Source organism: Camellia sinensis, chromosome 15, assembly GCF_055761805.1.
Source record: "Camellia sinensis isolate YWXY chromosome 15, ASM5576180v1, whole genome shotgun sequence".
Taxonomy (NCBI): Eukaryota; Viridiplantae; Streptophyta; class Magnoliopsida; order Ericales; family Theaceae; genus Camellia; species Camellia sinensis.
This window is the reverse complement of record NC_138975.1, coordinates 17,285,074-17,357,162: the sequence shown is the minus strand read 5'-3', so window position 1 is coordinate 17,357,162 and position 72,089 is coordinate 17,285,074. Positions and strand designations below refer to the sequence as shown.

The window sequence follows — 72,089 nt, the reverse complement described above, 5'->3', positions numbered from 1 at the left end:
TACATCTATGTATTCTTAATTTGTTTGAAACTCCAGTTTAGTTTAGTTTTAGATTATGATTTGTGTTGGAGAAAATACCAGAAACTAAACAATATTATTGATAAATGATGCAAAGAAAATGAGATACAAATAGATCAGGCTGAGGCACGGATATCTCGTTTTCTTTAAGGAGATCAAGCCCACTGCGGTAGGAAGAATCCAAATACCGATGCAGCAGTCACAATACTATGACTTGTCCCCTCCAGGATACAACAGCCCGACCACTTGTCGTATGGTTCAGGCCAACTCTGCACAAGATGGTGAACCCAAAGCTCCACTAATAAAACACCCTTCTTTGCTAGTAATCTCTCTTGTATAGAAAATAGCTTATCTCTATAGATAGAAAAGAGTAGACTATATATATAGGCTATAAGGACCTTACAGTTACACCAAAAATAATGACCATTAAACAAGAAAATGGTTACACTAAAATAATGACCATTAACCAGGTTCATGAATTCTATTTAACCTCCATTTATGACCAAGAGGTTACCAAAGTAATAAAACCCCATTTATGAAGAAGATAAACCAATAAATAAATATAAGATATTAAAATGGTCCAACAATCCCCCACTCATTTTAATATCAACAAGGATAAAAATAAAAATAAGAGAGATTACCAAACAAAGATAGATTAGTATGCATCATGAAGGTGTGCTCTGCATTGAACCTTCATTAGTGAAACAGCAACCTCTACTCCAGAGTCAGTAGTGGTCTCAGACTTGAACTATGACTGCTTAGGGAAAATAAAATATTACTGCTCACACATAATAGTCCAGGTGTTGACATGAGCTTTAATAGCCAGCACATTACGGCCTTGTGCTAATCCCAGTTTTCATGAGCATATTTGAGAATAAGCCTAGTTCTCATAGAAAGCGGCCCCACTTTCATGCTCACATAGGTGAAATCTGTCAAGGATGTTCCTGTAATTTACACACCCCACTCAACAAGAGCTACAGAATTTCATTAAGAGTATAAAAACTCAACCCTCCAACATTACAGGACAAATGCACTTACATCATAGGGATGGATAACAAAATATTAAAGAGTGCATTTTTACAACCACCATATGATTCGTTCTTCCCATTGAACCTAGTTACAGGATCTCTGGTCCCTAGGTTGGGTATCCTTATACATGGTTTTTGATTTTATAGGCTTCAAACCCATCCCCCTCGATGTATTCCAGACCCTATCTCTCGCCAAGGCCTTGGTTAATGGATCCGCAATATTATCACAAGATCTTACATAATTCACAGTTATGATGCCATTACTCAAATAGGATCTCACATTACTGTGTTTCCTTCTAATAGGTCTGGATTTACCATTATAAAAATGATTGTTCACTCTACCAATAGCAGCAGTGCTATCACAACGAATTAACACAGGAGGAATTGGTTTTTCCCAAAAAGGAATTTCATGTAACAAATCTCTTAACCAATTCGCTTCCTCACATGCTGAAGCTAACGCTATAAGCTCAGCTTCCATTGTAGAATTAGCAATTATCGTCTGTTGTTTAGACTTCCAACATATAGCACCACCACCCAAGGTAAAAATAAAACCCGAGGTAGAGAGAGAATCACCTGACAAAGTGTTCCAATCGGCATCACTATATCCCTCAAGTACCGCAGGATACTTGTTATAAAACAAACCATAATTTTTTGTTCCAAATAAATATCTCATAATTCTTCCCATGGCTAGCCAATGATCTCGACTTGGTTTGCTAGTAAACCTGCTAAGTACTCCAACAGCATATGCAATGTCAGGTCTAGTACAGTCAGTAGCATATCTCAAACTACCAATCATACTAGCATATTCCTTTTGATTAAACACTTCTTTTTCATTTGTTACAACAGATAAGTGTATGCTTGCATCAAAAGGAGTAGCAACATGTTTACAGTCTAGAAAATTATATTTCTTTAACATTTTCTCAACATAATGCGACTGATCAAGAAAAATGCCATCCTCAGTCTTGGTAACTTTAATTCCCAAAATAAAATTAGCTTCACCAAGATCTTTCATATCAAAGTGACTATTAAGCATATTTTTAGTCTCATTTATAATATGCAAATTAGAGCCAAAGATAAGTAGATCATCCACATATAGACTAATAATCACATGTGCATTCTCACAAGTTTTATAATATATGCACTTATCACATTCATTAGTCTTATAACCATTCTCAAGCATGCAGGAATCAAATTTCTCATGCCACTGTTTAGGAGCTTGTTTTAAACCATAAAGGGATTTAGTTAGCTTACACACTTTGCTTTCTTGGCCAGGCTCCACAAAGCCTTCAGGTTGGTCCATATAAATCTCCTCATCTAGATCTCCATTTAAAAATGTTGTTTTTACATCCATTTGATGAATTTTTAAATCATGAATTGCAGCCACTGCAATCAACAGTCTAATGGATGTTACTCTAGTAACCGGAGAAAAAGTATCAAAGAAATCAAGATCAACTTGTTGCTTAAAACCTTTAGCGACAAGTCTCGCTTTATATTTATCAATAGTTCCATCCGGTTTAAGTTTTTTACGAAGGACCCATTTACACCCAATAGTTTTACAACCTGGAGGTAAATCCACTAACTTCCATGTTTTATTTGAAAGTAGTGCGTCTATCTCATCATTTACAGCCTCTCTCCAGAAAATAGCATCAGGTGATAATAAAGCTTCTTGTACCGTATGAGGAATTTCTTCCACATTGTAAAGATAATAGTCAGGGCCAAAATCTTTTTCAACTCTAGCTCGTTTACTTCTTCTTGGTTGAATTTGAAAATTTTCTTTTTCTTGAAAAACTTGAGAAGGAGTAGAAGAGCTAGGCATAGATAAAATATTTTCAGATATTATTTGACCCCCACTATTTCTAGATTTGAAAGGAAATTTATTTTCATGAAAAATAGCATCACCTGATTCAAAAATAATATTATTTTCCATATCAAAAAATCTATAAGCTGTACTATGCAACGCATATCCAAGAAAAGCACAAGTGGTAGCTCGTTCACCCAATTTAGGTCGTTTAGGATCTGCAAGCCTCACAAAAGCTAAACAACCCCAAACCCTCAAATAACCTAAATTTGGTTTATGCCCTCGCCACAACTCATAAGGGACAATTTTAGTCTTTTTGTGTGGCACTCTATTTATCACATGGCAAGCTGTCAAAATAGCCTCACCCCAAAAATTTGAGGGAGCACCTGAATCAATAAGCATAGCATTCGTCAAGTCAATTAACGTTCTATTTTTTCTTTCAGCTACGCCATTTGATGAAGGTGAATATGGTGGAGTAGTCTCATGAATAATTCCCAATGACTGAACAAAAGAGTTGAATCCTAGAGATTCATACTCCCGGCCTCTATCACTTCTAATTCTTTTAATCTTTTTACCGAATTGATTTTCCACTTCAAGAAGGAATTCTTTAAATTTCTCAAAAGCATCACTTTTATTTTTTAATAAATATACGTTTGTATATTTTGAAAAATCATCAATAAAAGTGATAAAATATCGGTTACCACCCCGAGTTAAAATTCCTTCAAACTCACACAAATCAGTATGAAATAATTCTAGCAATTCGGTATTTTTTTCAACACTTTTATGAGGCCTCTTGGTAATTTTTGCTTTACTGCAAACTTCACATTTCTCAAAATTTTTTGTCACTTTAGGAATTAATTCTAAACTACTCATGATTCCCACATATTTACTATTTATATGACACAAGCGAGCATGCCACAAATTAATAGAAGACAACGTGTAAGTGGTGTCATAGTAATAATCATAAAATTGATCAGCAAGGCAATTTAAGAGATAAAAGCGACATTTATACTCATCTGTATTATAAGAAGCCACTTTTGCTTCATGTGCCTCATAGTCTTCATCATTCATCTCCTCGGTTGGGATTTTGTTCGGATTCTTTTCTGTAAGAACATATGCAACTTCCAAAAGGCTAAGGTAAAAAAGAACTTTTCCTTTCCACCTCTTAAAATGAACTCCTTTGAACTTGAAAGGTTTGTTGAGATCTCCAATTCCATCATTGGTTTTTTCTGGTACTTGTTCCATGTTTGATCTCCTTAAAATTGTTGGAGAAAATACCAGAAACTAAACAATATTATTGATAAATGATGCAAAGAAAATGAGATACAAATAGATCAGGCTGAGGCACGGATATCTCGTTTTCTTTAAGGAGATCAAGTCCACTGCGGTAGGAAGAATCCAAATACCGATGCAGCAGTCACAATACTATGACTTGTCCCCTCCAGGATACAACAGCCCGACCACTTGTCGTATGGTTCAGGCCAACTCTGCACAAGATGGTGAACCCAAAACTCCACTAATAAAACACCCTTCTTTGCTAGTAATCTCTCTTGTATAGAAAATAGCTTATCTCTATAGATAGAAAAGAGTAGACTATATATATAGGCTATAAGGACCTTACAGTTACACCAAAAATAATGACCATTAAACAAGAAAATGGTTACACTAAAATAATGACCATTAACCAGGTTCATGAATTCTATTTAACCTCCATTTATGACCAAGAGGTTACCAAAGTAATAAAACCCCATTTATGAAGAAGATAAACCAATAAATAAATATAAGATATTAAAATGGTCCAACAATTTGAATATGAAGTTGTGTTTTGAAATATAAGTTTTTAAAATGAATTTTAAAAATAGAAAACTTGTTGGGTTATGAATTTTGAAAATAGTTTTGAGTTGTATTTTGAAATTGTTTTAGGTTTTTTTTTAAATCTTTAAAAATGTTCTTAATTTAATTTTTTTAGGGTAAATATTTATTTGTTTATTTTAATATGGGTTCTATTTAATACATTTGTGCATTTTAATATTTTAAATATTTTTATTTTTTATTTTTTATTTTTTATTTCTGGGTTGCTTATATATATATATATATATATATATATCTAAATCATAACAAATTAATACTTATTAAAAAAATAACATTTTTTTTGAAAACATAAAATAAATAAAAAAATATTTTTTAAAAAAAAATTAAAGAAAAAATTAAAAAAAATTGAATTTTTTTTTTTTTTTGAAAAATAGAGTTTTGAAAAGAGTTTGATTTTAAGTTTTGAAAAGAGTTTGAATTGAGTATTTGGTAATGAGTTTTGAAATTTTTTGATCCAAATCATACTTCCAAAACTTAACCAAATATTATCTTAATTATATTTAGACCCCCTACAAATATTATCTTACTTTTCATATATAAAATCATACATTTTGACTTCTTTAGTTATAAAAATTCATCACTTTTATCCCATCATGCCCCCTCATAAGAGAGACATCTATACATTTTCATAATTAAGATAATCAAAATATATGAATTTATAAATAATTTCTATAGTAATATATCACTATAACATATAAAGGTTTTAGGACCAAAATTTTTTGTCTCCAAAAATGAAAATTTTCTTACAAAAACTTAGAAGACCAATTTCAATTGTTATACGAATTCCCCCCCCCCCCTCACTTTTCTCAAAAACTGTAGTGACAAAATAGTGACCATGTAGTGCTGCGGATTCACACAAAAATGATAATTTGAACTTACACTCATAATATTGGGTACAATTCACACAAATCTAAAAAACTGATCCTACCAACACCAATTTCAATTGTTATACGAATTCTCTCCTCCCTTCTCCCACTTTTCTCAAAAACCGTAGTGACAAAATAGTGACCATGTAGTGCTGCGGATTCACACAAAAACGATAATTGGAACTCACACTCATAATATTAGGTACAATTCACACAGATCTAAAAAATTAATCCTACCAACCATATATACTATCATTCAAATAACAAACCCCCAAAATAATCCAATCTAATACCTCAAGATATACACCAAAGCCTTGCCAGTCGGCCACATCCAACCCACCCTTCACTGAAAAATTCAATTGGGCCGTTCTAGCCGACTTTTATTACATCACATCCTTCAGTTGGGCGGCCCAAAAAAGAACGATAATGTTAGGTGACTTAAATTTTTTTCATTCAAATAGCTCAAATGTTTTAAAACGATATCGTTTTTAGTATAAAATGATGTCATTTTTAATATAAAACGATATCGTTTTGATACATTTAAATTATTTAAGCCACACAAATTCAAACCACCCAATATTTTTTTATAAAAGAAAGAAGTCCATTTTATCGTCGATAATGTCAAAATCTTAATAAATGACCTTTTATTTCTGCTAACGGGATGTGAGTTGTCGGCTATGATGACGTCACTATCAAGTCCTGGAAAAATCCATTAACGTAGGTCCCACCAGCTTCCTACTTCCAATTATTACGCAACACACGTGAACTCAACGGTCTTATATACACGTGGCTGTCTGTGATTGGACAGACTCCTGATGGGGATAGGCCTTCGCACATGGGAAATCAGGAACCCGTTGGGACGCTTGTGAGAGAGCTGTAATTTGGGACCATCTCATCATTTAAGCCTGCATTGGGTTAAATTATACAATAATATTTGAAAATTTTAATTTGAGAATTTTAATGTAATCTTAACGATGTGGAGAGTATTTATATGAAAGTAGAACTTACGTTCCTTTTTCTATCTTTTTTACTTTCTTTCCTTTTTACTTCACTAGAGTTTCATTTAAAGTTCTTAAATTAGAGTTATATATCATTATTCTAAATTATATAAGTGTATTTTTTTATATAAGTACATTTATTTGGGTCAGATTAATTAACATCTCTTCTCTAATTTTCTAAATAGTATTTTTTTTTTATAAAAAGTCAAAAAGTATATTTATTTAGAACATCTCTATTGCAACCATTGCTGACTCCAATTTTAATAAAAAATTTAGTCGAAACTCCTTTATTTGATGAGAATGATAGTTTAATTTATTTTGTTTCATAAGTTTTCTAAAGAAAAAACACATAATTGAATAAGAACAAAATAAAATATATATTTTTTTCTTAGACAATATTGACAAAGTAATATACTATTGTCAAACAGAATAACATATTACTGTTACCGTTTACATTAATTTCAACAGTAATATTTTTTTAAAAGAATTTAATAGTCAATATGGATCTTATTTGATAGATTTTGGTGAGATGATTCTAAAAATAAAATACGGATTTTATTAAAAAACGACATTTACATCAAAAATTATATTATTTTAAAGTTTAATATTTTGATAAACGAGGTATGTGTAGACTTTTTAAGGAAAACCTTTTGTGTTTATATTTAATGCATTAAAGTTTTATTATGAGGAAGTTTTAATCAAATTTCCAAAGTTTAATTGTGTAATTTTATTTTGGATAAATTATATTGATGTTCTATTAAAATATAATAAATTTTATAAGTTTTTTTTTTTTTTAAAATAACGTTAGTATGTTATTATAATAATTTTTACAAGTTTCATATAATTATATTAGACTACCTCAAAATTGAAATTCATATAATATATAACTTCATTTTTATCATAAATCCGTTAGTTATATGAATAAAAAATTTAATATTATTATTTCTTTTATATTAAATTATATATTTTACATTGTGTATCAGTGTAATTATATTAAAATTGTAAAATTTGTTGTATTTTATTTAAATCTCAAGAGATATCAGTATAATTATTTTTTTTTATAAGCATAAATGGCCTTGTTTGGCAAAGGCTTTTTTTTTTTTTTTGGATTAAAATTCACAAAACACAAAATAAACTAAAATAGTCAATAAAACAAAATGTCACATCAAATCTATAATCATTTCATTTTTTTCTCACAAATATCAAATTTAATTACAAAAAAATTTAACCATTTTCGCAAACACATATATTTTAGTTTACTAAAATAGTTAAAAATTAAAATAGCCTACTAAAATAATCAATTTTCCAAACAAGATGTATTACTAATTAGTAAAGAATTAGTTCCAAAATTTGACCTACTAGTCTTGAATTGATCAAAGAGACACTCAAATAATCAAATAAATTAAACTTTTTTTTATTTTCAAATATATAAAAAAAATATTTATATTAAATAATATCCAAGTCATATGAGCGAATTTAGAATTTTTGATTTTATTTTTGAATACAAAGACCGACCAGACTAAAACCTACTTCAAATATTATTATGTAATATGAGTCCGGCTCGAATCCGCCCAAACACGGGGCATCTCCAACCCAATCAACAAACATTGTGTGGGAACTACATGTCGGCATGAGTCAAAAGCATGGGGAGAGAAGCAACAAAGGAGTCTATCAAAAGGACAATTTGACACCAATATTGATTTTATCATTAAATAAGTATATTTTTTAATTTTTTATAAAAAAATATATAAAAAAAAAATAGAAAAATGATATGGCTTAAAAAAAATAAAAAATAGAAAAGTGACACTCCAAACAAGCTCTAATATTATGAAGATTGGCTGCAGAGAATCGGTCTTTTTGGGCGTCGATGCATTGCAGGAAAACAGTGGATTTGTCGCATTAAGTGTCCTCAAAGAAAAAAAGGGCCAAAAAAAAGCCCAATGGTGAAGATGAACAGTCACTTTCACTTCATTTTCTAGATGTGTTTCTAGTAGTTTCTTTCCACCTATCCCCCACAGATAGACATATGTAATCCTAGAACTTCCCAGGCTGGCATCTCATGGTCACTTGACATTGACCTACACTCTAAACACCAGCTTCATAGTTAAAATGTTTGAAATAGTAGCGGAGTTAGGATTTTGATTTTAAAAGAATAATTTTGAGTTATAACTTTAGTAAAATTTATCATAATTTAATTGAATTCGATTTTCATTTTGTAGTAGGGCGAGTAACGATTTCATGAAAGAATGTGAATCAAAACACAATTCCTGCTATTTTTGGGATGATATGAAGCCTTTTGTTTGAAACCTTCCACTTTCTGCTTACAAAATTAGGAGGGGTAAATGAGGGCTTATGAATTAGAGGGTTCTGTCTTGGTTCATGGGACTTAATACGGGTCTCGTTTTTGATAATTTGAATTATTTATTTTGTAAAAATTTTCGTGTATATCATTCAAGAATCATCCCCCCCCAAAAAAAAAAAAAAAAAAAATCAATATGATAATCATAACCCATTCAATTGTATTTATGTCCAACAAAATAAATTATAAGTGTTTTTAAAAATAAATCATATATTTTTTTATTAATAAATTAAATAAGTTACGATAATCGAATTAATTTTTTTGTAAATGATATACATGAAATATTCTAAAAAATAAACAAATTTAGAATATCAAAACAAAACTTGTGATGAGTCTTACTGGCCAAGACAACACTCTCCAAATGATGGACACGAGGGAATCCAACTCCATAAAAAGAACCAAACACGTCAAATTCAACTAGTTTTCAACTGGTTAAAAGTTCCATTGGGCTTTAAATATATTTTAAAATTTATTAAAGTTTTCAAACAATTATTGTTATTTAGCTCAGTTTGATAAATTTAATAAAAATATCAAATTACTCGAGTTCAATTCGACAAAAACTCGATTAAAGTCGAAAAAAAAAAAAAACTTTGTTCTTTAATGTATTAATGAATTAGTTATATATCATCGACATTTTGCAGAATATCCAGCACCTCGTAGTAGAAATCTGATCTCTTATTTCCTCCAATACGTAAATCATAGCATGCACGATTGGTCAAAAACTGTTCAAGAAAACCCGGATCTCTCCGAGTGAACAAGTCGTCGACGGCTCCGATATCCCGGAAAAGGCTCGCTTTCCGGTAATCTTTGCAGGAAAAATGGCCACTGCCCATTTGAGTAGTAGTGTGGTCTCTCCTCCCCAAAACAATTCTGTGGCACTGCGTGCTAGTCCTGTGAATATGGATCCTGGCCAGTACCCTATCATATTGCCTTGCAGCTCAAGCCACCAATTTCCTGTGTTATTATCCTGACGATACATATCAAGCGTTTTTAATCAACAATACTGTATACAAAAATATTCCGAAGTTTATCCAGTATTTGAACGTGTTTAGGAAAGGATTTGAGTACTCTCATATTCATAATTTAATTTAATTGAGTACTCCTTGAGAAAAATATTTATGTAAAAAATTAAAATAATTAGATTTTGATAATTATATATTTATCTAAATTGATGACAAATATAATTTTAAAAATAATCGTCTATTTTTTAATGACAAATGTAATTTAAATATCTATTTACCGAAATTTGAATATCTTAATTTTTTACATAATAATTCTTCTCAATAAATTATAAAAAAATAAACAGTTTATATCACTAAAATTGAGCTTACAATGGACCACTAAGTCTAAATACTTTCTCAGGTGAAATTCCCAACAAGAGAAGCCAAACTTTTGAAAAACTCTAAACACAAAGTGTGGTGTGGCTGAGATTTGATTGTTTATTGTGGGGATTTTGGGTGGTTGCCATTGAGTCCAGATCCCCTCCTTGAGTCCCTCTTTCATTCCCTCCTTGCAGGGGCCTTCGGGTCCACTTTGAGGCCTAGTTTTGATAATCCGAACCGTTCATATTTTTAGATTTATTCAATATATTATACCTGTAAAAAATCAAGTTGATCGGATATCAGAAAGTATGCGTTCAAAAAATTGGGACTACAAACTATTTTTTAATAAACAGTTTTCCGAACACATACTTTATGATATTCGATCAACTTGATTTTTTACAGGTATGATATACTAAATAAATCTAAAAATATGAACGGTTCGGATTATCAAAACTGGGCCTCAAAGTGGACCCGAAAGCCCCTACAAGGAGGGAATGAAGGAGGGGCCTCAAGGGGAGGATCCCAATTCGTTGCGATTCATATGCGTATCAGCTATTATTGAGCGACTTTTTTGGGCCAATTTTGAGGTTTATTTAGATAATTTAAATCGTTTATTTTTTAAATATGTCAAATAAAATATACTTATAAAAAATTAAATTGATTAGATATTTGTAACCCTTTATTAAATCAAATTTGTATTTAATGTTCAATCCCGCTCAATAACTTCAATTAATTAAGGCTCGAATGGCTTGAGTGTCGGCACTTTCTTTTTTTTTTTTTATTCCCCTTCTTCCTTTCCTATATCCCAAAAGCAAATCCTCTAGAAGTGCCAAAGTAGATCTCTCCCTCTTCCTATATCCCAAAAGCAAAACACTTGGAAGTGTCCTATGTACACACATAGATCTGTTCTTCCTTTTTTTTCTTTTTCTTTTTCTTCTTTCATAACTCAGAATCAAAAAAAGAAATAGAGGAGAGGAAAGAGGTAGAGCAAAGAGGAGAGAAAAAATCAAACAAGAAAAAAAAAACAGAGGAAAAAAGAAACAAAAGGAAGAAAGAGAAGAAGAAAATGAGAGGATGAAGAAGAACAAATCTATGTGTGTATACACACAGGCGAAGCCGGTGGGTGGAGGGGTTTGCGACCGACAGTGATGGCGGCGCCGGTGGCTTGCGACGATGATTCCAGCTCTCTCTTTGTTTCTGTTCCCTCTCTCTTCTCTCTTTCTTCTCTCTTCCTCCCTCTTTCTTCTCTCGCTTCTCTATTTCAGGGAGGAAGAAGAGGAAAAGACAAAGAAAAAAAAAAGCCAAAAAACGACGTCGTTTTGGAATGTGGCCCACTCGAGCCTCCAAAATTTCGAGCTCAAAGCAATTTTCTTTAATTTTAGGGGTATTTATTCATAATTTTTTTTTATCTATTTACATTCTACTTAATTCAAATTATTTTCTTATATTCTAATAAATGTTATGGGTATATAGTTATTAAAATACACCTAACAATAATATTCACATTCCGTGATGTGAACCACATGTCAATGTAAACATTCATTATAAAATATGAATATTCATATTACCAAGTTGCTAACTATTCAAAAAATATTTGTAAGAGTAAAATTATTCATAAAATACATTAAATGTGAGGATTATGATTTGGTAGATCAAATGTCCAAATAATAGGACTTATTGGAATACAAAAATATGTTATGGATAATTAGGATAACAAGTACCTGAAAAAAAAAATTCTTAATAAATCTCCCTTAATTTTTATATTTCAAATTACACTTACCATTTATTTTTTTAAATACAAATATAATTTGATGGAGGAGATACCTACATAATTACCCAATGTTTGTAACCAACAATCAAAAAAATTATTTTTAAAAAAAATAGATACGTATTTCATGTATTCAATATGCGTACAGTTCTGTACCCATACCAAAACATACCTCTCATATGAGTACGACATTATTTTTGGAGTACCCATAACTAAACTCGGCATCTTATTATATTCATCATATGCCTATTTGGTAAAATTTATTGTAAACTAAAAATTGATGATCAAAACACAAAAATCAAGCACTCATTTTCCGCTTTGAGATAATCAATTTTTTTTTAGCTAACTTAAGCTATTTCCACCTAATAAACTCAAAATTCTATCAAACTGTCTAATACAAACTCATAAGTCAAATAAAATAAATAAACAACACTATAAACCGTTAAGATAAACAGCACCAAACAACGCATATATACCTTGAAAATAAGGGTGGATATATCAAATGTCTCTGTTGTAGGTGGAAACAACTTTAAATTGGGAACCGATGGCTAACTTGTTACTTGTTTGCACAAAACCTCCGCATTTGAGATTGTAGCACCCTGTTTTTTGGTAGTTATCTCTCTGATTTTACACCACAAAATATTGGTTAGTTCTAATTCAAATTTTCACATCAAATATTTTATGTATATAAAATATGTTTTGAAAAATATTTTTCGGTAGTGAACAGAAATTTTTTTTTTTTAAAAAAAAAAAAAAAAAAAAAGTTTGTTTAGATAGAAAATAATTTTCATAATCAACTAAAGACAAACTTATTTAAACAATATTTTTTAGTCAAAAAGTTTATCAATGCTACCAAACCACCAACACTATTACCACTCCACCACACTACCACCACTACTAATATTATATCAAATTTAAGGAGTGGGGCTTCTTTCAAGTGTGTAGAAAAACTGGATTTGTCCAGTTCAGGCCACTAGACCTATCACAAGGCCTCTCTCTGGTTCATTTTTTAATCTTTCTACATCATCTTCATTCACTCAATGACTCCTTTTTTTTGTTCTCTTTCATCATACTTCGCATCTTGAAAATCTGCAGACATTCAATGCTCCTTTGGTTTACATATTTTATAAAACTGGTTTGAAAAAATAATTACAGCCAAAATTTTGGGCTGAAAATCCACTTAACTCGAGCTATAAAAAAAAAAATTAATTAATTAATTGCAGCAATGTGGCATGAGATATATATGGACAAAACAAATTGCTCCTAATCAGACCTTTTAAATCAGCGCAGAGTTTTGCAAAGCACTCGAGCAAGTAAAAAAAAAAAAAAAAAAATTTAATTAATTAGTCGAATTTCACGGAACAAACATCATGTGTACAATCAATATCCAGAAACTAGGCACCGCATAAGGCGTACAATGGCATCAGAATTCAATTTTAAAAATTAACCTGGATGTGTTTGTGACGAGATTCAAATTTGTAATACAAGCTTTCCAGAGTGAAGCCTCGCATGTGCTTCGAGCCCAGGGAGGCATTTTGAATTGAAGATCGGTAGGCAGATTGGCGTTCTCAACATGGGTCTCTGACCAATTCATCGATCCAATGATCATGATGTTATGAGAGTAGTTGCGCATCAAAAACCTTGCAGCCATCACATAGTTACTCCATGGTTTGCTGACTTTCCTTCTGCATGGTGAGAGGCAGACTAGAAATGGCATTTGGAACTCTTTCTACAGTTCAATGCGGTCAACTTTCCTGATTAAGGTATTTTTTAACTTGATTACATAATTAGATGTATTTTAAACTTTATTCCCGAACTAAAAGAATGTGTTAAGTGAACACGTTTTTTAGTGAAACAGCTTATAAACTTGTTTATCAATTCCAGCTAAACAACTTAAAAGCATATTTATCAAAAGGCGCTCTTCCCTAGTTTGGGAATAAAGTTTAAAATACACCTGGTTATGTAATTAAGTTTTTAAAAAAATCATAATTAGGGAAATGAGCCAGTTCGAGATATATCTCGTCTTCATATTTGAAAATCACCATCTCTGAGAAATTCAGTACCCTGGAAACAAAAATTGAAATATCCCTCAACGAAATTAAGGCAATGAAGCAGCTAAATGGAATACATGACTTAATACACAAATCAAAATAATTGAAAGACGTCGCCTGCAGGGGAGTGAAATGAGAGGGAATTTACACCTCATAAAGGAAATATCACTGAAGCTCTAGGAGGCAAACACACTCGATGTGAGGAGTGTGAGGGAACATGTCTACTGGCTGTAGGCTTCTTAGTTTGTAACATCCCTCTATATTTTGCTCTGCCTGTAAAGTTTTTGATATCTCGGAATTACAGAGATTTAACCCACAGCTGAAAAAGACAAGCAACATAGAACTTACCACACCGTGACAGAGGTAATCGAGGTCCCGTGCACATGTTGCAGGATTACAGGACACATAAATAATCCGTGGGGCTCGAAGCTTTAGTAAATATTTAATTAACTTCATATGCATTCCTGGACGGTTTGGATCTGCAGGATGCATCCATCATGTCAGAAAATATCTGGAAAACCTAGTGCTATGTTTTCAAATACTTAAGTGAAGATCAGATAAGGAACAGCAGATTTCTCAGTTCAAACCTTAAATATACAGTCATGTAATTTATGTGGGGTTAGACTCTGAACATCCAACCACGAGACCCATATGCTTTTTTTGAAGGACAAACATGTAATTATCTTAGATATTGATCATTGCTATGTTGAATGCAAGATGATGTACACAATTTTAACATTCTACAGAAAGGAGAAGAAAATAGAAAACTGAGGCACCCAACAAGGACATAACCTGATATGATGATGTCGGGCTTTGGAAAATTTTTCCCAAAATTCAAATCAATTTTATTGAGGTCTCCTTGTACAAATGTGGCATTATTGATGTTGTTCATCTTGGCATTACGACAAGCATCTGAGATAGCCTGAGGAACTACTTCATAGCCATAAACACGTCTGGCCCTGACAAAAGCAAACCAATGGAAGCAGATCCAAACAGGACCATCATGTAAGATTTGTAAAATCACACATTTCAAATTATAAGAAAAACATGAGAATTACTTTCTGGCTAGTGTCAAGCCAATGGTGCCCGTTCCACAAAAAAGGTCAAGGACAATTTCTGAGCCGTCTCCTTTGAGATCCGCATAATCTTCAATGAGTCGATAAAGAACCTCCGCCTGAAAGTTGTAAAATGGAATAATGAAACTCAAGCAAGCAATCACTTTCCTGGGGGGAAAAAACATAGACTAACAGGAAATCCAAATCCTGGGATGTTGCATACCTGGTGTGAATTTGTCTGAAAGAAAGAATTGGCTGAAATTTGAAAAACAAGCCCTCTTAGGATCTCTGTGATGGTAGATTTACCATATAACGTGAACTCATCCTCACCAACAGATGTGTTACCGACAGAAGTATTTACGTTGTTCACAATGCTGACCTGTTGGTCGGCAGACAAAAGAAACGAAAAATGATATTCCAAAATGAAGGTTTCACTAGTGACACTGACATCAACTGGAAAATGTGCACAGAAATGTCATACAGACCACTTCAGGTATGGCTGAAATTTTCTCAACAAGGGGATTCAGGAGCTCTGGTTTGTGGGACGAAGTCACAAAATTAACCATAAGTTGAAGAACACCAGTATTGACATCCCTGAAAAATGAATAGTAATTGTGTTAGCTTCTGGTGATATTTGTGATCTGACTTTTTTAAAATTTTAAGTGAAATAATCCCTAAAAGAAATATAAAGATTTGGGAACTTATACAAATACTGAAACAACCAAATGAGCAGGAGAGTTACCTAAAGGATTAAAAAGCTTTGCATTGAGTTTTAGGTGTTTGCATTCATTGAGAGAAAAATGTACAAAAATTAAGGGCATGTCATTCGATATTTCAAGCTGTAAGAAGCAGTAACGGAAGGTATAAACATTTCTCATTCTTATTGGTCAGATGTTGAAGAATATCTACTTACAACACCATCCAGAAAATGCAACCCTCGTCAAGCATATACAGCTACATATATGTTTCACATATTTTTAACCAGGATACAAAGAAAAAAATTAACTAATATATTTGCCTCATTTATTTTTTCTCTTTCTTTTCTGTCAACTTTGTCCCAATGATCAGACAACATAAATTTCACTACTGAGTTGTAAAACTGGTCAGGGGTTTTTGGAGCTATGCATGCTCTTTTGCAAACAAGTGTCTTCTGTGTGCAAGTAAGGAAATAAAAAAAGTATGGCATGCTTAAATGTTTGAAGTTTAACCAATTATGATGATAGATAAATGATAGAACTCAGTATACCTGCCTGTTCTCAGCATTAGATGCTTAAGATACCCAGCATGGGAATGTACATTATACGGAGAAAGGCCTAATTTTGGATCTCTCCAACAATCTTGAATAGCTTTGAGAACCTATAAACAAAAATGCATATCAAGTGACAAGAAAGAGTAAATTCTACAAGAGTCTGAAGTCAGTATAATGGACATGATCAACAAAGTTGTGCTCATTATTTTAGTACAAGTACAACCAATTCACAAAACTGTTTGATAAAATGTAGATCCCAATCCAAACAACACACCAAGGAAAATAGAAAATCTCCTTAAATCTGTAAAACCAATCAGGCAACATATAGTGCAAATGAAAGTTTCTATCTAATTCTTTTTATATTGATGATAAGGCAGCATCTAGTGCAAATGAAATAAGATGGATGTTATCAATATTTTGGTACAACATCTACAATTATTCAGACGGTAATAGGAAGGATAAATGCACATAAGCCTTGACCCCTAGTATGGCAAAAATCACATAACTTGGTCATGGCATGGGAAAGCCTCATCTTCCATGTTTATGTAGCCTTCCATTGAAGCTACTCGAGAATTTACTTAAAATTTCAATAAAACTATGGTCACCCAACAATTTAACATTGTCATGACAAACTTTTTCTTCTTGTTTCTAAAACCATGAAAAGAATACCAAGTCTGGAGCACAGGGCATTAACATGTGTATAATATGTGCACGTTAGCTAAAGTGAAGCAATGACTTTAGCCATGGATTTCAGTTATCTACAGAAAACAGCCTGTGGCTAGGCATTATCCATAAAATTACAACATTTAAAATGTAAATCCACAAGCATTCCTATAGTTTTTGCCAAAGCAATTGACTGGCATGCAACAAAGAACGCCCATAATTAAATCTAGCAAATGCTACGTATGGGAGTCCCAATTTATTTGGTTTTATCTAAACATATATTTAATTTACTCATCAGAGACAACAGATTATAGTATCTGATAAGAGGTTTCTATGAAAGAAATCATGCAATATTTTAACAATATGAACATGAAAAAGATATCACACACCTCATTGGCAGGCTCACTTTGTAATAAGCATTTGTTGACATTAAGAACCTTATCAAAAAAGCCAGGAGCATGCAGTCCCAATGCATAGTCAGCGGCATCACTTTGTTTATCTTGTAACAAGTCTCTAGGTACCCATGTCTGATTACTGAATGAAAATTCCATCTGCAGAGGAAAGAAAAGTAGGCAGAGATATTTTACAGTTTTTTTAACTATATTATCTAATCTCTTCTTGGATATAAGTTGATAAAAAGGTCAATGAAAGTGAACTGTGGGAAATGCAAAATGATTTCCATAACTCTTACAATTAAACTTATTACCGAAAAACGCAGTTATGTTTTATCTTCTTCTAGTGATGATTAACGTAGTGTATGATTTTTCCATCATGCCTCTAAAGAAAATGCAATGAAGTCCTCTTAATACACTGATTAATTCGTATTGCATCATTAATTTTAGAACATACTATTCACAAAATTTCAAAATTTAGGCAATCTATTCATTTTTTAAATTTAAAATCAATCAAAAAATAAAATAAAGCCCAACAAAGGTGACTTCAATACTTGCCTTGTTCCTATAATGAAATTGAATGTCACAGGGAATAATGGGCTTCATGATGTTAAAAGATTCCAGGTCTTTATCAGAAAACTTCCCCACATGTATGACCAACTCTCGGACTTGTTGTTCTTTAGCTCTGATCTGCGCCTCATACAGTAGATTCTGTGTTTTACAACCTCCACAATGTAAAGCATGTTCACATGGAGCTTCCACAAAGTCCCAGTGCGGGGATATTGTCTTTAATTTAGTCGCCTGCACTTCTCACAAATTAATTCAAGACCATAAGCAATCAGAAACTGGGTTATATATATAAATTAGCCATACAATGAAAAATTACTAACCAACAAAAACATATAAGGAAAATCACTTACAAAAATTAAAATTGACTTGGCAAGCTATGATATTTCCTCTTGTTTGCTAAGTTACTATACAAGGGAAATTAGGAAAATTGACACAGTAGAGCCAGGAGTAATAGGCATAATCCTTGCACCATCTAGAAAAGTGCCTAACTTCTGAAGTAAGTAGCACAGGTTTCTCATTAATGTGACAGAATTATGATATTTAAATTAATTTTCCGAAGCCACATCTTTTTTTACAAGGTTATAAGTTAGAAAGTCAGGTATGCCAACATGCTTGTAGGTAAATACAATTAAGATGGAGATAATCTCAACAGCCTAGCTAGTACGAATTTACTTTTTGACGATGCAACTTGAGCAAATAATTGTTGGAATGAAATCCTTGACCTCCAAATAGTAGCGAAACACAATTAGCCTTGGGTAACGTGGTGGTTAAAATTAAGGTTGTCAAGGCAATGAGGAACACTAAGATGTCCTATACCGTAACAGATTATGTGATCCTAAGTACAGCTAGAGAGAGAGAGAGAGAGAGAGAGAGAGAGAGAAAGAAGCTTATGTAGCTGCCAAAAAATGGTTGGAATTGAAGGCATTGTTGTTGAGTTGATAGTATCATCATATGGTAATGGAATATAACCGCTTCAAAATTATATCCAATTGGACTTGGCTACCTATATGAAAGTAACCAAGCCTTGTGTCCCAATCAAATGGAGTCAGACATATGAATCATTTCTCTCCATTCAACTCTATTGAGGGCTACATGCTCAGTAAAATTAAATAAATTCATATCTTTTTTCGGTACTGCATCCCATCTCAACGTCAGTCTTCCTCTCCACCTAGCATCTCCTCTTGTGATGATCCTATCACCCATCTTTATCGTTGCATCTATATGTCATCCTTATACATGAACATATAATGCATTCCTCATGTTTGGTCACTAAGCTCCATAAATTGTTTTTGATTACTTTGAAAAATTAATATTAAAAACTATGACAAACACAAGAGAGCTCATGCATTGACTTCAATTTTATTTATTTAATACTATATCATGATGAAGAGCTAGAAAGACAGCTTTTAATTTTGTAAGCCTGAAATGAAAGAATAAATTGAGTATAATGCAACTTAGTCATCACTTTCTTCCCATTTTCTGAACAACCAAACAAAACAACAACACTAAATCTTCACTCATAAAATTCCAATACAACACAGGAGTAAAAAAAAAAAGCATTGAATTGAACCTCAGCGTAATTGTCTTTCTTGCGAGTGATGCGGGCGACGAGGCGTTCGCCAGGAAGAGCACGGTCGCACATAACGACGAAACCAGAGTTGGCCACTTTACAAACTCCTTTTCCTTTGAAAGCAAGGCTTTCGCATACCAGCTCCAAACTCTGTCCTCTCTTCGGAAAATACGATTCAATCTTCTTCTTCATCTTCTTGTTATCATCATTAGGTTTTGTGGTGAATTGAGTATCTTCTGAATCTTCAATTGAAGAAGAAGAGGGAGATGAAGAGAGAGAAGGTACTGAAGAGAGAGAATATGATGATGATGATGATGATGGGGTTTTGCGGAGGGTTTGAAGCCATTGATGAGAGTTCAAGCGGCGGAGGCTGTGGCTGGGCAGGACTGCCATGGTGTGCGGCCGCTGCGAAAAATTCGCGGTGAAGATCAAGGGGTTATGTTAGTTGCGGATAGAGGGTATCTTCGGAGTTACGAGAATTAGTAGAGGTTAGCTTCGTAACTAGGACTTTTTGGGCTTCTTTGGTCAGGTAGATTGTACTAAGCAAATTTTATTTCCACACACCAAGTTTATTTATTTTATATATTTAATAATTTTTTTAAAAATTATAATTTTATTCTTTAATGAAGTTACCATTCATCTACCACCATTTCACCCACACATTTTATAATTTTTCCATACACATCTTACCCATCACCATCTCACCAGCCACTTCACCGCCGACCATCACCAAATCTCAACCATACACAACATTTCCTTTCACTTTTCCCACTCCTTTCAGTCTCTAACATTCTCATTTCGTCTTTTTTCTTTCTCTGTAGATCGCTGGAGAAATTGCGACCGTTTGAACAACCAATACCGAACAGATTGTCGCCGTTCGGATATCAATTGCCACACCAATTGAGTATGTACAAATATCAACTATCGAATCTATAGGGTTTGTTCGAGTATCAACCATCGGATCTCTCTCTGTCTCTTTTTCTTTCTTTGTTAATCGATCAGTCGCGGTAAAGGAGAGAGGTTGTGTCGCGATGGAGGGAGTGGAGAGGACTGGGGAAGAGGTGGGGAGGTGGATCGCAAAGGTGACGGCGATCGGTAATGATTGCGATGGAGATGACAACGACCGGCGATAATCGCGATGGAGGTGACGGTAACGTAAGAGGCTGTGTGAGAATGGTAAAGAGGCTGGAAAGGGGCGGTGGTTGATATTGTCGTTGCCGCCATCGCCGGTAGTTGGTGTAGTTAGGGTTAAGGTTTTTGGAGTGAGAAAGAATGGAAGGAGAAGATGTGCACAGAGAAGGTGAAGGTATATTTTGAATATGAAGTGTGTAGGCGGAGATAAAAAAGTAAAAATCAAATTACTAAAGATTGAGAAAAGATGTACACAGAGATAATTTGGTGTGTTGTCACGCCCCAAAAAATTGGACAATTAAATATTAAATTATGACTAAACCCTAATCAATATTCCATCATCCAAATCCTAGGGGTGAAACAAAAAAAAAAAAAAAAAAAAAACTAAACGCCAACCAAAGCATCAATCATAATTTCATAACTAACCAATACCTCAAACATTAAAGTAACAATAAATAGTCAAAATAACTTAAATAATGTATAATTACAAACCATGTCAAATTATCCCAATACTAAAGTCATAAAAAAAAATAATAAATACATAATTTAATATTAACCCTAAACTCAAGAAAAACAAAAAAAATCCAAGAGACATGTCTTACGATCATGGTTATTTCTTGCCGCCATCATAGTCCCAACTAATCTTGCAAAGGAAGCTCGGCTGTGCTCAAACAGAACGCACCCGAGTAGGAATGGCAACGGAGCGGGGCGGGGCCGGGGATCACACTCCCCGTCCTCTATCCCCAACGGTTAAAGTCCCCCCGTCCCCGGCCCCGATCCCCAACGGCGACCCTAAATCCACCCCATCCCCGCCCCCTATCGGGGATCGGGCTTCCCCGACCCCAAAAATTCCCCGAACAAAAAAAAAAAATTAGATCCAACCCCTTAACAGATCTGATGAGCTCAAATGTAATAGTAAAAAAAAAAATTAGATCTAACAGATCTGTTCTTCATCATCATCAACAACAACATAGAAAGAAAGACAGATCTGAATGTGATGCTCAAATTATTTCGAAAGATATACCAGATATGCTCAAATAATAACAACATTGAGTCAAATATAATATATATGCATATATATATAACAAATCGAAAGAGAGAAAGAGAGAGTGAGAGAGAGAGAATATTCCAGATCTGGTCGGTGATGGTGGCTGTGATTCGGCAAGCTTGGCCTCTACCGTTGGAGAAGAAAAAGAGACGGTGGAGTTATGGGAGGATGGAGTTCGGCGGTGGAAGAGACGGTAGAGTTGTGGGAGGATGGAGATCGGCGGTGGGAGGAGAGAGATCGGCTGTGGGAGATGAAGATCAGCGGAAGGTTTTAGAGAGAGGGAGACCGAGAGAGATGAGAGGCGTTGATGAGGAGTAAGGTTCAGCAGCCTTTGTACTGTGTGTGAGAAAGGGTTGATTTATATTATATAAATATAATATATATATATATATAGAGGGTTGATTTATATATATGTATAGAGGGGCAAAATGGTAATTTTGCTTCAGGGAAAATTCGGGGCCGGGAACGAGGACGGGTCGGGGCTTGAACACTGATCACCGTCCCCGGCCCGAAACTGATCGAGGTTTTAATTTTGAATACCATCCCCATCTCCACGGGGGTATTTTTTGGGGAAAAACCATTCTCATCGGGGTCGGGGGATCAGGTCCCCGTCGGGCCATGTATAAATTGCCATCCCTACACCCGAGTTGCCAAAAGACAAAACGGGTCAGTATACAGGTATACTGGTATGAGTACAAGATTTAACACGCACGTGTCTACCAGACACAAACAAAAATACATTTAATTCTTATTACGGGACAAGACAAGCAGTTTCATTCGCACTGAGACGAATGGGTAGTTTCTCGAGATACGATGGCATTTAATTTCTTGCACGTACACAACGAAATATAAATTGAGTATAAAATAAACAAAATAAAAATAAAAATATGGTGGGTCAGCCCTGCATAAAAAGTTAGTAAGACCCACTATCCTACAAAAAAATAAAGTTAGTATAATTTAATCATAAGTAACTTGCTAAAAAAGTATAAAAATGCACTGTTTTATACTTAAATAATTCAAATTGACCAAAACTCAAAGAACAAAAGTTGTAAAGAATCAAATTTCCTAAAAGGTAACACCGACGAATTTAGTAGAAACTGAACAGGTTAAGAGAAAAACTTAATATAAAATCCTCACCAAAATTCAATCGAAAAATTTGGAACTGAAAACGAAAAGAAATTGCTATAAGATGAATTTTGTTGAAAAAGTTCAAAACACAAAAAGTGTTTAGAGTAATGTTTTACTTCATTCTGTGCAAAACCAATAATAATGAGCCCGTTTCGTAGGTTAAAACAGCCTCTAAAATCTGTATTGCTAAAATGAATCAAAATTACAATATCTAAGATCATCCGATTATTAGTTCTAATCGATTTTTTTAATAAAAAATTGAAACACAAAAGTTGTTTAGACTCATGTACATCTGCGTCTGCTCAAATTTCATAATTTATTGAGGTCGTTTGACATTTTTCAAAATGTACAAATCAATACAATTCACACGATAACAATGAACTCATAATTAAATTCTTTGTACCTTAACTCCACCACTTCAACCTCCACTTCCGCCCTACACATATATCCCATGTGCCTTCCATATACATAACACCGCTCTGAAGCCAAACTTGCACGGGAATATCGTCCCGAGTTTGACCTACACTCCCCGGATGGTAAGCATATACGTACGTGCGTAAATCAAAGTACTCGTCTACTCATGAAAACGAGACAACAATATATATATACAAAGCATCTCACTCATGAGAACGAACATAACAATGTCAAACCTAAGGCATTTAAATAAATCTCATAATCCTCACTTTTTTCTTATACACTCTTTCTTACCATCACTTAAATAAAACAACAATCTATGGAGTCATGGTAGAGTATAAGGAATTTATCTATGGGTTCCTAATTTATTTTAATTTCATAAAACCATGAGTGTAATTACAACCATAAAATCAATCCATATAAAAACCATAAACCTTGCATATACAACTAATCAAAATAATTAAAATCAATCAATCTTCTAAAAATCCTAAACTTTACATACATAACTAAACAAGATAATTAAAATCAATCAATTATCTAAAAATCCTAAACCTTACATATACAAGTAATCAAAATAATTAAAATCGATCAAATCATCTACATGCAAATATGAAGTCAATTCAACATAAAAAAAATAAAAATAAATAAATAAAAACAACGAATTAAATATAAATCAAGAGAAGTGGGTTTTATACTAATAATTTTTTTTTCAAGATCAAAAAAATATTTAAAGAATTAATAGAATCACCAAAACAAAACCCTAACTCTAATCCTTTTTTTTTTCTCTTTTCCTCCTCTTTCCCCACACACTGCCGCAGACCCTCTCTTTTTCTTGATTTCTCTCTCTCTCTCTCTCTCTCTCTCGGCATGCCGCCACACACAGCAATACTCTTTTCTTTTCTTCGATTCCCTAATCCCTATTTTAACCTAATAAACTATTATAACATATTATATTATATAATACAACATAATTATAATATATATAAATATAAATATAAATTTAAATATATATATATATATATTACACCTCTTTTTTTATATAAAAAATATAAATATATAAATATTTGGATTAATTATATATAATTAAATAATACATTTGTTGGACCATTTTAATATCTTATATTTATTTATTGGTTTATCTTTTTCATAAATGGGGTTTTATTACTTTGGTAACCTCTTGGTCATAAATGGAGGTTAAATAGAATTCATAAACCTGGTTAATGGTCATTATTTTGGTGTAACCATTTTCTTGTTTAATGGTCATTATTTTGGTGTAACCATTTTCTTGTTTAATGGTCATTATTTTTGGTGTAACTGTAAGGTCCTTATAGCCTATATATATAGTCTACTCTTTTCTATCTATAGAGATAAGCTATTTTCTATACAAGAGAGATTACTAGCAAAGAAGGGTGTTTTATTGGTGGAGCTTTGGGTTCACCATCTTGTGCAGAGTTGGCCTGAACCATACGACAAGTGGTCGGGCTGTTGTATCCTGGAGGGGACAAGTCATAGTATTGTGACTGCTGCATCGGTATTTGGATTCTTCCTACCGCAGTGGGCTTGATCTCCTTAAAATTGTTGGAGAAAATACCAGAAACTAAACAATATTATTGATAAATGATGCAAAGAAAACGAGATATCCGTGCCTCAGCCTGATCTATTTGTATCTCATTTTCTTTGCATCATTTATCAATAATATTGTTTAGTTTCTGGTATTTTCTCCAATAATATTAATTAATTAAATATCACATTAAATTGTCATGTAACCACGTAATTAATAAATTCAAAAATAAAATAAAGTAATAATAATAAATAAGACTTACGAAAAATTAGGATCGCTACATGTATGAAAATAGAATTTCCCTTGTACTAACTCTCAACAGGACTGCTTATATCCCAAATAAAAATTATCATAATAGACATCCAGTAATCTCCATAATATTATATAATAAAAAAATTTGTAAACATATTTTAAAATAAAAAAGATAAAAAAAAACTCAATATACACTTTTTGAGTTAAAAAAAAAAAAAAAGTAAACCCTAATTTTTCTATTGTTGTCACATTGCTGAGAGAGACTGCATTTTCTTTTTTTTTTTTTTTTTTTTTTTTTGAGGGAGATTCAACTGAAATTAACTAAGAAGATTGAAGAATTGGGTTAAGGATTTTTAACCAGCGAAGCACAGCCCTCAAAAAAATACTGAACGTGCTCTGCTCTTTGGTTTATGATTGATTATTTTTTGTTTATCTTCTTATTAACATAAAATGCACTTTGGTTTATGATTGAAGAACTGGGCTGAGGAACTAAAATTAACTAAGAAGATTGAAGAATTGGGTTGAGGTTTTTATTTATTTATTTTTCTTTGGTTCTTTGAGAAGGGAGATCTTCAATAGAGCAAAGTTCTTCACTATGAATCTTTACTTTGACTGTTGTAGCATTGTGGGTCTACAAATTTTCAAATTGTAGCAGTAGCAGTGCATGTAAAAGAAAGGACAAGTGTGTGGAAGAATGGTTGAAGGGGTATGCGTACGATGGAATGAGTGAAGGGTACAATTGATATATTTAGTGTGTGGATTGAGAAAACTAATTAATAATTAAACTATAAAGTGTTTGTACTGAGAAATAATATGAATTGAGATAATTAAGTATGTAGAAATAGAATTTCCCCCATTGGCATTCTTTACCTTTTTTTCACCGCCAAACAATTACCAACATACCACAAAACGGCGACATTTTGTTAGGTAAGTTTTCAATACGATACCATTGTGTAATATCATGTTTCTCTTTTTTTTTTCTTGGGGGTAAATTACAAAGTGAGTTTTGTTAAAAATATTCCCTTGTGTTTTTTAAAATTACAAATATTCATTTTTGGGTAAATTATAAATACATCTCCTGAGATTTGCTTAAAATATGAATTGCCCCTGTAGTTTGAAAAATTACAAATACTTCTCTGTCAAAATTTTTTATTTAACAAAATTAATTGAAAAAGTGAAATTTCTAACTGTTCACCTATACAATAATAAAATTATCTAAATTATTAATTGAAATAAAATTTTAACATTATTAAAAACTATTAATTAACTTGATAATTTATTAATAAAAGGACTTATTTGTTATAAAATTAAAAACCTTAAAGGACATAATGTAATTTCTAGAATTACATGGGATAATTTATAATTTAAGTAAACCTTAGAAGGTGTGTTTGTAATTTATCCTTTATTTTTTCTTATAAATTTTTTTCTTGCAACTAAGCATGAAAAAGTAACTTTACCTAAGCACTCGTTTGGTATAATAGTTTGGAGTTAAAATAGTCACAAAAAGATAAAACAAATTAAAAAATCAATAAAATAAGATATTTCAATCAAATCATAATATTTTAACCCGCATCCCAACGAACCCTAAATATCATTTATAATATCTAAATGAAATTATAATACTATCTTTACTTTCATCCATTTACTACCAAATCTCTATCTTTCTATACCACTATAATATTTTCCAATTCTCATTAACTATACACCAAATGCTTATAAATAATAATGATAGTATTGTTGATCCAGAGTAGAAGAGATGGTATAATGATCTGGCAAAGTAATATAAGTGGTAAAGAGAAAATGAAAAATAAAAAGAGTAATATATACAAACAAACAAAAAAATCCATACATAATATATATATATATATATATATATATATAATGATGTGATTTATTATGAACTTTTTACTTCAAAATAAAATACTATTAAAGATGAATTTATTTATAATAATGATATTGTCACATTATTCTTATAAATTTTTTGTATGAATAACAATTTTCAAATAAAAAAGGTGGAATAAAAAAAATAAATTGTTTAATTTTATAAAAGTTAATATAAATTTTTTTTAAAAAAAATGGTTACTTGCGTCATACACTTTATTAGTTTGACTTAATAATTAATTAATAGATGAGCATTGTTACATCCATCGATTTTGGGTTTGCACGAACTGCCTAAATTTGTGCATGTCGGTCATCCACTTGGTCATCCGAGCAATTATCCAGGTGGTCATCTAGACGCATACTGTCACGACCCAAACCCATCCCTATTGGTTTAGCGTTGTAACCGGCCCGTAATCCTAAGACTACCTATGGCCTCTGACAGATTAGCAAAATATAAGAGGCTAGCAGAAGCAAATATCAAAAATATAATCGTCCAATGAGCTGTGATGTATATGAGACAGAAACTTTAAAAATTTACATACATATATCATAACTTATCTACAAATAAACCAGAATGGGTCATAGCCCAATATCCGGATGAGAAAAAAAGACTTGTTCAGCCTTAAACAGAAGAAAAACAAAAGACTTAAACTTTGTTCACAAAACTCAACCATTGGAAGCGTTTTGGGAACCTCTTCGGGAGGCATGGTGATTGGCCGACACAAAACAGATCCAGGTAGCAGCTTAGGCCTGTTCACGCGCTTGATCACCTGCATACATAAATGATACAGTGAGTTGGAGCTCAGTGAATAATCTCATTGTAAAGAAGTTAAATAAATGAGTTCTATATATTGGAAAAACATTTTCATCACAAACGAAGCATTCATCAACAATGTATATTTAGGCCAAGTTTGGGAAGACTAAGTAAGTGCACTTTTTGACTTTTTATGAAATATGGGTTGGATTTGGGTTGGGTTTGAAGTGATGTGTTAGAGAGGTGATGTGACTTAAATAAGATGATGTGACTTAAATAGGATAGTGACTTTTTGACTTTTTAAATTTTTTAGAGGATGCCAAACTTGGCCTTAGTATACATAAGGTTCATCAAATCTTTCTGTGACAACTCTCACCTTTGATTAGTGTTAAACTGTGTTAAAGAATGATAAGTAAGTGATAAGAATGATATCCTGAATCGATTGTATGGGTGTATTGTTTTGAATGCATTTCTATCTGTTTGATTTCTGAATGAATCTGTTCATGTTTTAATTTCGAATTGCGAATTGAAAGCCGTATCGGCGACCGAATCAAAAACTGATTAATGTTATATGCTAATTAGGATTAAGGTGTTTTTATGGTAGGTTTAATTAAAATTTGATTTGGAATGATTAAATTAGATTAAATAATGTTATATCACACTAGTTTGGCTTTATTACATGTTTGCCACTAAGTGGATTATTCTAGGCCTTTCACCTAATCTTGATTCACATGTATTTGATGCATCATTTGCTCACCTTCTTGAGACCAAAACCGAGAAAGAGAGGAAGAGTAGGAGGAAAATTGATTTCAACAAGAATTAGTTTAGAGACTTAGAAGAATTGAGGGGAATTTGCATATTTGAGCTTCCACACCTAGAATTCAAGACATAAGGTAGAGAATTCATCCTCTCAATTGTGAATTCAAGTTGTTTCTTGCATGGTTCATGGAAATATTGGAGGTTAGAGTCAAGAATTAATTTGAAGAGTTGAATTGTGAGCTAATTCATACATGCATGTACATATTCTTGCATTTTGATGGTGTTTTCATGAAAACTCTTACATGCATGTTCATATTTTGGTAGAGGTCCATGAATTCACCATGATTTTGAGCTCAACATTACATTTGATCTTGTTTTGGAACACTAGAACTCTTGGAAACTCATGCATGTATGATTTTGCATTATTCTTCGTATTTACACTTAATTTTATGTTCAATTGGCTTACTTTTGGGCTTGATTTCACAAATTGATCTTTGAAACATCTTGTACTATGAGTCTTCAAGTGTTTTCCAGAAAATTAGCCCAAAAGAATTGAGTTTGAAGCTTTAGAAGTTGAATTTTGTGCTTGAGGATCAATTTGGAAATTCTAGATTTTGGATCCACGCTCGAGCGGAGGACTTCACGCTCGAGTGTACACTCTGAGTACATGCACTTCCGTTCAAGCGTAGGAAGTCACACTCGAGCGTGAAATGCATATGCCCAGAAGTTCATATGTTTTGCAATCCGCTCGAGCGAGAGAATTCAGGCTCGAGCGAGGGTCTGAGTCTCACGCTTGAGCGGAGGTCGAGCGTCCGGCGAGTGTGAAAATCGTGCATTCAGTACTTTTTCATGAGTTTATAGTCCGCTCGAGCGAGGGAAGTCACGCTTAAGTGGAGCTCCTTTGTCTGCATGTCCGCTCGAGCGTAGAAAGCAACGCTCGAGCGAGACCCTTGTTTCAGCAAAATTTTGAAAAGTGTTTTAAGGTACATTTTTGTATCCTCATTCCATCCTAGGCATTCCTAGGCCATGTTTAAGGCATCTTAATGAGGATAACGTTATAGAACCACACCTGTATAGTTAGGGGCTAAGTTATTAATCCCGAGTGTGTGTTCGTTCTGAAACTGTAGGGTTGGCATCTGAGGACGCTTATTAGCTGCCTGTTGCCCAGTACTCTGTGAGTAACAATGTTGTAAAGATATGTTCAATTATGATTATTTTCTGAATGATCAACTGTACTGCTTACTGAAATGCTATTGTTCAATGAATGAATGTTTGCCCTATTTGTAAACTGTACTCGTGGCATCCATAGCAACCTATTGTTACTGTTTCTGCTACTGTTACAGAGATCTCTGTCGGTTCCAATGTTGGGACCACTACTGTTTACTGTTATGATGGCCATCAACTGACTGTTCGGTCTGTTAAGACCTACTATACTTTTTTGCTGTTGGACGTACCACGTATAACTGTTATGAATTCTAAATGACTGTTTTAATTAGTAAAAGGACATTCATTCTTAACCCCTTTACGCATTTGTTATCCACTGGGCTTTAGCTCACTGTTTATATTTATATGTAGGTGTCTAGGCACCAGACCGATGCTAGGAGCGTCAGGTTAAGCTCTTGTTTTGTCTAGCCAACCACCGCGCCTCACTTCAAGGTTCCAAGTTCATTCAAGCTAAGGCTGTTTTGGGGTGTCTCAGTTTCACCCTCATGTCTCTGTCTTGTAATAAATGTTTAAGACTTGACTATACAGTTATAGTTAGGGATTTGGTCGCTAATATGGATGTTTGTGTATATGTCGCATGTACATATGTTTTAGTTATCAGTGTGGCATGTTTATAAAAAGTCTTTTTGCATTCAGACATGTTACAGCTCATTGGACATCTTTTATTTACTATTTTGGCTTCTGTCAGCCCCTTTACTTTGTATTACTGTCATTATTGTTAAGCAGGCCTTCGGTAATCACGAATTATTGGCCGGTTGCGATGTTAAACCCATAGGGGCGGGTTTGGGTCGTGACACTTTCAGAGTTAATTACATTTCGTGGTATAACCCAATGGTACTGAACAGAACATTAGCAAAACGACTACAATAGATCAAGGATTTAGGCATAACGATCACAATTGATCGACTTAGGCAAAGCGATCACAATTGATTGACTTAGGCATAATGATAATAATTGATCGACGTATATAGAACGACCACAATGGATCGACTTAGACATAACGATCACAATGGATCGACTTAGGCAAAACGATCACAATTGATCGACTTAGGCATAACGATCACAATTGATCGACATATACATAACAACTACAACAGGTCGACATCTACATAACGACCACAATGGATTGACATAAGCATAACAGAGATTTCCGTAAATCAAAGCATGTATTCATGTATGTCACATTCAATAATCAAAAGGGATCTCATTCATTCTCATCAAACAGAAGTTTTCAGAAAACCTGTCATATTATAATCACTTCGAAATTCCATAGCATAACCTAACATTTCATAAAATGGTTATCACATTGGACATTTCACAAACAAAACATAGATTTCATAAAACATCGTATAGTATAGCTGTTTCCAAATGATTTATACGAAAATATCTTTACAAGGACATTACTCACCTTGACTAGTTCGATATTCTTCCGCAACGTTCGAACCTACACATTACACATAATGGTACACATGTTGAAGCTCAACGTTCAAACCGAATGAATCTTTTCTAATCATTTATTTATGTTGTTTCTTAGCTTATTAATCCTTAATAGGTGTCACGACCCAAACCCGTCCCTATGGGTTTAGCATCGTAACCGGCCAGTAATCCGTGAGTACCGAAGGCCTGCTTAACAGTAATGACAGTAATACAGAGTAAAGGGAGCTGGCGGAAGCCAAAACAGTAAATAAAAGATGTCCAATGAGCTGTGACAGTCTGAACGTAAAAAGACTTTATGCACAAGTCACGTTGATAAACAAAACATATATACATATCAGACATATACATAACATCCAGGTTAGGAACCAAGTCCCTTCAACATAACCGTACAGTCAAAACTTATTCATTTATACAAAACAGAGACAAAAGGGTGGTCCTGAACACCCCAAAGCAGCATTGGCTTGAATAAACTAGGAACCTTGAGGTGAGGCACAACGGTTGGCTTGACAAAACGGGAGCTTAACCTAACGCTCCTAGCATCGGTCCGGTGCCTGGACACCTATATATAAATATAAACAGTGAGCTAAAGCCCAGTGAATAACATATGCGTAAAGGGGTTAAGAATGAATGTCCTTTCAGTAATTAAAACAGTCAATTATATCAGTTATTCAATCAGTGGTTCATATTTCATGTCATAACAGTCATTTAGGAAACATAAAGTCATATGTGGTACATCCAATAGCAAAGCAGTACAGTAGGTCTTAACAAACCGAACAGTCAGTTGATGGCCATCAAACAGTGAACAGTAGTGGTCCCAACATTGGGGCCGACAGAGATTTCTGTAACAGTAACAATAGGTTGCTATGGATGCCACGAGTACAGTTTACAAATATGACAAACATTCATTCATTGAACACTAACATTTCAGTAAGCAGTATAGTTGATCATTCAGAAAATAATCATAATTGAACATCTGTTTACAACATTGTTACTCACAGAGCACTGGGCTATAGACAAGCTAATGACCGTTCTCGGATGCCAACCATACAGAGTAACAGAACGAACACACACTCAGGATCAATAACTTAGCCCCTAACTATACATGGTGTGGTTCTATAACATTATCCTCATTAAGATGCCTTAAACTTGGCCTAGAAATGCCTAGGATGGAATGAAGATGCCAAAATGCACTTTAAAACACTTTTCAAATTTTTGCTGAAACAGGGGTCTCGTTCGAGCGTGGTTTTCTACGCTCGAGCGAGCGTACCAAAACAGAGGGGTCGCTCGAGCATGGACTTCCTCGTTCGAGCGGTCTGTAAAAAATGCAAAAAGTGCTGGATGTTGAAAATCTCCACTCGATGCTCGTTTGATGCTCGCTCGAGCGTGAGACACAATCCTCGCTCGAGCATAGGTTCCTTCACTCGAGCATACGTTTGCACACATAGAAAACCTGAGAGCTTGCAATAGCTCTGAACAAAAAATGGTCGCTCGAGCGTGGAATCCTTCGCTCGAGCGTGGAAGCCAAAATCTGGAATTTTCAGATTTGCCTCCCAAGCTCAAATCGAGTATTTAACACTTCAAAACTCAACCTTTTGGGCCCATTTTCTGGAAAACACTTGAAAACTCATACTACAACTTATTTTGTGGATCAATTTTGTCAAATCAAGCCCAAAAGTAAGCCAATTGAACACAATTCAAAGAAACTTTCATGAACCAAGCAAAAACATAACATGCATGAGTTCTAATGGACTCCAATGCTCCAAATCATGATCAAATGTAAGATTGAGCTCAAAATCAAGGTGAATTCACGGACTACAACCAAAATATGAACTTACATGTAAGAATTTCATGAAGAACAACTTCAAAATGCTAAAACATATACATGCATACATGAATTAGCTCACAATTCAACTCTTTAAATTAATTCTTGACTTTAAACTCTAATTTTCCATGAACCATGCAAGAAATAGCTTGAATTCACAATTAAGAAGATGATTTCCTTACCTAGGTCTTGAATTCCAAGTATGGAGGTCTAATTTTGCAATTCCCCCTTCAATTTCTTCTAAGTCTCAAGCAACTCTCAAATGAAATCAAGTTTCTCCTACCTCCCTCTCTCTCACGGTTTTTAGCAAGAAGATGGATGAGAATGGTGCAACAAAATGATATAAAATCAATTAATGGCCTAAAGTGCCCACTAGTGGAAAAAATGCAAATAATTCAAGTTGATGTAATTTAACATTAACCATGCTAATTTAATCATTCCAAATCAAATTTAAATTAAATCTACCATAAAATCACATAAATTCTAACTAGCATAAAACACTAATCAATTTCTGATTCGGTCGTCGATAAGGCTTTCAATTTACAGTTCGAAATTAAAATATGAACAGATTCATTCAGAAATCAAACAGATAGAAATGCATTCAAAACAATACACTCATACAATCGATTCAGGATATCATTCTTATCAGTCACTTATCATGCTCAGTCACAGTTTAACATTAATCAGAGGTGAGGGTTGTCACAATAGGTCATAATTTATGCCTAAGAATGCCCGAGAAGAGATGGGGGCGAAGATATGTACTTAAAACATCTTTTGAAAACATGCTAAAAATAAGTTGTTAGCTAGAGCCAGCTGAAGGCATAAACTGAGCTTGTTCGAGCCACCATTTGGTCGTTCGACCTAGCTTTTTCAGAGTGCAAAATATTAGGAGCTCGCAACGTTGGCTCGAGCCACCATTTGGTCGCTTGAGCCAACTATGAATTTTCTGGGTTTCAAGATAGCAAATTTGAGTTCCAAAAATGCATTTTAACATGTAAAAACTTGCGCGGCCATTTCAAAGTCATGAAAACACTTTGATAATCATAAAAACATTGTAGAAAAGTCAAATACAAGATCATCCATAAAACATTTGCTCAAAACCTCATGAATTTACCAAAATTGAACTCAAATCTTCATGCATGTATAATCTAACTCGAATTCTTGTTCTATTATCTTCAAGATATGAAATTGAGTTTCATAATCTCATGATTCATGAATGCATATGTCAAATAACTCCCAATTTAACAAAATTATCATGCTTTATGCTCAAATATGAAGAATTATAGCAAATTTATGCATGTATGCACATATTGACCATATTTTTCATAATCTTTGCTCAATTCATACACTTAGCTACGTATTATCCTTGAATTCACATAATTATGAACTTGAACTTATGAATTAGAGTTCAATCACTTACCTAGAGCCTTTAATCTTTTCGGGGCGAATTATACTAATAATCCTTATAGATTGGGACTCGTTTCACTTTGATCCTTAACTTTTCAATTGTGACACATTGGATCTTGAATTTTGAATCTTATTTCAAATAAGGATAATTGAAGATACAGTTGTTTAATTTGAAGGACAAAATTGTTAATTTGATAAAATATAAACTAATTTGACAAAAATAAATATTAAAAAAATATTTTTAAATTTTTAAAAATTATTTCTACACACGAAAGATAAAATTACATAAAATTAATAAATTTTTTAGACATTTATTTATTTATTTATTTTTACCAAATTAATTTTTATTATGTGTTTGGATGATAATCATGTAATAGGTGGTTATTAGGATTTCAATGTGTAATCGATATATTTAATATATGAAACATTTTTAGTTTTGGATTTTTTTATTAATAGATTGGTTAAATAATGATATCAAAGTTGTGGCCATATTTGACTTTTGAAAAAATAGAAACTAATTTAATGAAAATAAAAACAACCATCCATTACATGATCATAATCCAATCACATAATACAAATTAATTTGGTAAAATAAATAAATAAATAAATATCTAAAAGATTTATCAATTTTACATAATTTTATCTTTAGTGGATAGAAATAATTTTTTAAAATTTAAAAATATTTTTTTGACATTTATTTTTCAAATGAATTTATATTTTATCAAATTGACGATTTTGCCATTGAAATTAAGCAATGGTATCTTCAATTGTCTTTATTTGGAACAACATTTAAAATTGAGGGTTAAATGTGTCACAATTAAAAAATTAAGAACCAAAATAACACAACTCCAAAATTACAGAGACTGTTAGTGTAATTCGCCCATCTTTCAAATTCTTGCAACTACTTGAGCCTAGTTCCAATATTCTTCAACTACTAGTTCAATTCTTCAAGAGTTGGCTCTCTCTCTCTCTCTGCCAAATATAGAAGATGAGTTCAAAATTATGAGCCTAGACACTACTTCACTCTTATATAGTAGGTGATTAACCAAAGTTAATTGACTATGGTTTAGTCTAATTAATAAGGCTTAATTATTTAATTTAATTTAATTAATTTGAATCAATTTTTAATTAAATTTATCAAAGTTGTCACGACTCGCTCCCCGTACTCAAGGGTTAAGTATCGTTATGGCCAGTAACTGAGGTTACCTATGGCCAATTCTTAAACAAATCAAATAACGCGAGTGGAAGTAATATTTAAATAAGGGTACCAAAGAACCATTGGAGCTTCTATTTTTATTACAAAATTGTATTGGTCAAAGGCCGATATTTACATATAAACATATCATAAAAATATTGTGTGTGTCTAATCCACAGTCCCGCATCTAAGACTTTCCAAAATCTATTTCTGAATTGCACTGTTTCCTGAAAATTGATAAACAACTATAAGCACATGGCAGAGTGAGAAATATTATACCAAGAATATAAGGGACACAAAATAACCATGGATAGTTATGTAGCCAAAACATTTGTATAACTCAGTTTGATACATAAATCATTAGTAACCAAATCATTTAAGTAGCAGAAACTAGAATACAGATATTATGTAAATATATCACCATAACCACGGTACTGAACAGAATAGAACAAAGGTCACAGAAGTGACAGTCAGAACAGAGGTACGGATTCAAGAGGTGGCTCGTACGGATTCTAGAGGTGGCTCCCACAATAGTGTATCACTTAGCTCCGTACAGTACTTTGGTCCGCACAGAACAGAGGTCAATGGATCAGAGAGCCACAAAGTAACCAAACAGAGGTCAATGGTTATTTAAGTCCCCCAAAGCGTGGGACTCTCGTGGTAGCACTTACAAAACATAATTGTTTATAAGGTCATAGTCAAATATTCTTTAAAATATAAACAAACATATCCATAAGTTTCCTTTTAAACAAATAGGGTTCAGAAATAAAACTACGTAACTGAAACCTTTATAAAATATAACTTTTATTAATATACTAATAAAACATAACTGGTGTAAAACAGATTTTGGTAAGTCAAAACATACGTAAAATACATTTTGATGACTCAAGATATATTATAACTCACCTTAACATTAATACCTCATTATTTCTTTCTACTATCGAGGACCCTTTTAACCTCTACCATTTTTTCCTTCTTTCTCTCTTTTCTTTCTTTCCTTTCTCTCTTTCTTTTCTTCTTTCTTTCCTTTCTTCATCCAGCCGAATCACCTCCTATTATACTAGGGAAATGCTTGCCCAACAAGCTTAAAGTGCACACGTGGCCAGTCCCCAATTCATCCCACAGATTTTGATAATAATTTTATTAATAATGATTCGTCCCCTTCAAAAGTCCCACCCCCACCACAGATTTTGATAATAATTTTATTAATAATGATTCGTCCCTCCTCAAAAGTCCCACCCCCACCACCCCACACACACGTGGGGGTTGGGGGATTGGGAGTTCAAAAAAAAAAAAAAAAAGAAAAGAAAAGTTAGCCAATTAAATGCAAAGAGGGTGAATGAGGTGACCTCTAAAGGGGGTCTCAACCTTTGTTGTAATTTTATAGATTCAATCTTATCCTAAATAAATATTTAAGATAATTACACTTTAAGTCAATATTTTAATATAATTATACAAATAAATTAACTTATAATTAAATTACACTTTATTATATATCAATAAAAAATTAATTATTTATTTTAATATCACTCCCATTATTATTATTATTTATATTATCTATATTATTATTATTTATATTTTGATCTCTAAATTTTTAATAATTATATTATTTTATAAAATTACACATAATAATATATAATAAATTATATATTTTTCGAACTGAGATTAAATAATATTAGTATAAATTCTACAGAATAATTAAAAATCTGAGTTGTTACAAAAGTGTTCTAAAAATTCCAAATAACTTATTCACGTATCTAATTTCAGTTTCAGATGCCAATAAGATTTTCAATTTTCAAATCATAACAAAAATTACGACAAAAATATCTATAATGAACATATAGACATTCAAAATCACACCAATTATATAATCACATGCATAATTATTTTAGAATTTCACTTGAACACATGATTAATTTTCTTAATTATTGATTAATAACTGATTACGGAGTGAACTTAACACAGATATCCGTTGACACACCAATTGAAAAGGGTGACAATTGCGGTTAATAAGGGTGACATTGGTCATCTAGGTAGTCATCCAACTGGATGTCAGATTTATGTAATTCAAACAATTCGAACTAGTTCAAATTCGATGAATCAATCATTTTTCTTAAGAGGTAGATCATTTGATATGTAATTGAAAATATTAGGGTAAAATGTAATTTCTCGAACGTGACGTAAAAATTATTTTTGACAACCTTGGGGGAGTTTTTGTAATTTCCTCTTTTTTCTACTTCATATATAACAATCCAAAACCCTAACCCTAACCCTAACCCTAACCCTGACGAAGACCTTTCTTTAATCGTCGCCGGAGCAGAACATTCAACAACAGAGAAGCCAATCCACATTCAATCATGGGTGAGCTAATCGTTTTCACTCTCTCTGTTCAATCTGGATTTCTGATTCAGAATTTATGGTTCAAATCTGTGTATTTTTTGCTGGGTTTGTGGATACAGGTAAGGTTCACGGATCGCTGGCTCGTGCAGGGAAGGTGAGAGGCCAAACACCCAAAGTGGCGAAGCAAGACAAGAAGAAGAAGCCCAGAGGTCGCGCTCACAAGCGCATGCAATACAATCGCCGTTTCGTCACTGCAGGTATGTCTCTCTCTCTCTCTCTCTCTAGGCTCTCTTCACTGTCTCTGTTATGGTTTTGCTTATCTATTTCTTGTTATGTAGCTTAGCATCAACAACATCGATTTGAGATTTAGTTTTTTGTGAATGCTTTGTGTGAAGGTCGTATTGATTTGATCTTGGTAATAATTTTTAAATTTGTCATGTATTGGATGTAGGGTTAATTATACATACAAATTTTTCCTGAAGATATTGCTCATGAATCCCCCAATATCAATTGGCTTGGTGGTTTTTTTTTTTTTATAAAAAAAAAAATACAAGACATAATGTCATAAAAAATTTATGGGTATATTACATCGATAGTCCTACATTTTGTCTCTCATGTTATTTTGGTCCTTGTCATTGCAATTAGCTCGATTTTGATTCTTAATTTTAAATTTTGTATCAATTTAGTCCAATTGATAATGCTGATTAGGATTTTGTGAAGAAAATGTCACTAATTTGATTGAGGTTAACTCACTAATAAATTTACAATTTTGCCTATAAAGGCATGGCACATGCGGCTTATGTGCACATTTTTCATCAAAAAATAGTAAAATTTGTAATCAATTAGATCAATTGAAACAAAATCATAAATTTAGGGTTAAAATTGGTCCAGTTGAAATTATAGTGACCAAATTGACTCAAGGGCCAAAGTATAAGGATTACCGGTATAATTTACCCAAAAAATATTCTATTTAGAAATAATAATAAAAAACAATATAACACTAATTTTCAAAGTTTAAGAAAGAGCCGTTCATATGTATAAATCTATATAGGCCTTGTTTGGTTTGTATTTGAGAAACATGTTTTGAGAGAAAAAGTACGAAAATTTGTTTGGTTTGGTGTTTTTTCAAAAGATGTTTTGAAAAATTATTTTGAGAGAGAGTTTTGGAAAAAGTGATTGATTTGATGTGTATGAGAGAGAGATTTGTTTGGAAAATTTGTAAACCAAACAAGTTTTGGAAAAAAAATTTGGAAAAATTTGTTTGGTTTGATTATTTTTGAAAACTTATTTATAGAGAATTTTTCTCAAAATTTTTTGAGAAATACAAACCAAACAAAGCCATAGTTTTTTGTTTTTATGAGTGTATCCTCAAGTTTGTTTAACCTTATAATGTGTGTCATTTGTGTATAAGCAGCGATGATGGACGTGTGTGTTTTTCAAGGGTCCAAAATGTGGTTGAGTCTATAAACAACAAACATATAATCTATTGTGTGATGAGTGTCAGTGTTGGTGTCGGACATGAATACATACACCTTCTGAGAAGTGTCCATGCTTCTTAGACCAAAAGCAATGACTCACAAAATTTCCTGTGACTAAAACACCTTGTGCACACACACATACATGTGTTACCTTCAATTTTGTCTATGAGCTAATATTTCCAACCACATCTTGTCTATGCGTTAAAATTTTCTACCACATCATACATCCTTTGACATGTGTTTTTGGATGGTCCATTAAGATCATGGATGAATCCCACAGTTTCAAGCAAATTTCATGATGACTGCAGCAAAATGCAGTATAGTACTGTAGCCATTTAACATGTGCTGAGAACCACTGATAGTATGGATTCCCAGTTATCGTTTAAACAAGAGAATTTCTGAAGATCATACCTTATGAGCTTTTGCTGCATATAATGGAGGAACTTAATGAGATGATTGTAGGCTTGAAAAAAAATAGAAAAATGACAGGGAAAAAAAAAACGTTTACCTTGTGCTTTGAACAATGTTGTTCAAGATGGCAGTTAATATGTATATTAGCTGACCAATTGTTAGAGATTTCAGTTTGAGGACTTGAAGTTTGGGCAATTTTGTTTAAAGACTTTCCATTTTTAGTGGTAACATTGGTTGCAAGAATTTTATGTCAACTACCCACAATTCCATTGGTTTGCCGTCATTCTAGAGGGAGCTCAACTGATGGTCCAATTTACTGTTTTTTTTTTTTGTTCTTTTTGTGGGGTAAAACTAAGCAGGTTAATAGAGTAGCTGTTTGTTGAGAAATCAAAACTTTCTCATATACCAGTTTTTACTTCGAAGATACTTTAGGAATTGCTTTGGTAATGTCAATCTTTGTTGTTTAGTTTTTGTATCGATGGCAGAATACTTCTATTGTACATTGGCTGTGCCCTCGTGGGATCTTTTTTTTTATTCCATATACTACAGTAATCATGGGGGGAAAAAAAACACAAACCAAGAATTAGTGCTGCAAATCTTTGTTGGCTTCTACTAGTAATCCTTTCCAAAAGCAGCTAACATTATAATAATGGATAAGCAATGAAAAGTGTTGCATAGCCGTTTGATATGCTTATTTGAGATCCACTTGCGGTGATGAATGTTGTCTAATTTTTGTTTGCAGTTGTTGGTTTTGGGAAGAAGAGAGGACCCAACTCGTCGGAGAAGTAAATCTCAAGCTTATAGAGTTCTGTATTACAGCATAGTTAGGCCTCGTTTGGGAACAGGCTAATTTAGTAACTTTTTGGCTATTTGGCTAAAAAAGTAGGTAAAAAAAACTTATATGTTTGGGATGACTTTTTGGCTAATTACGAAAAGATGTGCAAAAAGTAGAGAGAAAAGAGAATCTTTGACTTTTTGGTATGGGTTGTTGGCTTTTTGGCTAATTTAGTAACTTTTTGGCTAATTGGCTAAAATAGCCTCTTGCCAAACGAGGCCTTAGTTTGATGTGGAACTTCACTCCTCACCACTTTCAGTTCATTATAACACTGGTTTGTTTGCCAGAGTGCTTTTAGTTGCATTTAATGTTTGTTTCATTTTGAAGCATTGTTTGGATTGTAGTTTACAAAATCCATACTTGAATATATGTTGATTTGAGTAATCTAATGAGTTTGAATTATTGGGTCTTTGTTTGTTAAGCTGATGCTATTAATTTTGTTGACTGATTAAAATATAACAAAAATTGTTGGGCATTCGTTGAAACTGACTCGGATTACAAGTGAATTTGATCATTCAATGGAACAATATAAGCAAAGCAGAATAACTGCTACTGTTGACAGTCCCTCCTTGTTGCCCGTATTATTAGTCGCAATGAATAAGGGAGATGGTTCTGTCCTGTTGGGATCTACAATGGATCCTACATTTTTATAATCTGATACTAGTGTTTCACCTGAGCTATGCACGAGATCTGTTTATAATTATTTATTTATATATATATATATATATATAAATTGTGATTTTTAAATATCTTTTTTTTTTCATACACAAAAAACAAAAAAACAAATACAGTATTATTTCAATCAATTATTTTATTTTTGCTTTTATTGAAAATTTAAAATTAATGTATGGATGGGTAAAATTTGTAACTAAATTAAGGGTAAATTTATTCTTAATAACATTTTTTTACCTCTATTTAATACTTAAAAAAATAAACTTGAAAAAGGTAGTCAATATAATATTATACATGAAGTAAAAAAATGTGGTTAGTAATTATACTTGCATAAATTTATTATAGTTTTAATTTTAAATTTTAAATTTTAAATATATATATATATATTATATAAAAGCATTTTATTTAAATAGAATTTTCTTAGCAAAAAGAAAGTTATAAAATTTTGTTATAAAATTTTAAATGTCTATTGTTAAATATGATACTTGTTTCCGAGTGTATTAGTGAAAATATCATACACTTAAAATGCACAAAATTATAATATATAGAAAAAAAGCAAGTAATTGTCAAAAGTAAAACTACTTTAAGGTCTCGTTTGGCATGCCAGTGTTTTAGTCTAAAAGTCAAAAAGGTACTTTGGGATGTGGGTTAGTTTTTTGCCTTTTTGACTATTTTAGCATGGGGCTAAAAAATCTCGTTTGGGATAAGTTTTTTTACTGTATTTTGGGATGCGGGTTAGCTTTTTGAGTTTTTTATTATTTTAGCATGGAGCTAAAAAATCTCGTTTGAGATAGACTTTTTGGTTTTTTTGATTTTTGTGAGAGAAAAAATAAAATAATTATGGTTTAGATGTGACATTTTATCTTATTAATTTTTTAGTCTATTTTTTCTTTTTTTGATTAAAATAGTCAAAAAGTCAAACCAGGCTTTTTGACATGCCAAACAAAGGCTAAAAAAACTAAAAAACCTATAATCTATACTAAAAAGTTAAAGATTCATTTTTCTCTCTAGTTTTTGCATATCTTTTCGTAAAAAATCAAAAAATCATTCCAAACATATTAATTTTTTTTATCCATATTTTAGCCAAAAAATACTAAAATAGTCTGTTCCCAAACAAGGTCTAAGAAAAAATAAAAAATAAATTGTTTGAAATAGAAAATGATTTATTTATTAATTTTAAAAAATAAACTTTTAAAGAAAACAAAGAAAACTATATAAAAAAAAAGTACATAAACCAAACATAAAATATAATACAAAAAATAAATAAATTATAAGATTTTCAAAAAGTCTTACTTGATTTTCGCATAATACTTCTTTCATAGTGTATCTCCAAGTGTATTAGTGAAAATATTATACACTTAAAATGCACAAAATTACAATATATATACATATATATAAAGAAGTAAGTAATTGCTCAAAACTAAAACTATTTTAAGAAAAAATAAAAAATAAAAACAAAAATGAAATTGTTTGAAATAAAAAATTAATTAATTATTTTTTTTTAAAAATAATTTTTTAAAGAAGACAAAGAAAACTATATAATAAAAAAAAAGTATATAAACCAAACATAAAATATAATACAAAAAATATATGAATTATAGAATTTTCAATAAGTGATACTCACAAATAAATTTTATAAAATCTTGTTTATTCATATATTTTTTGTGTATATTTTTTTATACTTCTAATCTCGAGAATGATATTGAAATAGTTTACACTTCTTCCATTAGGTCCATCTAATAATTTTAGCAAATACAGATGTAATAAATTTCATAATACAAAATACAAACAATTGTGAGACAAATTATCTATAAAAAAAAAAAAAATGAAAACAGCATTCAATGAGGATGTAGAAGCACACCTGACGTTTTAATTGGAGGTATAACTAGATAAATCTCCACATAAGGGAAGACAACTTTTATTTTTCATCATAACAATTGCATAACTCAATATATAGATAGATATAAATTATAAAAATCATTTTTCCTTATATAATATATAGATAGATATAAATTATAAAAATTAAGTTGATTTGATATTCGATAAGCGGTGTTTGGGAACAAATTTTTTAGGTTTTTTTTTTTGTTTCTTTTTCACTAAAAGACAAATTGGTTACAAAACTAAAAAAAATAAATCCAAAAAAAATATCACATTAAATCTCATAATCATTTCACTTGTTCTTTCACAAATATCATATCCAACAAAAAAAAAATCTAATTATCTTTCCAAATACAAAAAAAAAAAAAAAAAATTCCAATAATATCTTACAATTAAAAAAACTTAAAAAACAACTCACTTCTCAAACACTCACATTATGTAGCAAGAATAACAAATCAATCTTTTTTTTATGAATAATTTATACAAAGTGAGAGGGGAGATTTGGACCGGACTGTACGGCCGAGATACGGTAACGCAGGTTGGTCAAATCTCACGGTGCCGAGTTGTGTTCTCAGTTGGCGCGGCCCCCGACCTGTCGTGTACATCCGATGGGATTGGTCGACCAGACATGGATTGAGGCCTGACCGAGCTATGACTGGGAAGGCATTCGGTTGGACGCGCAGTGATTTGAGGTGACCGAGCTAAAGCAGCCCGGGATAGACTAAGGGCGAGGCGAGAGTCGGCATGCCTCTAACCCGTCAGCCAAGATGGCCCAGCTTCATATCACCAAGAATAAAGGTAGAACGGGGAAAGGCCGGCATGTCTTGCGGCCGGTCAACTAGGACTGACCGGTCCTACGCAGCTCGGCCATGAGCATCGCACTCTTGCCCCTTGCCAAGGGACAGATCGGCGATATATAGCTCGGTTGTGTTGTCTGTGGTAGCAATTCTCCACAAGGGATAGGTCGGTCGCGGTACTCCGGTTGAGTGTGCCACCTGGGCCAATGGCGTGAGGGGGAGGAAATCTGCTCCACGCACACGTCAATACCGTTTGGCAGTTCTGCGTGTACTGGTTGGAGGATTAGGCCTTTGCACGCGTAAGGTGGTGAGAGGGGAGCACTGCCGCCTGTCCAGGGGAGGACAGCAGAGGTAGTGTGCGCACAATCCTGAGGCTGCATGGCCAGCCTAAAAATAGGAGTGGAAGGTGAACGTTAGAGGTAAGCAACTTGCGCTATCTGAAACACACTCTCTCTCCCTAACAGCCTTCTTCTTCCTCAAGTGATCTGACTTGATCGTCGGAGGGTCTATCTGGCACACCACCGCTGGGTAGCTCACCGTTCTCTGTGTTGCCAGGTTAGACGCCGTCACGTGAAGCTTGGAGTCTAAGGAGTACGGAAAGCAGAGGATATTTTCCCCGTACAATTGGCGCCGTCTGTGGGAAGCTCTTTGATACTCAAACCTTGTTTTACAAGATTCTTCGACTATCCCCATGGCCAACAACGACGAAACTCAACTGTTCGTCGTCGATGGCGTCACACCAGAGTCTGTCCGACGGAGAGAAGGCCCCTCGAATGTTCCAGCCATGGCGGGCCTAGAAACTTCTTCGTGAGGTGCGCGAGACCAATGCGGAATGAGTACTGATCGCTCGAAGAGTCCAGAGGGCTGTCGGCGGCGGGAGGAGTCCCGTGCGCAGCGCCTGGAGCACAAACTCAAAGACCAAGGCGCCCTCATTCGCAAGATGGCGGCGGAGATGGAGATGCTGAAACGTCAGATTAAGGGGAAGGGTGTTGCTGGAGAGGGCAACCTCAGTGAGCGCACCCCGTCCCCCTGTTCTAGCAGCCGCTGCCAAGAGAGGACTCACTCTCTTTCCATCACCAGGAACTATGGGGTTGGAGATTCCGACCAAAGAGAGGGCAGATCCCTCACTCGAGACAGCACATGCCGTCCCTCAAGCCCGTCACCGACGTCGCGATACTCTTTCTCCACCCGTTCCAGAGACCTGAGGGATGTATTGGAGGAGAGTGCGCGCCATCGAGAGGCTTAGAGAGTGCCGGCGTTGCAGAGATTAAGCGCCCCAGTTCATTGTAGCGAAGAAGTATCGAAGAAGTGGTGATGCCAGCGCCCAGAGTGATGGCCCATGTGCCAGTGGACAAAGAGCTAGCGAGACTTACAGCCACACCGTTGTCTCCGGAAATCGAGAGTACACCATTCCCTGCCGGATTCCACCAGCCTAAGTTCACCTTGTACGACGGCAAGACGGATCCGTACATGCACGTGAGTCATTACCGACAAGTAATGGCTGGCCACCGGCGCAATGACGCCATGATGTGCCTTATATTCCCGGCAAGCTTGGGAGAACTGGGCTTGAAGTGTTTCGAAAGGCTCCCGGAGGGGAGTATCGAGGGGTGGCAGCAACTAGCGGAAGCCTTCGTTACCAGATTCAAAACCAACACTCGAACGCCGAAGGAGGTCGATCATCTTCTGGGCGTCAAGATGGAGTCAGGAGGATCATTGAAGGCATACAACGCGAAGTACTGGGAAGCTTACAACGCAATCCTCGACTACCCTACCAATCTGGCGATCACTCAATACAAGCGGGGTCTCCTAGTCGGACATAGGCTGCGAAATTCGCTCACAATGCACCAACCCACAACCATGGAGTCCTTGATGCAGCGGATCAATGAGTACATTCGTGTGGAGGATGATGCCGCCTCCGCGATCGAGAAGGTTAATCCGGTCGCAGCGGACAGAAGGGTGGCAGGGAAAGTTCACTTGGTCGGGCAGGAGGATAATCGCCTAAGCGACCGGTCAAAAGATCAACGTCGTGGCCCAAACCACGATGACAGAAACAAAGGTCGCAGAAATGACCGAACTGACGCTCAGCGTGACGCAGAGGAGGATGCCAAGAGAAAATTGAAGGCGCGGACTGGAATCACCACGGTCTTTAAAATCCCTAGCTACTGCATTTTGAGCGAGATCCGAGGTGAGCCTTTTGTCCACTGGCCGGCCAAGTTGGGAAGTGCACGGAGAGGCTTCAATTCAAAATATCGCTGCACCTTCCATGAAGAACGGGGGCACCGAACAGAGGACTGCTTGCCGCTCAAACAACATCTGGAGGAGCTGGTGGCGACGGGACATCTTGACCAATACATAGATGGGGGTATGAAAGCCGCCCCGCAGGGATAAACCCAACCAAACGGCCTAGCCGCCATGGACGCGGTGTTGCAAGGTGTAATCAACGTCATCCATGGCATCATTGAACCAGCGAGGGCCTGCGAGCTTAGAGGGATGATTAAGAAAGCCGAGCACATGAGGCAAGTGCTCTCCATCCAGCCCGCTGTGAAAAAGGGAAAGACCAAGGAGAAAGACATCCTTACCTTCTCGAGCAAGGATTTGGAAAGGATCCAGATGCCCCACAATGATGCCCTAGTAGTAACTCTTCATGTCAAAGACTTTGACATCAAGAGAATCTTGATCGACCAGGGGAGTTCGGTCGAAATTATGTATTATGATACGTTCAAACAAATGAAGTTGGAGGACAAGGACTTGGCCCCTGCAACGTCCCCTTTGGTTGGCTTCAACTCTCAGCCAGAATGGCCGATTGGAAAGATTATTTTGCCGGTCAAAGCGGGTTCGGTTGTAAAGCAAGTGGAATTCTGGGTGCTTAAGGTTCCATCCACTTATAACTTAATTTTGGGCAGAGGCTGGTTACACGCCATGCGAGCAGTTGCGTCGACCTTCCATCAAGTTATGCGCTTTCCGGCGCCCACCGGGCAAATCGAAGAGGTTTGGGGAGATCAGGTGATGGCAAAACAATGCTTCGTTGCGGTAAATGGCAGCCGAGTAGCCAAAGGGTTTGTCCAAAGGATTGAGGGACTTGAGGGAAAGGAGGTCCTTGAAGACGTAGGAAGAAAGGCTGAGGAAAAATCAGTCGAGGATTTGGTGGAAGTGCGCATCGACGAGAACGACCCAACTAAGTTCTTCCTCTTGGGATCATCTTTATCTAGCGCCAAGCGATTAGATTATGTCAACTTCTTGGTTTCCAATTTAGAGGCTTTTGCGTGGACGCCTTACGACATGCCTGGCGTCGACCCCAGCTTTATTTGCCACCAGTTGAATGTCTTCCCAAATGCGCGGCCGGTCATTCAGAGGACTCGCCGTTCGGCTCTGCACCATGCCGAGGTAGTGGCAGAGGAGGTCAAAAGCAGGAGCGATATAAGAAGTGCAATACCCTCGATGAATATCCAACACGGTGGTGGTCCCGAAAAAGAATGGCAAGTGGCGAGTCTGCGTTGACTACAAGACGGTTAACCGTGAATGCCCAAAGGATAGCTTCCCCCTCCCTTGAATTGACCAGCTGGTGGACTTGACCACTGGCCATCAGAGGTTTAGCTTCCTGGATGCATATTGCGGCTACCACTAGATAGCCATGTATGAACCGGACCGAGAGATCACGTCGTTCACTACTCCTAGAGGCTTGTATTGTTATAAAGTCATGCCGTTTGGATTGAAGAACGCCGGGACAACTTTTCAGAGGATGGTGACAAAGATGTTCGCTCTTCTTTTGGGCCGAACAATGGAGGCCTACATCGACGATATGGTGGTAAAGAGTAAGGAGAAGTCTCAACACCTCGCTGACCTAGCAGAAATGTTTGCCATACTTAAGCACCACAAACTTCGTTTGAATGCCTCCAAATGCGCCTTCAGAGTCGGCACCGGGAAGTTTCTGGGGTTTCTGGTCACAAACCGAGAGGTTGAAGCCGACCCATCACAGATCAAGGCTATACAAGAGCTGGAGCGCCCAAACTCCACGAAGGACATGCAACATCTTGCCGGGATAGCAGCCGCGCTGAACAGATTTATCAGTCGGTCTTTAGATCGTTGCAGGCCCTTCTTTAAAACTTTGAAGGCCAAGTTCTTCTGGAATGACGAATGTGACCGTGCACTGGCAGACTTAAAAATATACTTTCCTCAGCCCCTATCTTAGTCACACCTTGGCCGGGCGAAGAGTTGTATCTCTACTTGGCAGTATCTCAACATGTAGTGAGCGCCGTTTTAATGCGCGCTGAAAGCATCCAGCACTTGCCCATCTTTTATGTAGGCAAGACTTTGCTCCCAGCCGAGACGAGATATCTTTTGCTCGAAAAATTAGCGCTGGCCCTGATGATGGCATCAAGAAAGCTGGCGCACTATTTTCATGCCCATATAATAGTTGTGTTAACCGAGTTTCCACTTAAGGTGCTTTTTGAAAAGGCAGACTTCACCGGGAGAATTTTGAAATGGGCCGTGGAATTAGGGCAGTATGATATCAAGTTCCGCCCGCGCACCGCAATCAAGGCTCAAGCTCTTGCAGACTTTGTGGCGGAATTTGCCCCTGGAACGCATCTGTCACGACCCAAACCCGGCCCTATGGGTTTAGCACCGTAACCGGCCAGTAATCCGAGATTACCGAAGGCCTGCTTAACAGTAGTACAGTAAAACAGAGTTCAGGGCCTGGCGGAAGCCAATACAGTAAATAAATAATGTCCATTGAGCTATGACAGTCTGTATGCCAAAAAGATTTTTCATGCATTCATACATACAAACAGTACAGTCTATACAAAATTTACAGTCACACAGTACAGAGACCTAATCCCTTGATAACAGTACAGTTAGTAGTTGACAGTCTATACAATAATCCAAACAGCATGGCAACTCGGAACCTCGCAGTGAGGCACAAAGGCTGGCTTGACAAAACTGGAGTCTAACCCACGCTCCTAGCTCCGATCTGGTGGCTGAGCACCTACATATATATATATATATATATATATATATAAACAGTGAGCTAAAGCCCAGTGAATAACATAATGCGTAAAGAGGTTAAGAATGAAATGTCCTTACAGTAGTGAAAGTAGTTCATTAAACAATACTTCAGTCTTTCAGTCAAAACAGTTATTCAGTCATATGTGGTACATCCATTAGCATAGCAGTAAACAGTAGGTCTTAAAGACCGAACAGTAATGATGGCCATCAATCAGTAAACAGTAGTGGTTCCACGAGGGAACCGACAGAGATCTCTGTAACAGTAGCAGTAACAGTATACAACAGTTGCTAAGGATGCCACAATACATTTCAGAATATAGGACATACATTCAAACGATTAACAATAATTACTTCAGAAAACAGTTTCGTTAAACAGTCAGAAAACATTCTCAGTTGAACATATCTTTACACAATTGTTACTCACAGAGTTTGGGCTACAGTATGCTAGAGCGTGTCTCCCCAGTCGCCAACCCTAAGTCTTGTATTCAAGATTTAGAAGCTCAAATTGACAATCTACACTTCAATAACCGATCAATTCTTCAAGTTGAATTCCAATTTCTCTCACTCTCTCCCTCTCTTCTCTCTCAGTCGGCAAAGCAAGGAGAAAGGCTGATGAAATGTTGCCTACGTGTCTAATGAGGCTCAATTATAGTGTATGGAGTGGGCCACTTAAGTGGCATTAAGGTAATTAAGTCAAATTATGCAATCTATCAATATTTAATCTAATTTAATCATATCTAATTAGTTTTTAGATAAATACACTATAAAATCACATTAATTATGAGGATCATAAAACATCAATCAATTCCCAGTGCGACCGCCGATAAGGCCTTCAGTTAACAGTTTAAACGTAAAACGTGAACAGATCAAGTAAACAATCAAACAGATAGAATGCAGATTAACATACACACTCAGTCAATTCAGTTCCAGTTTTTCAGTCAGTCAGTTCAGTACTTTAATCAGTCCAGTTATCAGTCATAATCAGTTCAGTTATCAGTCATAATCAGTTCAGTTATCAGTCATAATCAGTTCAGTTTAACGGTAATCAGTATTTATCGGTAAGCAGTGGTGGGGGTTATTACAGCATCCAGTTTGCCCGGCTGATTTGGGTGGTGCGGATTTAACGCAGCCCATGGTTCTGGCAATAGAGACAAGTGTTGGCTCACAAGTGGGAGAAGGGCGAAGAGCGACCGAACTAGAGGAGCCGGGTGACTTCTTGGAAGGCGGACTCAACCAAAACAAGGAAAGAGACCAAAATGAACTGATCAGAGACTTGGAATTGAGAAGCTCCCAGAACCCCTCTGATTGCTGGAAGCTGTTTATTGGCGAGATGTGGAAGCTCTTCGTCGATGGGGCATCCAACAGACATGGGGCCGGGCTGGGTATCGTACTGACTTCACCGGATGGGCTGATTATCGAGCAGGCAATTACGCTCGGCTTCCCAGCATCCAACAACGAAACGGAGTATGAAGCCCCCCTTGCCGGACTAAGAAGCGCATTGAGAATGAAGGCGTCAACACTTATGGTATTCAGCGATTCCAAGCTGGTGGTCAATCAGGTCTTAGGGGAGTATAAGGCAAGGGACAAGAGAATGGCCAAGTATCAGGTGCTGGTACGCGCAGAGATCAAGAAGTTCGCCGCAATAAGGATGGAACAAATCAATTGCGAAGAAAACAACGCAGCTAATGAATTGGCCGGACTTGCTTCTACTCAGATAGCTTTTCCTAACCCGTTGATGATAGAATTTTTACCTCGGCCAAGCATTGAGGAACTAGAAGTGACCGAGGCACTTTGCACCGACTTGGGTCCTTCCTAGATGGACCCCATCATCGCCTTCCTGAAAGATAGAGTTCTACCAGAAGAGAAGAAGGTGGCAAACAAGATCCGGGCCAAGTCAGAGCGGTTTTGGCTCTCCCCGTCCGGAGCCTTGTATAAGAAGTCTTTTACCGGGCCGTATCTGAAGTGTGTCCACCCCGCCAAGGTGGAAGCCTTCCTCTATGAGATCCATAACGGCATCTGCGGCAGCCATACTGGGGGCAGGTCTTTGGCTTACCGAGCAATTTTCTAAGGTTATTGGTGGCCGTGCATGCAGGAAGACGCGCAGAAATACGTTCGTCGATGTGAAAAGTGTCAGAAATTTGCTCACCAGATCCACCAGCCAGCGAGAGAATTGCTCCCCTTTACAAGTCCTTGGCCGTTCGCACTCTGGGGATTGGATATAGTGGGGCCACTCCCAGCAGCCCCGGGCAATCGCAAATTCTTCATCGCCGCCACTGACTACTTCACAAAGTGGGTTGAGGCCGAGCCATTGGCGACCATAAAGGAAAAGGATGTGAAGAAGTTTGTCTGGAAAAATGTTATCACTCGCTTCGGTATACCCAAGGCCCTCATCTCGGATAACGGCACTCAATTCGATGGGAAACTCTTTCGCGGATTTTGCGAAGAGTTGAAGGTCGAGTTCTACAATTCAACGCCGCCCTATCCTCAGTCAAATGGTTAAGCAGAGACCTCAAACAAGACCATTCTGGACGGGCTAAAGAAGCGGCTTGAGAAGGTCAAGAGGAAGTGGGCCGAAGAACTCCTTAATGTGCTCTGGGCGTATCGTACTACGCCAAGGCGTTCGACCGGAGTAACACCGTTTGCTTTGGCCTATGGCATGGCGGCCGTCATCCCGCTGGAAATTGGCATGCCAACCATCCGATCTGAGAGTTTCCAGCCAGATCTAAACAATGAAGCTGTTGCATTGGAGCTAGACCTTGCCGAGGAAAGGAAGGAGCGGGCACTGATCCATATAGCGGCTTATCAGCAAGAACTCTCCAAGAAATACAACAAGGCGGTGCACCCCAGATTATTCAAGATCGGGGACTGGGTCTTAAGAAAGGTGCTGGGCAACACGGTGGTCCCTGGCGAAGGAAAGCTAGGTGCGAATTGGGAAGGACCATACAAGGTGACTGGCGTCGCTGGCAAAGGGGCGTATCATCTGGAAGATTTAGATGGCAAAGCTGTCCCCAGACCATGGAATGCAGCCAACCTTAAGACCTTCTACTTCTAAAATGTAATTGCTTTTATTATTTACCTTTCTAGACCTTTAGCTTTTTGGCATTGGATGTAAGAGATACCCCTGCTTTTTGTAATGAAAATTGGCCCTTTTGTTGTTTTGTATTATATCTTTATGTACAATGACACCGCAAGGATACTGGGCCACTGTGGATGCCAGGGGCAAAGAGACCGACCTGAATGATATCGGACTGATTTTCTCTCGCCGGTGCAGGAACAGACCGCACAAACCGTTGGTGTATTGTCCAGCGAAATGATAGGCGTATTGTCCAACTCACATAAGGGCCGAGCTAATTTTTGCTCGCCCAATTGGGATGTTGGCATCATGACTAACTTAAATGAAATATTGGTGCTTTGCCCAATGTAAAGGCAAGATGATTTTGCTCGGCCAAAACGAAATGTTGGTGTTTTGTCTAACTGATAAGGGCCGAGCTGATTTTTCTTGGCCACATTGAAATATTGGTGTTTTGCCCAATTTGCAGGTTGAGTTGATTTTGCTCGGCTGAAATCAAACGTTGGTGGTTTGTCTAACTCCCCTCAGCGCTGAGCTGATTCTTACCCACCCAAATACAAGACCTGAAGTGATGTCAAAGCCAGAGCGGCCGAATTGATTCCTGTACGGCCGGAATAAATTGGTTGGGTGTTTTCAAAACCATAAAGGCCGAGCTGATTTATGCTCGCCCTACTCCAAATGTTCGCGCTTAGCCCAATTTAGGGCCGAGATGATTTTGCTTGGCCGGATGCAAATGTTTAGGTTCATCCGAAAACTAAAAGAGCCGGGCTGCTAGTATGTTTCGCGAACATTTAAGTCGAAGCAATTCTGATTTTAGCTCGGCGTATTGCGCAGTAAAGCCGACCTACTAGCTGTGATTCACTAAAGTTTGAATGAAAAAATTTTGCACGTATCAACCGCACAGAAATAGAAGGTAAACGAGCAAAAGTTCAAATTTCATTGATAAAGGAAATTACATTACAAAATGTGGGGCCTAGCCCGGTTACATTCAAAAAAGAAAGAAAAGAAACAAAAACAAAGCAGAGAAAATACACATCAATCTAGCTCGAGGTCAACCGTCTGCTCGGCGACCTCAACCGTTTGCTCGGGCAACCCATCCACGGCTTCGTCGTCAGCGCCTTCCACCGTGACAACCCCCTGATCAGCCACTTGACCTTCGACATCTTGAGATGCTTCGGGGGAAGTTTGCTTGGTTTGTTGCGCGGCGGCGGCTTCTTCCTCGGCCGCTTTCTTTGCCTCTTCAATGAGCCGATTTTGAGCGGCATTAGCATACGCCTGCATGTAGACCGAGATATAGGCTGCAGGGGGATTCAGGAACATATCAGCGCCTTGACCAAGGCCAACTTTTTCCACGGCAGTTTTCCAACCGCACTGGAAAAAGATATCCTTGGTAGCCTGAACTTGCCGTTCATAGGTCTTCTCGCCCTGCGCGTATCCCCGGTCCTCGGCGTCATCAACCGCCTTGTCTTTCTCTTTTTTGTGGGCATCACGCAGTTTGCGCAGCTCGGCGAGGTACCGAGCCTTCGTCGTCTTCACGGCTTGTTGTTTGTTCGCTTTAGACCGGGCCAACTTTAGGCTTAGCGTATCTCGCTCGGCCTCAACCGCCTCCTGCGCGGCCTTAAGCTTTGCTATCTCGGCCTTTTGCGCCTTGTTCTCAGCAATGGCGTTACGCAAACTCTGCCGCATGGCGATCATGCGATCATGGGCGAGATAGTCTTTTTGCGCGGCCTGCAAACAAGTGAAAGATTGTTAGCATTAAGAAAACCGAGCAAAAACCGGGTGATAACTTGAAAAAAAAGAGGGAGATTGACAGCTTACCAGCACAATGGATTTTGCCTCCGAGCGGAGGACCTTCAGGTCGGACAGCTCGTCATGTTTTTTTCATGTCAGCGGGCAGGATCAAACCCTTGGTCATGTTAAAATCGAGCGAGTAGTCCTTGTCCGCGTAGACAAAGTCTGCTGCAGAAACATCACGGCCTTTGTACTTGAATTTTGGCGACAAGACTGGGGGGGCACTTGGGCTCTTGGATGGCCCGCTGATTTGTTGTTCGGTCTGGTCCCCGAGATCAGTCGAAGCTTTCTCGGTGAAGTCCTCATCCACCAGATATTGTCCGACCAGATCTTTCCTCGGGCGCTTCTTCGACCGGCCAGCTGGTTGTTCGCTGGCAAGAGCCAGCATAGCCCCTTCCTTTTGACCGGCTGGAGTGGAGGAAGTCCCCCCAGAAGCTCCTGGTGGCTGGGAGTCGCTCGGTTCACCGGTGATCATTGATTTGATAGCCCAAATTTTTGCCATTTCTTGCTCGGCGGTGGTAGGAACAAGTTTGATCGGCGAAAGATTTGGGTCAGGTTCTGGGGAAGGAGCACGAAGAAAGTCGGTGACCTGGCTTCTGCGCGGCGCCTTGTAGTTGTAGGTCGGTTCAAAGCCGAGCAGCTTCGGTGATTCTCTTTCTTCTTCTGGATGACGCAGTAAGACTCTAATGGCCTCTTGGTTAGCCCGGTTGTAGTCTTCTGCTAAGTGCTTGTAATCTGCAAAAAGAAGGAATGTTAGACCGGCATAGAGAGAAACTAATGCAGAAAGAAGATAGTGCGGTTAGCCGAGCTACTCACCGCCACTGCCAAAATCTTTTCTAATATACCAGCCCGGTATAGGCGCCTCGGTGTCCTCGGAATGACCGGACACCCACAAGAAGTCATCATCATTGGTCTCCTTGTTTGGGTTGCCCTCGATGAGTTTCGCTCGGCCCTTCTTTACTAGGTACCAGCAAAACCCACCTTTATTTTTACTAAGGCTGTACTGATGGAATATTTCAGCAAGATCGAGATTCAGACCGAGCCTCTTATTCAGCTCAGCGACTCCGTTTATTATTTGTATATGTTGTTGGAGACTTGGGTCGGACAAAGCCTTGTCTGCCTCAAAAACTCGCAGATTAAGGGTTGGACCGAGAAGCGAAGCCCTCCCTTCACTATGGATACGACCGTGAAGGGGCACCGGTCTAGGTCGCCCCATGGGGTATCTCCCTTCTTAGCCAGCTCTAAAATGACGTCGTTTGGAATGTTGTACTCCTTACGAAACTCGGCTAGCGCACTGGGCGAGCTCACCATGAACTGGTACTTCCCCATCTATCTCGGTTTTATTTGGTGATTTAATCAGTATCTCGGTGAAAAAATTTTGGTGTGTTTGCTCGGGCGTTGAGCTTCACCAGTGGCTGAAGGGGCCTGGTCGGTCCTAGTTTGTTCTGCATTGTTGAAAAATAATTCGAAGGGTTAGCACGACATAAATTGCACGGCTTCAACATGGAGCTCCTATCCCGGTAAAAGGATTTTTGGCGTTTGGACGGTTCGACCCCTATCTCGGCTCGACTACTTGGCCGATTTGGCCTTCCTAGTTCGGTTTTGATTCTCAAGGCCCAAGAAGAGAACTCGAACAAGTTTTGGCTCGATTCAGTACTATAAACGGATCTCATTGAATATTTAGCTCGGTTAAGGCCCTAAGTAGAGACCTCGAACAAGTTGTAGCTCGGTTAAGTCCGATTTACGGATCTAAATTAATATATAGCTCGGTTCTGTTAGTGTTCATCCAGTTCATCCTAAATTCAAGGCCCATTCATTCGAGCTAAGGTGAAATAGGGGCTCGAAGGCCCCATTCATTCCTACAGTTCCAGTTTTTTTAGGGTGTATCATTATTGGTCTAAAGGGGAGGGGGACTTGTAAGGCCCCGGTGTCCCACATCGGGAATGGAGGGGGAGTTCCTAGACTATAAAAGTAAAAACCTGGACCCTTATATAGCATCGAGGCCTTTTTCCAAGTGGTGAAATCCCTATTAGAACTCCCCAGTTAAGCGTGCTTAGGCTGGAGTAGTTTTAGGATGGGTGACCCACTGGGAAGAACAAATCCGTGCGGGCATGACCCAAAGCGGACAATATCGATAACGTGTAAAGGGTCGAGGCGTTACAAATGGTATCAGAGCCGACTCTCCGGAAGTATCGAGTGTGGGCCCCTGGCGTCTCTTGGTGCATGTGGGCGGGCTTGCGAGCTGGCAGGCTACTGCACGGGGACGTGCAGCCTTATGGGGGGTGGATTGTAAGGCCTTGGTGTCCCACATCGGGAATAGAGGGGGAGTTCATGGACTATAAAAGTAAAAACCTGGACCCTTATATAGCATCGAGGCCTTTTCCCAAGTGGTGAAATCTCTATTAGAACTGCCCAGTTAAGCGTGCTTAGGCTGGAGTAGTTCTAGGATGGGTGACCCACTGGGAAGAACAAATCTGTACAGGCATGACCCAACGCGGACAATATCGATGATGTGTAAAGGGTCGAGGCGTTATAGGACTGTTGTGATTCCAACACCCCCAAGCAAGAACACAAAGAACAAGAGCACAAAAAATGAAGAACAAATATGAAGATACGAGAAACGAAAACAGAAAATGCAATGAAGGGATAGAGAACTCACCAAAAGCAGATGCGAAGCGAAGTAGGCCTCACGAGCTTGAGTGCGGCTTCTACAGGAGCAAGAACGGATGAATGTGGAGATGGAGGCTTGGAGGGAATGATTGGAAAGCTTGGGGGCTAGGGTTTTGCTTGGAAAGAAAGCGAATAGTGAGGGTGCAAATGACCCTTCACTTGTGCATAAAAAGGAGGGAAAACCAAACGGCTGCACCGTTTGAATTCTGTGCATGGGAGACAGCTAGGTTGTACGGTCCAATGGCGTGAGGCCATGTGGCACTGAGAGCGCGGCTGTCAGTACGGCTGTACGACCCTTGACAAGACTGCTGAAGCAATGACCGACCAAATGGGATAGCTCGGTAACGGCTTCGAAGCCGATCACGCTCGGCTTGGTACTGGCGCAAATAGAGGACCGTTAGCTCGGCCATGGTGGTGACCCCAATCACGATTAGCTCGGATGGGATTAAGTGGTAATTGAGAGGGGAGATTTGGACCGGACTGTACGACCGAGCTATGGTAATGCAGGTTGGTCAAATCTCACGGTGCCGAGCTGTGTTCTCAGTTGGCGCGGCCCCCGACCTGTCGTGTACATCCGAAGGGATTGGTCGACCAGACATGGATTGAGGCCTGACCGAGCTATGACTGGGAAGGCATTCGGTTGGATGCGTAGTGATTTGAGGTGACCGAGCTAAAGCAGCCCGGGATAGACTAAGGGCGAGGCGAGAGTCGGCATGCCTCTAACTCGTCAGCCGAGATGGCCCAGCTTCATATAACCAAGAATGAAGGTAGAACGGGGAAAGGCCGGCATGCCTCGCAGCCGGTCAACTAGGACTGACCGGTCCTACGCAGCTCGGCCATGAGCATCGCACTCTTGCCCCTTGCCAAGGGACAGGTCAGCGATACATAGCTCGGTTGTGTTATCTGTGGTGGCAATTCTCCACAAGGGATAGGTCGGTCGCGGTACTTTGGTTGAGTGTGCCACCTGGGCTAATGGCGTGAGGGGGAGGAAATCTGCTCCAAGCACGCGTCAATACCGTTTGGCAGTTTTACGTGTACTGGTTGGAGGATTAGGCTTTTACACGCATAAGGTGGTGAGAGGCGAGCACTGCCGCCTGTCCAGAGGAGGACAGCAGAGGTAGTGCGCGCACAATCCTAAGGCTGCATGGCCAGCCTAGAAATAGGAGTGGAAGGTAAACGTTAGAGGTAAGCAACTTGTGCCATCTGAAACACACACTCTCTCCCTAACAGCCTTCTTCTTCCTCAAGTGATCTGCCTTGATCGTCGGAGGGTTTATCCGGCACACCACCGCCGGGCAGCTCACCGTTCTCTGTGTTGCCAGGTTAGACGCCGTCACGTGAAGCTTGGAGTCCAAGGAGTACGGAAAGCAGAGGATATTTCCCCCGTACACAAAGCGTTCTATAGAATTAATTGATCAAATCCCAGAGTGTGACTGAATGTGACTTGTGATAGTATGAGGATATATTTTCTAAGGACCAATACGTGGCCAAGGTGATGTTGACGTATCAGCCGAGGTGCCACGTGTCGTGGTCTTAACGCCGAGATGATCTCGGCTAAGCCGAGGCTATCTCCGAAGATATCGGAATCCGGGATAAGCGAATAAGGGATAAGAGTCCTAGATTGAGGAAGGACTTCAGTCTGGATAAGGGTAAAATTCTTAGGGAGTTTATCTTTATCTATTAAAGAGTCCAGGATAAGCACTGAGCATAAGTCCATTGAAGCTAGGCTTTATTGGGACTAAGATTGAGTTACCTATAAAAGAGAGACACCCCCATGGGTCTAAGGTATGTAATTTATATTCTGAACAGTGAGTTAAGCACTTGATTTATCTTTGAGAGATAATTGACTTGATCATCGGAGTGCCCCCGGGTGGATGAACTACCGTCGAAATCTCTTCTTTCTGTTGCAGGTTAATCAGACGCTATCTATTTTGCCAAGTGCTCTCCAGCTGAATACTGAGTTGGCAGTGTGGTCAGAAATTCACTCACACAGATAGTTTCCACGAGTTCCAATAATCCTTTTTCATTTTAAAAAATCACAAAAATATTACATTGTCTTTTCCACCATTGCTTCCCCACTTGTAATCCTTCTCTTTTCTGCTACTGCTTCTGCAAATAACACTGCTAGGGACCCCCGGCACCCCTAGTTTTTTTTCATTGGCCAATTTTTTTTTTTTTTTTTCAATCACCCACAGCCATGTGAGGCTGGGGTTCACTGGTGTGGGGGTCTGCCGCATTTTTCTTCTACAAATATATGCGAGCAATTTATTCAGTAATTTATGAAGTAATGTGTGATATTATTTATGCGGTGCTCTAAACAAATAAATTAACAAAAATAAATAAATAAAATCATGACATGTTGATTTACTATTGTTAATTAGAGACAATTGATTATTTACTTAATTTTTTATTAATTAAAAATATTATATAAATAATGTCACATGCTATTTCGGGAGGACAACAGTTGTGATTTAAGTATGTCACTCAAACTTGGAAGACGGGGGTCAAGTTTGTTGTGCTTGATTTCTCTAAAGTTTTTCGTGCTGAAACTCTCTTCTTCGAAGGTAGAAAAGTAGGGAAACGCTTGGGACCCATTATATATGCAAAATCCCAAATAATTTGGTTTGTTATTTGTTTATAGCAGCATTAATTGAGTCAGCTTGAAAACTTTTTCCTGTCTCGTTTGGTAAGTGATTTTTTTAGTTAAAAAGTAAAAAAATTATTAAAAAAATTAAAAAGTTAATAATTCATATTAAAAAGTCAAAAATTCTATTTTCTTTTTACTTTTTATACATCTTTTCGTAAAAAATCATCCTAAACATATTATTTTTTTTTACATTATATTTTAACTACAAAGTCAAAAAAAATAAAAGTTGCCTTCAGTAGAACTAGTAAGGATAAGGAAATATCCTTTTTCTTGCTACAATTTCATATTCTCAAGGCATATAAGAAATTTCACTGTAATTTTTTGATTATTTTAACAAGAATTTTACAAAGCAACATAAATAATTTCTCATCAAAAAGAAAGGGACAAATTATACTATTAGTTTTTATATTTGATCTTTATGTCATTTGGTCCTTGTAATTTCAATTGAATCAATTTTGGCCATGATTTTTTTTTATTTTTTGTTTTTTATCATCTCAAATTGGTCCAAGTGCTTATAACTGCTAGTATTTGTATATGACAGATCTGCACATAAGTGGCATATGTCATACTTTTAGGAGAAATTGTAAACATGATCAATTCAATGACTTATTCAATGAAAATTTTCAATCAAAAGTTCTAATGATGTTATTAATTAGATCAAATTAACACAAACTTAAAAATTAAAAGTTAAAATTGAACTACTTGAAACTATAAAGATTAAAGCGATACAAGGGGCAAAATATAGATACTAACAATGTAATTTGCTCAAAAGGAAAAAAAACAAAACTTGCAAATCTTTTTTTCATTCATAACAATTACCGAACATATCATTCATATCTTTAAAATTTTGAACCAATTTTATAGCAAGTGGCTTTGCCAAACATTAGGTAACCCTACTTAGTCAATCTTATAGCTTTTGCCAAACATCAATCCCTGAATTGATGGAGTCTCATGAGCCATAGGAAAGTTAAAATGGAAATTATGGTATTTTCTAATCTACAAATCACATAAGGGTATGTAATTGCTTTTCTAATTTGGGTAGCTTATTTTGTGTCATTAATACTAGAAACAAATAAAAAGGAATTAAGGTGTGAAACAAATCATATTATTCATCAAAAGTTCCTTCGAGATTAATTTGTTCTGTAAATAAATCAAATTAAGCTCATTAAGTTTTGAAGCAAACTTAAATAATTTACTAGTCAGCTCGATAAACTTATATAAATTACTAAAAACTACATGAGCTCCACGCATTTTAAAATTCATCAAATTTTAAGTCAAAATTATACTACTTGTTATTTAATTTGACTAGTCTCACTAACGGTCTCAAATGGAAGACAAAACAGCATAGGGGTCTCATATAATGTGAGCTCTAAACATATTCAATTCAAATAAATATCCTTCATCATAATTTTTTTGCAATAATCTTATCGTGCTTTTTTATCACACTAAGATGTATTAACAAAGTATAATTTAAAATTGATATAAAATGACATTAAAAATACTAATCATAAATGCTTATGGTGTATTTTTTAATGATTGTTTTAACCTTAACCTTCTGTAAAAAAAAATTGATTATTTCTATTGAGAATATGAGCTGACCCTTCAATTTTTAATTTTTTTTTACTTCATGAATTTATTTTTTATTTGACCTCAACAAACTCAATGGTTAAATTTTTTTGAGAAAATTACAAAAAAAACCTCAAAATTTGACCCTTGTAACAAAATAAATCCTGAATTTTTAATTTTGTCAATTTAAATCCTAAACTTCTTATTTGTTTTCAATATAAACCATTTGCTTATTTTTGTTAAGTAAAATCGATGAAAAAATAGGTATTTTAATCATTAAACTCAATGAAAATGATATTTTAAACATTTTATGTATATCTATATTGAATTTAATAACTAAAATGCTCTTTTTTTGTCGGTTTTCCTTAACAAAAATGGATAAATAGTTTAGATTGAAAATAAATTAAAAGATTAGGGTTTAAAATGATAAAATTAAAAATTCAGAGTTTATTTTGTTAAATGGCTCAAACTCTGAGATTTTTTTTATAATTGTCCCAAATTTTTTTTAAACAAAGGATTAAATAAAAAAATAATTTTGATATGAAAAATAAGTTAACATAATTGCTAATTAATTTTTTTTTCAAAAAACTTATTATTCTCTATCCAAGATTAATAAAAATATAAAAAAAATTCAAAGTTAAATGAAGAGTTAGGTTTGATGTGTAAATTTTTTTATCAAATATAGATGAAGTTTTTTTTTTAATAGATTAAATGAAAAGTCAAGTTAGGTTGTTTTTGTCATTTACAATATTGTTGAGTTGTTTTAAATGACATATCTTATTACTTTAACTGTTATTTAAAAAAAATTGTTAGTAGGCTCATTAAACAATAATATTTATGAAAAACAATCAATTAGTCTTATTTTTCTTCAAAAAAAACCACTCAATCCTATCAATTCTTTATTATGACAATTGAGTCCTATTTTGAATAAAATCTTTCCACAATTTTTTTTTTTTATTATTATTATTATTATTATTATTATTATTTTAATCTTATATTCCTCTTATACCCGTCGTGACATTTAAGAAAATCAACATTTAATATCTCTAGTTTATTCTGTTAGTTTTTTTTCTTCTTCTAATTTTCCTTTAAATTTCAGTTGAATTCTAATTTTCAAGTCACTATTAATCATTTCATTTTGTTTTGAGTTTTTAATCTATATTTTTTAAACTTTTTTAATATTTCAATTATTTTTTCCACTCACTTAGTTTGGATATACTTAAAAAATATGAAATTTATAATTTCTTTAAAATTCACTAAATATTTAAAAATATAAAAATTAGCACATTCACATTTTTTTTGTATTTATTGAATTTAAAAAAAATTTCTTTACAGATATTTTACTTTTTAAGTACATCTAAATTTATGTTAAAAAAAGTACATCTAAATTAAGTGTGTCTAAAAAATTATTAAAAAATTGACTAAAATATTAAAAAAGAGTTAACTAAAAATAAATTAAAGATAAAAAGTTGTTTTTGAAAATTAAATGCCAAACACAGTGAAATGATATGGTTTACTCATTCCGTTCTAAAATATTAGTCTGTTATTTCATTTTTTATTGTCCTAAAATATTAGTCTAATTTCAAAAATCAAGGACTACAATAGTAGAAATTTTTTATTTTGCCATTTTTTAAAATTCATTAACACAAAAAGTACAATTATGATATTGATATTTTCAAAAAATGTACTATCAAAGACTAATTTTGAAAAATTAATATTTTTAAAATATAATAATTGTACTACTAAAAAAAAGTTAAATTTTTCAAAATGGATTATTATTTTGAGACGAAAGAAGTATAACTTTTGAAATCCTATTATGATTTTTCATTAAAATTGATCATTAAATTGTGAGTAGAAGTGTAATTAATTTCCATGGGGAAAGGAAAAGAATATAGGTGGAAGAAAGAAAGGATAATATTAATGTAGTGTTGAAGTTTGAGTTGTCCTAATAAAATATTGATAAGACTTGAGAAAAATAAGACTTATTTGTTATTCTTCCTAATATTTAGGTCTCTTTTAAGAAGTATAAAAAAAGTTAACTTATTGATTTATTTGAGTTATAACAACTCTTTATTTTATTTTTTTTCACATCTTTCATAATAAGCAAAAAAAAATCAATTTTTCTAGTACTCCCCAAAACAAGCCTCATTGGCCCCGTTTGTTTGGGGTTATGGAGAGAGGATTGGGTTTGATAGTGAGGAAAGGATTGAGAATGAGGTGTTTGTTTTGAAAGATAGGGAGGAGACTAGTAATCTCTTGGTATTAGTAAGGAAGAGGAAGGGGATTGGTAAGGAGGAGGTAGAAATGATATTAGAAAAATAGTGAGGGGATTAAATTTTTTTTTATTTTTTATATATTGTGAATTTTTTTTATAAATATAATGTTTATTTTTTTATATTTTTTTATTTGTTTTATTATTTTATATAAAAATAATTTAACAATTCTTCACTAGCAATCCACTCACTATTAATCTCTTCACTATCAATCCCCTCCATTCTATTTCTCAAAACAAACGGGGCCATTGTCTTTATTATAACAATCATTTATTGTATCTTAACAAGTATCCCAAAAATACTTATTAGCATTTGTGATAAATTTACACAATTTTTAATTTTCCTTCACTTTTAAGCATAGACAACTAAATTATTACAATAACATCACAAGGAAAATCATGACAAAAGATTATGATCTGTCCAATTTGTTTCATTTCCCTTCATTCTTTGGAAAAGCTTTTGTTATTTATTTTTTTTTTTTTTCTGGATCCCATGCACGTATGATAAGATTGAGGGGTCATTTTAAAAATAAATAAATAAATAAAATCCCTGAAAAACAAATTATAGACACTAATTATACTATTTACGTTTTTTTGATGTAATTAAAAAATGTTATTTATAACGTTACGTCTGTCTAGGAGAAAAATAATTTTTTAAAAATATTTGTTGTATTTTTTACTAGTTAGTATAATAAAAAATGAAAATTAATGAAAATATATTTCATAATCAATGGAACATAATTCTATTTGAAAAGAAAATATTTTTTACTTTTAAAAAGTGAAAAATATTTTTCAAATTAAATTTTAATAATATCACCGCACTATGCGGTTACGGCCATCACCGCGGTCGCCGCCACCACCATGTTACTACCTTCACCTCTACCTTTGTCCTACCACTAACGGTGCAACTTGGGCGGGCTCAACCCGAGTAACCCGAGTTTAGCCCGAATTTTTTTAGGGTTTGGACAAAATATTTTTAAATTTGGTACGGATTTGGGCAAAAATTCAGAAGCTCGAATTAAATTTGGACGGGTTTAGGCAAAGATGTCAAACAACCCGAGCAATCCGAAACCTGAATTATATATATATATATAGATATATAAAAGTATTAAATATATATAAATTATTAGCCATTACATGATTTAAAGTAATTTATATTATTAAATTATATTGAATATATATTATATATACAAATAACATAAAATCTTACTTTTTTTATTTTTATTTTCACTCATAAATTGTAAGGACTATTATAGTGACATCTCTCTTACATTATATAAATTATTTATTTTGATGGTATTAATGATTTTCTATAAATAAAAAAATTGTAAATAAAGTCAAATTTTAATAATTTAATAATGTATCTGCCAAAAAAAAAAAACTAAAATTCATTTACAACTCGGGCAATTTGGGTTTAACTCGGGTCGGGCTTGGATAAACAACCTCGGGTTACAATTCAGACTTAGGCGAGCTTGGACAGGTCTCTGCACAACTTGAGCTGGGCTTAGACAACCTCCCAATCCGCCCGAATCAGCCTGAGTTGCACCCCTACCCACCACCAATATTATGAACCATACAAAAAAAATTCTCCAAAAAAATATTTTTCCCCCTAAATAAATTACTTTTTCACCTCATAAAAAATAAAAAAAATATTAAAAAATATAAATCAATTCTCAAACAAACAGTGTCTTAAAACAGAACAACCTATGCAGCAAAAGCAATGATTTCGGTTCAATTCAAAGACAAAATCGCCTCTAACATCTCCTTTGTTTTTCCCGACGCTGGCTTGTTGCCAACACACCATCTCTCTCTCTCTCCTTCCCAATCATCAGGACCCTCCCTCTTTCTCTATCTTTCCAATTTCAGTTTCGTCTAGCTCTATTTCATGATATATATATATTTATATATAAACGTATAGAAGAGCCCATTAAACCTCTTCTATAAAACCCATCATTTTCCCATTTGTCAAAATCTGGCGCGATTTGAGAACCCAATCAAACTTTGTGTGAAAAAAACCCAGTTCTTTGATTATTCTTCTCCCTATTCTCATTCATTAACTCCCCCAACATCACATGGTAACACCAGCACCCCCCCTTTTTCTTTCCTTTTCTTCTAATCTCATCATGTTCTGTGTTCTTCCAAAATTTTCCTGGAAAATCTGATAGAAAATCTTGTTTTTGAAGGAAAACTTTCCTGTTTTGAGATAAGTAACTTCATGTTTGGCAAACCTTTTTATGGTAAGGAAACTTCCCACCTCACATTTTTGGTTTTCATGATCCGGGTGAGATATTTGTTTCCCAAAAAGTTTTTGTTTTGATTTGAGATTTTTGTATTTGGGACATACCCATGTGGTGAAAGGACAGACCCATCTCTCCTTTTTGTCAGTGGTGATGATCTTGGGGAGTTTGTGATATATCATCAAAAGGGCTTTCTCTTGTTTGAAGAGAGCCTTGTTAATCAAACACACCCTTACCCATTTCTCTATTCTCATTGTGAGATCCTATTTCAGTGCCCTCTCTGTTTCTCTTTGGAAATTCTCATTTCAGATGTGAGTTTGTGACTTAAAGGTCATTTATGTGTGTAAAATCCCCAAATGCAGAATACCCATAATTGAGTTTTGAGGTTAAATTGTTCTGAAGATGCAATCTAGGCTACTGGTGTTGGAGGAAGGCAAAGACCCTTCCACCACCATTATTAGAACAAGCCAATCTCGGGGTTCACCATTGAGAATTCTGCAATTTCTCTTGGTCTTTTTGGGTATTTGCATTGTGTTTTCGATGTTGAGTATGTATATGATCCGTTATCTCGGAGTCCAAAATGTAGTTCCAGCAATACAATCCACATTCCAACCCTGTTATGGAGAGGCAAGAAGTTTAGAAAGTTGGATTAGGCCTCCATCCAAACTACTTCATACGATGAATGACACTGAGCTGTTTTGGAAGGCTTCGTTTGTACCTCGAATAAAAGATTACCCGTTTAATAGAACTGCCAAAATTGCTTTCATGTTCTTGACAAGAGGACCATTACCGATGGCACTCCTATGGGAAAGGTTCTTTAAAGGGCACGAGGGGCTTTATTCGATCTACATTCATTCACTGCCAACTTATCAACCAGATTTCTTGCATTCATCGGTTTTCTATGGAAGGCAAATCCCGAGTCAGGTATCAGTAACCGCTACATTTCCTCTGTTTTCGCATGTTGTTGACTATTCCACAATATTCTATGTGTGAATTCAATTTTAACTAAGTTTCTGGATTGATTTCTAATATATGGTGGTTAGAGTTTGTGTTTCTTTTTCCTGTTCATTTATTAGTCTTTTAGTTAACTTCTTGTTTGTTTCTTTGTTTGGACAATATTGTCTGGAATTCTTAGCCTAGTTGTCAATCTGTAAATGCGTGGGAAGCTTTGCCTTCTGTCAAAAACACTCTATAATGGACTTTCATTTAGATCAGTTACTGATTACATGCCAAATGTTCTCTCTAAATGGTTTCTCAATCTTGTAGTGTTACATGGTTAACAGTGAAAAAATTGGTTAAATGAATTAGTAATTCACTATGATATGTTACATAAGGACACTAAAATCCATTACCATTTAGTGGAAAATAACATTCCTGCCTCCCAATGGCACCCCGCGACCATAAATCAAATCATTTTAAGTGGGGTGGGTCTAGTTTAAAGTTTTGATCATAGTTTGGGTTGATTCGTTGTATCACTTTATTCATATTTCTGTGACAGGCGGTTAACCGTAGTGAACCAGATCGATTATGGAGAATGGATGCGAGAAAGAGACTTAGTCTCCTATTTTTTATTGTTATTTAATATTGTATTGAATTTAATGACAAAATAGAAAATTCCCTCTTTTTCTGAAAGATAAAAACAAATAGAAAAATATTTGATAACGACACTGAAATCCTTCACCATTTGGTTTAGATGCTATTATATTATCCATCAGTTTATTTCTGAATGGTAATTACCTGAATCAAAGGATGAAGTATTATATAAAAGTGAAAATTCATTTATTATTAGTCTTGATGTACTGATGAGACCTCTTTTGCCCTCTAGTTTATTGAGTAAAAAATCAATTTGGGTCCTTTAGATGTCCCGTCTTAATTTATATCCATTTAGTGGTTTGATAATTTTTTTATTTACTGGGATTGTGTATTATCAGCTATCTATCTATTGTGGTGGTGACTATCATATAAGTTAGATACTTCTTCCTGTTTCTAGTGCACACCAACATTCAATTCTCTGATAGTTGTTTGCACATTCATTAGGTGATTACACATGTATCTTAAACAACAATTACTAGTTTACAACTTCAATAGTTTAATGCTTTATAGTTGGCATTAACATGAGGAAATTAGAACATGTGGTTGAGCATTGTACTCTTTGCCAGTAGGACTACCTTTCTCTCTCTCTTTCTCTCTCATTTGTTTGATATGAGTAACATTTCTGATAGATAGCTATTTGCAAGCCTTATGGCTAACACCTCAGTACGAAATCATGTGGCATGAATTACTTGCAACTTGCAACCCATAGACTCAGTTACTAAAATTTCGACATTTTCTAAACTGCCGGACTAGATTGTAACTATATGTTGGTCTTTGAGTTTTTGGCTTGTTTATCATTAATTTATACATAATTTGTTTTATTTATTCTGTCAGCTTTCCATTGGAAGGTTGCTTATCTACCCTGACATTGAATTATACTACATGTTGCATCCAATGTATGCTCAAGGCAAAGACTATATTCATATAGATAGGTTTCTTTTTTAGGGCAATAAACTGGATAAGGGAAAACAGTGAAACAAGGACTTCCAAATCCAACCATATTGTAGAGAGATTGTTGAAGAACAAGACGCTCACATTCACTAGTAAAGGAAAATTTTGCAGCTTCTTACATGAATGAGAGAGATAAATTTTGTTTTTTTCCTAAATCCCATTTAATTTGAAGTGCATTTCTAAATAAGTTACATCTTATCTCATAATATTGTATCATATGCAATATATGTTTCTGAGATGTGTCCCCATACTCATGCCAAACTTTTGGATGCATATCCCAGTATCTTAAAATTTAAGTTTAGGAAGATTTGATGCTTGGACATGCACTGGCACACAATACTCATACCCAAGTCCGTGTAACATAGATACTAATATTTGATCGATATTGTTATTCTTCTTCTTCTTCTTCTTCTTCTTCTTCCTGTCCTCTGTTTCGAGTACACACTGTCATCGTCCTTGTTCTTGGACTTGTTTCCATGTAGGTAGCTGAGTGGGGAAGGATGAGCATGTGTGATGCTGAAAGAAGACTCCTAGCCAACGCATTGCTTGACATTTCCAACGAATGGTTTGTCCTCGCATCCGAGGCATGCATTCCTCTTCAAAACTTCGACGTCATTTATCGCTACCTATCAAGATCATGGTACAGCTTCATTGGCTCATTTGATGAAGATGGGCCCTTTGGAAGAGGGCGCTATAATGCAAACATGGCACCTGAGGTCAACCTCACCGAATGGCGTAAAGGTTCCCAATGGTTTGAAGTTGATCGTAAACTAGCAATCGACATTGTTGAAGATCACATTTTCTACCCTAAGTTTGAAAAGTTTTGCAGACCAGCGTGTTACGTGGATGAGCACTATTTCCCAACCATGTTGAGCATCCAATCTCCACATCTCTTGGCTAACCGGAGTCTCACTTGGGTGGACTGGTCAAGAGGTGGTGCTCATCCGGCTACGTTTGGGAAGGCTGACATTAATGAGCAATTTTTCAAGAGAATTTTGGAAGGCCAAAATTGCTTTTACAATAACCAGCCATCTTCGGTTTGTTTTCTTTTGGCAAGAAAGTTTGCTCCGAGCACTTTGGAGCCATTGTTAGAAAATGCATCCAAATTTTTCGGTTTTTGATTAAAGACTGCATATGTGATCTAGTGAAGGTGTCAGAGGAAGAACAGTTTTGGTTATTAATCTCTTTGTACACCAAGTTTATAGGCTTTGATGATTCAATGTGTATGAAAGCATTTCAGATACTTAAAAATGTCACAACCTTGGTTTTCGGCATCTTAGACAAGTTTGTGATACAAGTGCGGTTTTGTTTACAATCTGATACATGTAATGGTATTGTATCAAATCATTTAGTGCTCTAATTCTCATATGTGAGGTCAACTTTGCATCTCTTATTCAGATTCCTCACCCATTCAATTTGGCACTTGTAGCATTGTTTCTCAGTTCAATAAATTCATTGGAAGCTTAGAAGTGTTTTTGTTTTTGTTGTTGCTGTTGTTATTGTTATTGAATTTTTTTTCCTTCTCGAAGCAATTGTTCTGTTGAATGTAGTATCTGCCAAGGACAGAATCTTAAACTTTTGTCACGCGTCTACATTGATCTTACTAACTGTAGCTCGCCATTCTTTGTAAAGAAAAGGCTTTTTTTTTTTTTTTTTGAAAGTGAAAATTTTGAATGTTTGGTATGGATGGAATGTAAAATTAAATTTGATTCGGCACGATTTGAAAAAAAGTATCTTGGAATCCCATGAAAAATGGTCAGATTTATATAGAATTAGAATCAGTACCCACATTGTCCTCCTTTTGTTTAACTTCATTTTTGTTTAACTATATTGTCTGCATAATTTTTTCTTTTTCCAATCCTTGCTCAAATCAAACAGAAAATTTTTTGTTTGGTTTAATTTTTGAATTGTAATTTGAGTTTTGAATTTTTAAAATGAGTTTTGAAAAGAGAAAATTTGTTTGGTTAAGAGTTTTGAGTTGTATTTTGAAATTATTTTGGGTTTATTTATTTTTAAATATTTAAAAAATTTCTCATTTTTATTTTTTTAGGGTAAATATTTTTTTATTGTAAATATTTATTTTTTTAATGTGCCCTGTATTTACTACATTTGTGTGCTATTTTTTTAAAATGTAAAAAAATTTAAATTTTTTATTTTAAATATATTTTATTATTTTTTTCAATATTTAATTTTTGTAAGTTTTCTTTTTTAAATTTTAAAAAGGGTGAAGCACCAATATATCCTAAAAAAATGTGATCTTGTGAACCATCTAATCCTTTCTTTTTCTTATGAACCCCAAGGTCTCATTAAAATGGAAGTTACACGACAGAATAATCACTTATACGTTTGAATTTAATTTTTGAGCGATAAAAGTGGATTTCTCCAAATGTGAAATTACTCATTTGTACAATCTGTACTATAAATGTTTTGGATTTTCCCTTTTTCTGGAACAAATCTCACATTACGAATAAAAATGTAACACTTCAATAACGTAACACTCCAATGTAGCACACTAAAAATTCCTTAGTGTATTTTTTTCCAAACGTAACATTCCAATATAACGCAAAAAAATATCTTAGTATATTTTTTTCAAACGTAACACTCTATTCAATGTAATCCTTAACGTAACATTCAAATGTAACAAACTCTAATGTAACACATACAAAAATACTAAAAAACTCCATAGTGTACTTTTTCCAAAATAACACTCATAATTTGAAATTATATATTTGTTCAAAATTTATTAAGAAATTTTTGTACTCTTTTTGGAATAGTTTGAAGAATCTCACATTCTTTTGAAATGGTTTGAAAAATTCCACAAACTTTTTTTGGAATGGTACGTTGGAGCATTATGTTTGGAAAAAATACACTAAGGAATTTTTTTGTGTATTACATTGAAGTGTTACCCTAAGCAATTCTTTTGGAATGTTATATTAGAGTGTTATGTTTAGAAAAAGTACATTAAAGAATTTTTTAAAGTGTTACATTGGATTGTTACAATTTGAAATTATATATTTACCCAAAACTCACTAAAGAGTTTTTGTACTCCTTTTGAAATGTTTGAAGAATCTCACATCCATTTGAAATGTTTGAAGAATCTCACATCCTTTTGAAATGTTTGAATAATCTCATATTTTAAGTCATTTTTGTACTCATTTTGAAATATTTTTCAAATAAAAAAGATTCTCATATAAAAATTTAGGGTAAATTACATTGACACCCTGTTTAATACAGATCTCCCCCTTACGTTTGAAAAATTACATTCCTCTCCCTGATCTCATTACAAATTGCCCATTAGATTGCTGATGTCATGCCCTGAAATTTTTTAAATAATCATTTTGTCATTTTTCTTATCATTTATTCTTTCTATCGTCATGACTACATTCTATAACTTTTCATCATTAAATTCTACCTGAATATATTCTTTTTGAGTGATGATATACAAACATAAATTTTAAATAAAATTTTCAAATACAATGATATAGCTTAATAATGACATTTCACTTTAAAACAAAGTATTTATAAACATGATTTATATTTATAATAACATTGTTATCACAATATTTTTATGATATTTTTGTATAAATTTTTATATATGAATATAATTTTTCATTTTTATTTCCAACATCATTTTTTTTTCTCGTCTATTCACCCACATTTATTACAATATTACCAAACATCGTCATTCACATTTATTACAGTATTATTGAATTTTTGTATTTTTTTTGTATTTGGTGAATTTTAAAAAAAAATCACAAAATATTATACTTCTTAAGTATTATCTAGATTAGGTGTATCTAAAAAATAATTTTTTTTAAAATATTAAAAAAATTTAGTAAAAATTAAAAAAAAATGAAAATTTAAAAAAATAATAATTTTTTGTGTGAGTTAAACCAAAGAAGATGATAACATGAACAAAATATCAACATTATTTTATTATTTTACATGTATAAAGGTTAAGGAGCAAATATGTTATTTTAATATGATATGGGGGTAAGTGCAATTTTTCAAATGTGAAGGGGATGCGAAATTCTATTTCCACACACTCTTTTTTATCTTTGTGGGCTTAATTTCTCAATGCACACACTTATGAAATTGGTTTTATGTTTTTGTTCTCAGTCCACACATCACATGTTCCAATTATATCCTAAACTAACATCATTGTATACAAACCACCTAAACCATTCGTTCTAGGTGTAGACCCATTCTCTATTACACCCACCTTGAAGATGCAACATCAAACTCCATTGAAGAAGACTCACGGTGACTCCATTGAAGACCCATCG

General features: G+C 35.2%; 6 protein-coding genes and 1 long non-coding RNA gene across 7 annotated transcripts; 6 read left to right on the top strand and 1 right to left on the bottom strand.

Annotated features, from left to right (window-relative positions):
* Positions 1–13,345: 13,345 nt before the first annotated feature.
* Positions 13,346–20,067, bottom strand: LOC114315085 (RNA methyltransferase family protein). Its single transcript, XM_028261661.2, has 11 exons — positions 19,580–20,067; positions 17,998–18,240; positions 17,437–17,598; positions 16,382–16,491; positions 15,621–15,729; positions 15,359–15,514; positions 15,139–15,254; positions 14,873–15,039; positions 14,429–14,559; positions 14,231–14,353; positions 13,346–14,093 (listed from the first exon to the last, which is right to left on the bottom strand). The coding sequence occupies exons 1-10, from the start codon at positions 19,970–19,972 to the stop codon at positions 14,246–14,248; spliced, it is 1,695 nt and encodes a 564-aa protein (XP_028117462.2). The 5' UTR covers positions 19,973–20,067; the 3' UTR covers positions 13,346–14,093; positions 14,231–14,245.
* A 17,984-nt stretch (positions 20,068–38,051) lies between these two features.
* Positions 38,052–41,058, top strand: LOC145813689 (uncharacterized). The gene is made up of 3 exons (XR_014356911.1): positions 38,052–38,983; positions 39,277–40,649; positions 40,882–41,058. It is a non-coding gene; the product is annotated as an uncharacterized LOC145813689 (long non-coding RNA).
* Positions 41,059–45,335: 4,277 nt separating this feature from the next.
* On the top strand, positions 45,336–46,391 carry LOC145812832 (uncharacterized). The gene has a single exon (XM_082908058.1). The coding sequence runs from the start codon at positions 45,336–45,338 to the stop codon at positions 46,389–46,391; it is 1,056 nt and encodes a 351-aa protein (XP_082764184.1).
* A 339-nt stretch (positions 46,392–46,730) lies between these two features.
* On the top strand, positions 46,731–47,501 carry LOC145812831 (uncharacterized). The gene has a single exon (XM_082908057.1). The coding sequence runs from the start codon at positions 46,731–46,733 to the stop codon at positions 47,499–47,501; it is 771 nt and encodes a 256-aa protein (XP_082764183.1).
* Positions 47,502–47,634: 133 nt separating this feature from the next.
* On the top strand, positions 47,635–50,823 carry LOC145812830 (uncharacterized). Its single transcript, XM_082908056.1, has 2 exons — positions 47,635–48,153; positions 50,074–50,823. The coding sequence occupies exons 1-2, from the start codon at positions 47,635–47,637 to the stop codon at positions 50,821–50,823; spliced, it is 1,269 nt and encodes a 422-aa protein (XP_082764182.1).
* An 840-nt stretch (positions 50,824–51,663) lies between these two features.
* On the top strand, positions 51,664–52,059 carry LOC145812829 (uncharacterized). Its single transcript, XM_082908055.1, has one exon. The coding sequence runs from the start codon at positions 51,664–51,666 to the stop codon at positions 52,057–52,059; it is 396 nt and encodes a 131-aa protein (XP_082764181.1).
* Positions 52,060–63,488: 11,429 nt separating this feature from the next.
* Positions 63,489–69,285, top strand: LOC114315067 (Core-2/I-branching beta-1,6-N-acetylglucosaminyltransferase family protein). Its single transcript, XM_028261639.2, has 2 exons — positions 63,489–66,183; positions 68,286–69,285. Exons 1-2 carry the CDS (start codon positions 65,662–65,664, stop codon positions 68,922–68,924), a joined length of 1,161 nt encoding a protein of 386 aa, XP_028117440.2. The 5' UTR covers positions 63,489–65,661; the 3' UTR covers positions 68,925–69,285.
* Positions 69,286–72,089: the final 2,804 nt, after the last annotated feature.

Bases quoted from the DNA above. Each gene is read 5' to 3' on its own strand.
- LOC114315067 (XM_028261639.2), top strand. From the start codon at position 65,662: ATGCAATCTAGGCTACTGGTGTTGGAGGAAGGCAAAGACCCTTCCACC. The intron at 66,184-68,285 runs GTATCAGTAACC...GTTTCCATGTAG, and splicing joins GAAGGCAAATCCCGAGTCAG to GTAGCTGAGTGGGGAAGGAT.
- LOC145812832 (XM_082908058.1), top strand. From the start codon at position 45,336: ATGGCCCATGTGCCAGTGGACAAAGAGCTAGCGAGACTTACAGCCACA.
- LOC145812831 (XM_082908057.1), top strand. From the start codon at position 46,731: ATGAAGTTGGAGGACAAGGACTTGGCCCCTGCAACGTCCCCTTTGGTT.
- LOC114315085 (XM_028261661.2), bottom strand. From the start codon at position 19,972: ATGGCAGTCCTGCCCAGCCACAGCCTCCGCCGCTTGAACTCTCATCAA. The intron at 18,241-19,579 runs GTTCAATTCAAT...TGAGAAGTGCAG, and splicing joins AGAAAGACAATTACGCTGAG to GCGACTAAATTAAAGACAAT. The intron at 17,599-17,997 runs GCAAGTATTGAA...TTTCCTCTGCAG, and splicing joins AATTTCATTATAGGAACAAG to ATGGAATTTTCATTCAGTAA.
- LOC145812829 (XM_082908055.1), top strand. From the start codon at position 51,664: ATGGCGGCCGTCATCCCGCTGGAAATTGGCATGCCAACCATCCGATCT.
- LOC145812830 (XM_082908056.1), top strand. From the start codon at position 47,635: ATGTATGAACCGGACCGAGAGATCACGTCGTTCACTACTCCTAGAGGC. The intron at 48,154-50,073 runs GCAGACTTAAAA...ATCGGTAAGCAG, and splicing joins ACGAATGTGACCGTGCACTG to TGGTGGGGGTTATTACAGCA.